We start from the raw sequence: 72,089 nt of genomic DNA on the forward strand, positions 1-72,089 counted from the left end.
TCAATTTGCAGGTGCTGAAGAAGCGACGAAGGTCTCAGCAAGTTTGCCTTGGATGATCTAAGGCCCCTATTTCCACGATTCGAGAAGTAGGTCAATTAGAATCTGGATTTTTACACTAGAAGAAAAAATTGATCCAAGGACAAACATCCTGTGTGAAAAATCGTGGCCAAAAACTCGGAACCAATTTGTCAAAACGTGGATACTGGCCTTAAAGGAGCCTCGGACCTCACTCCCCACCAGTGTTCTCCACTATCACCACTGCTATCACTCATTCCCCCCCACTCGTTTGAGCGTAAAGTAAGGGGCACACGATGCTGCTTTCGATGGATCACTCGCTCACTTTCGTGTTATTGGCTGACTGGTTAGAAAGTTTTAATTTCATTTTACCACGGGCCAATGATAGCTCGGCTGGCTAGAAGGCTGCGAGTAATCCAAAAGCGAAAACAAGCATCGTGTGCCACCGGCTTAAGTAGCGTGAGCAATGCTGACGAAGCATTAATGAAATAAGAAGTGGAACGTATCGCAATGTTTGCGATTTCTTCTTCGTCTTTCTTATCATTGTGAAAATACTTGTAATTCTAGTTTGTACAAGCTATTTTTTTAAAAGTACAACAAACTCCTGCCGGATCAGCGATATACTTCTACTTTTTTTAACACATTATTTAACAGTGTCTAATACATACAGGTGTGGCCAAGCTATTAGTTATTATTTCAAAGTTTTTCTCGTGGTGAATTGTAAGCTCGATAGTTGAAATAATCGTAGCTCTCTAATTAATTATGTGTGCTCCCCTATATAAACAAAAATCATTCAACGCAGTAGAAGCTATAATCTCGGAGACATGATTTATCAACAATGTAGTAATTGTTAGATAAATAAAACTTGTAAAAATTGTTGTTTACTCGGCTCGAAAATTGCCCGATATTGGCTCGATGTTAACTGTTTAGAAACTTATTTTTATTACATGTCGATTCAATTTTCTGGATTTTTAACGAAAGTAATAAATACTTTTTAGAATATTTTCCAGATTCAAACTGGTAGCAATGAGTGTAAAATTTACGTGTTATCTGAACCATTTTACTCGATCTTTGTCAAGAACGATATCTACCGAAACATCGTACAGGACCAAGGAAAAAACTAAAGATGTGATCCTCAAGTATCTGGATGGAAAAGACAATGGTATCGCTGTTCTAGGATTAAATCGACCAGACGCTCGTAACGCTTTTAACAAAAATTTGTTAGCGCAAATGTCAGATAAGCTTTCTAAAATTAAACAAGATAACAAGCTTCGAATATTGATTATTCGTAGCTTAATACCTTCCGTCTTTTGCGCTGGGGCAGATTTACGTGAAAGGTTAAAAATGAATGACTCGGAGGTTTCGGATTTTGTTTCTTCCTTAAGAACTATGATGAGCGAGGTGGAAATGCTACCGGCCCCTGTAATATCCGCTATAGATGGTGTAGCATTGGGAGGAGGCCTAGAATTGGCACTAGCCACCGATATCAGAGTTGCTACTCGTGAAGCAAAAATGGGACTCGTGGAAACAAAATTAGCTATAATACCTGGCGCAGGGGGTACTCAAAGGCTACCAAGATTGATCGGAGTACCCAGGGCCAAGGAGCTCATTTATACGGCTAGAATAATCGATGGAGAACAAGCTGAAAATATTGGACTCGTTAATAGAGCTGTTCCCCAAAATAAAAATGGAAATGCTGCTTATGAAGAGGCGCTCGCAATTGCTAGAGAAATTTTACCTAACGGTCCCATCGGAGTTAAGTAAGTAAATAAGCGTATCATTTTCAAAAGAATTACGTTTACAGGTGGTAGACTAGTAAAAGATGTTCGGATTAAAGAATGTTTATTCATCTTTTTTCTTTTCATTGACACTAAGATTTAAAATTCCTGTATAAGAGTTTATATTTTTTTAACGTGGAAAGAGTTTGTAATTAAATAAACATTCTTTTATAAATATATATGTATATATTGAAAATTGCCGTAAATTGGCAGGGATAGGAAAAACTGTTGTATATTAATTTAAATAATTTAAATTTTGTATAAAATATTCTCTATGAATGTATTTTGCATTTATTCTGCAAGCATTGGTATGATTATTAAACGCTTATATTTAGGATGGCTAAGGTTGCTGTTTCTAAAGGAATGGATGTACCTATTAAAGATGGATTGGAAATAGAAAAACAATGTTACTCTCAGCTAATAAATACCGAAGATAGACTCGAGGGACTTGCAGCTTTTAGTGCAAAACGTGTTCCTGTTTTTAAAGGAGCTTAGGTACAAATAATAGAACAGAAAATCGTCCACTTTGTTATATTACTTTGTTTTTAAGTTTTAAGTATCAAATAATTAATCGAAGATCCTCTTGGAAAATTATGTAAGTTAATTTTTTTCTATTAAAACAATTCATGTTTTTGCATTTTGGTAAATTTATAAGTTTAAACAAATTGTACAAGATTTGGCAATGTTTCTGTGTACTTAGCAATATATAACAGAAATTTATAAATAATTTTAATATTTCGCAATGGTTTTCAACGGACTTATCAATGTTATAATTAAGTAAACCTTAGAAATTTTTAAAATGATTATTTTTTAATAGATAATGACCGACACAACTAAACAGCTGTCTTTTTAATTAAAATGTATAAATATCTTTAACAACATTTTACGACAATCAATAACTCGAAAACAAATAATATCCTGATACTATGGTCAGTATGACTTGTCTGATTAACGCTTTTATGAAATGATACACTGTAATTCTAAAGGTATCAAATTATCTTATTAAAATATCACTTTTTTTAAAGCTTTCACGGCTTTCACTTTATAGTATAGTGTAACGTTGCGTTCCCGCAGCGTTACAATAGCTGCCATCTAGCGCTTTGCTAATCTCAAGCGCTAGATAGGCGGGTCGTATGCGAACTAGGAAGTTATCAACCGATGAGTTATTGATCGGGGATCGATAACTTGTCGGCTTCCTAGTGTCGCGCGATGGGTGTAGCGGGGCAGCGGCGGGACAGGCGTAGGGCCTTACCTGCTCCCGCGGACTGCCCCGACACACGTAGTTTAGATGTCAAAGGTGACACTTAGTGCCAGGATATTTTCCCCGCCGCCGATACCAGTTCTGCGACAGAGCAGCAGCGGCGCGCCGCATACCGAAAAAAAGCAAAACGTGCGTTTAAGTGCGACGACTGCCACCCTGCCGCCAGCCGTACCGGACAGCGGAGCTTTCCAGCCCTAAGGGCCAGCATTGGGCATTCGGAGAGAGAGCGAGAGACAGAAAAGAAGAGAGAGATAAAGAAGAGAGCCAGCCCAAGGTAGCTGATATAAGGGTGATTATTCGTATTGTAAAAAAAGTCCAGTGACGTCCCGGGGTGTGCTAGGGCTTTAGGGCTCGTAGCACCGAACGGTTTTATAGGGAACCGCTGGCCCGGCTCACATGTCACGGGTAAGCGGGCAACCTAGCGGAGTGATCATTCCGTCGGACCGATAACGAACGTCATAGTGTGTAAAAGCGCGAATTAGTAAAAGTGTTCGCGATTACATCGATTCGTTGTGCGTTTGACAGTTGACAGGATCGTTCCCTTGAGTCGGTTCAAGGCCGCGGACTTAGTACAGTCATTGTGAGGACTCGCGACCTTAGACTCCCAAACATAAACAATCCGGGTCGTGTTGTGATCGAGTACGCGGGAACGGATTCGAGTGAGTGCGAATAACCGTCGAGTGACGCGCACGCGCGGAAACAGGGACTTATTTGCGTAGCGTCGCGTAGTGGTTAGCCTAGGAATCCGCCGTGGCGCGCGAGTATCACGCGAGTCGCGAGTACCGCCACCGCGCGACTCCATGGAGGTACGAGGTACCTGGAGAGAGCATAAGGTCCTAGGTTGCCAAGTGTAGTACTTTCGGTACTACCGTAGTACCCAAAAGCGACATATCCTATAGCGTAGTACTATTTTGGGTACTACGCTATAGTCGCTGCTGATACTACTGGTCGGCGGAAATACGTCAGAGGGTAGAGACTGTAGAGGGACCGCAATATAGATATTTCTAATTACTAATTTCAAAATACATAATGCATGGTCCGTGAGCCAAGACAAATGTTAGTATTATTGTATCGTACATACATACCGCAAGTTATAAAGTAATATAAAGAAATAAAGTGACAGTTTTAATCTTACTGACAGCTGATATACTGATGGTATAAGTGAATAAATAAAGTGACGAAATTTGTAAAATGTACATAAAAATAATTTTTAAAAGTATATAAAGGACTGAACATTTTAGATAAGTATAACAATAAATTTTATAATATAAAATGTAAGATATAAATATTTTGTGGTACTTTGTGGGATTTTATTTCAGATTAAATTATAGTAATGTGTTTACTATGTCACTGTGCTGAGAATGGAGCTATGCAGATTTTCAAAATTAAAATAAAGGAATAGACTAAACATAATGTGGTTATTGTGTCATCGTTGAGATTCAAACTATGTTAATTGAGACGGATAATAAAATAAACGAGTGAAAAAACTGGGTAAATACAATAATAAATAAAGAAGCTGACAACTTAGATATATAATATAAAATGTAAGATATTTTATAGTACTTTCTGGGATTTTATTTCAGATTAAATTATAGTAATGTGTTTACTATGTCACTACTGAGGATGGAGCTATGTGGATTGAACATTAAAATGAAAGGAATAGATTCACCATATTATGGTTACTGTGTCATCGCTGAGGATCAAACTGTGTTAATTGAGATGAATATTAAAATAAACAAGTCAACACAATGGGTAAGTACGATACAAATAAAGAAGCTGACAGATTACATTTGTAATTTCAAATGTAAGATTTTATATAGTACTTTTTGGGATTTTGTTTCAGATTAAATTATTGTAAAGTGTTTACTATGTCAATGCTGAGAATGGAGCTATGTGGATTGAACATTAAAACAAAAGGAATAGATTCACCATAATGTTGTTTCTGTTTCATCGCTGATGAGGATCAAACTGTGTTAATTGAGACAGACATTAAAATAAATGAGTCAGCAATTTGGGTAAATACAATAATAAATAAAGAAAATGACATAATAGATATATAATATAAAATGTAAGATGTTTTATAGTACTTTGTGGGATTTTGTTTCAGATTAAATTATAGTAATGTACGTGTGTTTACTGTATCACTGCTGAGGATGAAGCTATGTGGATCGAACATTAAAAAAAAGAATAGATTGACCATAATGTGGTTACTGTGTCATCGCTGAGGATCAAACTGTGATAATTGAGATGAATATTAAAATAAAGAAGCTGACAGATTAGATATATAATATAACATGTAAGATATTTTACAGTACTTTGTGGGATTTTATTTAAAGTTAATATATGTAAAATAAAATTTTTGTTTTCTTTTTACAATTGTATCTATATTAATTACTATATGTTGCAAACTCTTAAAATTAAGCCTCTGCTTTTATTAGCAAACTAATAGTTCCACACGGCAGTGATGCCAGAATCAAGCTTTTAGCAACAAAAATGAAGATAAGCGCTAGCAAGCAGCAGTATAGAAAATTTAAAGGGAAGCGGTACAAACACAACTATGCCTGGAGAGCATAGGTGTGATTTGGACTTCAGGCAACATTGGCTTTAGAAGAAGAGCGACTACCGCTAACCGTGACATTTTTACGTGTCATCCGTGTGAGGTGGTCCTGCATTTACCTAAAAACTCAAAGCAAATAAAAATGCTTTTCCTAAATTGATTTTTAATTTTGATAAAATGGTCAAATGTAGCCATTAATTAATTAGATTTGGTAATAAATACAGAAAATGCGTTTTATTATAACAAATGAGTTGAGGTAAAATAAACTCAATGTTTTTATATTAATCTGTTAACAAATGCATTTTTTTATTTATTATTGAGTCCAATAAATTAATGGTTATTAAAAAATAATCCTTGTAATGAAAAAAAAAATTAAAAAATTTTAAACTTCACCATGACTCGAACACGAGCCCACCGCATCATAAACGGCAACCTTACCGCCTGCGCTACAGCGCTCACTTGATGTACCAAGAGCAAAACAGCCTTTTAAAGACTGACTACAATTCTTTCACTAACTCGTCATAAACGATCAAGAATTAGCTGCAATAATAAATACATTTATCTCCACAGCATTATTGCACTAAATTTATTATGTTTTTAATTTGAAGCATATATTTTACATGAAGATACGATACTTTAAGGATGTTCATGCAATACTCTAAATACAAAACTATTCATATGCTCGTTTATCATAGTTATTCGACTACATATAACAAATATTATAATATTACTTAATTAATTTATGATAGTTGAGCATATGAATAGTTATTATATAAAGTACTGAATGGTTACCCTTAAATTAACATATCTTCATGCAAAATGTATGCTTCAAATTAAAAACAATAAATTTAATACAATAATGCTATGTAGATAAATGTATTTATTATTACAGCTAATTCTTGATCATTTATGACGAATTAATAAAAGAATTGTAGTCAGTTTTTAAAAAGCCTGTTTTGCTCTTGGTACATCAAGTGAGCGCTGTAGCGCAGGCGGTAAGGTTGCCGTTTATCATGTGGTGGGCTCGTGTTCGAGTCTTGGTGAAGATTAAAATTTTTTCATTTTTTGTTTCATTACAAAGAATTTTTTTTTAATAACCGTTAACTTATTGGACTCAATAATAAATAAAAAAATGCATTTGTTAACAAATTAATATAAAAACATTGAGTTTATTTTACCTCAACTCATTTGTTATAATAAAACGCATTTTTTGTATTTATTACCAAATCTAATTAATTAATGGCTACATTTGACCATTTTATCAAAATTAAAAATCAATTTAGGAAAAGCATTTTTATTTTATTTATTCACTTATACCATAAGTACATCAACTGTCAGATAGATCAAAGCTGTCACTAGTCACTACTCCTTATTTCTTTATTACACTTTATTTTTCCGTATACTAACATTTGTCTTCGTTCACGCCGTTCACGGTGACAGGCTGTGAATATAATATATATAATTTTTGATATATTACGTTCTGCATTTAAGATGGCTACTGACGTATTTCCGCTGGCAGTATACTTTGTGCAGTCTGCATTCCTTATATCAAAATTCACTTACTATAGAGCGTAGTACTATTCAAGATGGCGGACTTGGCAACCTTGATAAGGTCCTACTTTGGGCAAGGGGGTACTAGGAGAAGGGTGAGGGGAAGGAAACAGGCCGCCATCTTAGTACCTGTAGAAATGCAGCTACATATAGTATGTACTATATATATGTATGTCATATTCTGAATCCTGAATACCGTGAACCAAGATAAAAATTAATAACACTGTGAGTGAATGTAGAGGATATTTTAAAGGTTAAGCAAAACTAGTATACCCGATGGTATTATCAAATTTACTAAATTATATACATTATCATCTGATAAAGTATGTATAACTCATTAAACCGCTTAAAATGCATAGAGAAAAAAATTTATAGTTTATTTACTAATTCTTTAATTCAGGTCAAACTTGTATTAAAACACAACAAGTACTTTGTTGAGTTTCCTATCTAGAAGTACTTCAAAGGTTGTTAAAAGACTCTAGCTGTTATTCAAGAATGCAAATTAAGGAAGATTATAGATGAAACAAAAGGATGATGTTGTTATATTCACAAATAATAAACAAAAATTTTCAAGTAAGTACATTGTACAAAAAATTGGTTTAATTAAAACAAAGCTATATATAAGGCATCATTTCATGGTTTACAGTTTGGTGTCAAACTAATGCTACATGCTCCAACAGTTTTTCTGGAAAAATGCAAACACCGGAAGGTACTATGGAAGTTACAGAGGAATTAGTTACAGTTCCAGAGGATATTATTACTTTTTATAATAAAATAGATAAAGAAGATGAGGATGAAGAAAAAGATGCGGAAATCAAGACTGTTAGTTTTGAAGTAAATCAAGTGAAAATTGCAGTAACGAAGAAGAGAGATGTATAGAATTGGAGCATTCTTTACTGGCAGAGTTTGATTTTCGAAATGATATTGCTAATCTTGACATTAATATTGATTTAAAACAATCAGCAGTTTGAAGACCTTACCAAGAGAAAAGTTTGAGAAAGATGTTTGGCAAAAATCGAGGAAGATCTGGTGTAATAATTAATGTTACCATGCGGTGCTGGAAAATGTATAGTAAGAGTCACACAGCTTGCTGTATAATAAGATAAAGAGCTTTGGTTTTGTGCAACTTCGGAGTATCGGTTGAGCAATGGAAACAGCAATTTGAAATGTGGTCAACTGCTGATGACTTGATGATATGTCGGTTTACTAGCGAAGCAAAACATAAGCCAATGGGCTGTGGTATCTAAGTTACAACATATTCCATGATCACGCATACACAAAAACGTTCTTTCGAGGCTGAACAAACAATAAAGTGGTTGCAGGAACAGGAATGGAGAATTATAGTCTTGGATGAAGTGCATACGATTTTTTGAAAAATGTTCCATTGAGTACTAACAATTGTCCAGTCCTATTGTAAATTAGGTTTAACGGCTACATTATTAAGAAAAGATGATAAAATCGTGGATCTTACCTTTCTAATTGGACCTAAGCTATATAAATCCAAATGGTTGGAATTATGAAAATGAAGTTTTATTTCAGGGGTACAGTGTGCAGAAGTTTGGTGCCCTATGACACCCGAATAATATAGAGAGTATCTGAATAATGAAAAGGTGAGCCAAGAGCTATTGGTCTACATAATAAATCCAAATAAATTTCGTTGCTGCCAATATTTGATACAAAATCATGAAAGAAGGGGAGATAAAATAATGGTTTTTTCTAACAATTTCTTCGCCATAAAGCATTATGCAATAAAAATGAATAAGTTATATTTATGGTCCTACTAGTCAAAGTGAAAGAAAATAAATTTTACAGAATTTTAAATTTAATACTAAATTTAATATTATATTTGTAAGTAAAGTAACAGATACATCTTTTGATTTGGCAGAAACCAATGTTCTTATACAAATATCATCGCATGGTGGATCCTGAAGACAAGAAGCACAGCGTTTGGAAAGAATTTTGCGAGCTAAGAAAGGTTGGCGCTTCTTTGGTAAAATAAGTTAGAAAATTAAAAAATACTTACTTTTGTTTTATTTTATAGAAGCAGTTGCTGAATAATACAATGCATTCTTTTATACATTGGTATCGTAAGATACTATGGAAATGAATTATTCTCAAAACCGTCAAAGATTTTTAGTGAATCAGGGTTACGCCTATGAAGTTATCACAAAACTAGCTGGAATGGATAAGGTATTGTTTTTATTAAGAAGTTTTCAAAATAGTTTTGCTCGGAAAAAAGTGTTTTTAATTGTAATGAATTTTTAGGAGCTAGATTTGATATATAAGATTAGAGGGGAATAAAGTCATTTACTACAGCAAGTATTATTAGTAAGTGACAAAGACGCCGATGAAGAATGAATTCCTGGAGAATGGCTCAGATCGGTATAATAAATGAAACAATAATATTTATTTATTTATTTCAATATACAATATTTACTTCATATGCTACATTACGGTTTATGCATTTTAGATCATACGAGAAGCTGGTAATGTGATATCAATTTCCGGAGCTGATGATGCCGTTTATTATCAATATAAAAAATCAGCTAACTCCTCAACGGCAAACAAGCATCCACTTTTTAAAAAATTCAGAGCATAATTTCTACACTAACGCAAAAGCTTGTTAATAATTTCTACCGAGGTAAAGTTTAGATTCGAGAGTAATACACTCATAGATAGAAATACACTACTGGCATTATAATATTTTGTTATTTTCCGATATTCTTTTGTAAGTTATGAAAATCCCAATATTAAAAACAAAACTTTGTGTGATTACTTCTTGTTTCATTGAAAAAGGATTATAAATTCAAGTATTTCCTCCATTTATACCAACACAGTAACGTTAAGGTAATGGATAATTCTGGTAGTGTAGATGATATATAATGCATTCATGCCACCAACACTTTCTAATGATAAATTTCTTTATTCTTGACGGACATTTTTCGTAGTATATAGTATGCACTTAGTATGTGTATATAATACACCTTCACACTTTTACTTTATTGTTACTGTGTTGATGTTCAAATAACATGGAGGTACAAAGTACCTGGAGAGAGCAATTTCATAAATATCTTTTTATTTATTCTGTATGTAACTCTTAAATTCGATCATACTTTTGTATTAATTTTTATAAGCTTCTTGTGTTAATTTGAATGTGCAATATTTTTTACAACGTAATTTTATATAAATTATTATTTATTTTTTAATTTTAAGTATTTTACTTTAAATATATATATATATATACCTTAATAGATTTATATATATTAGCGGTAACAGCCCGTTATAGATTACTCCAAATTCTAATGAGTCCAATGGACAAGTTGCACGGCACCAGCTTGCATTTGGTAAATATTCCTATTTCCCGCCATTCACCAATCGTCTACATTCACTCCGTGTTATTAATTTGTCTTGGTTCACGGTATTCTGGATTCAGAATATGACATATATATATAGTACTATATATAGCTACATTTCTACAGGTACTAAGATGGCGGCCAGTCTTCTTTCCCCTCACCCTTTACCTGGCAACCCCGTAAGCTTATGCTCTCTCCAGGTGCTCCCCACTAGGACTCAAAGGGTTAAACGTGTTTTTCTAAAATCTACACGTTTCGTTGCGACGCTTACATTTCCTTCAAAAATATAATGAACTAATCCATACAAATTTTTATGCAAATATTCGTCACAAGTATAAATGTATCGAAAATAAGAATTATTTAAAAATTTTGATTTTGGGAGAGGGGATGTTCTCATTTTTAAGAAGTTTAATATGTAAAGTATAGTAGATTTTGTTACAAGGGACGAAAGTTGACGATTGTGAACGAGTGTGAAGTTGGCAGCACGAGCGAAGCGAGGGCTGCCATCACACGAGTACAATTGTAAAGTAGTCCCGAGTAACAAACGATATTTTTTATCACGAGTGCATTACAGATTTGTAATGTATTAATAAATTGTTCAGTATGAATTAATTATAAGTAAAGAGTGAATGAAATGATAAATGAATGAGTACGTAAAAGGGTACATGCAGGTTTTCGAAGGAAGTGATTCTAAGAAGGGCAGGGAGGGGAGCGGGGGGTTCGGGGGCGAAGCCCCCGCCGGGGGCTGGGGGCGGAGCCCCCTAAAATAAAAATAAACAAAATTATTATGTGTAAAAAAATAAATATAGTCACTCTAATTCTGCATTATAATTTATATTATACTTTGGATAATCTTATTCGGAGTTTATTAGTTTTTTTATGACAATGAAATATAACCCTTCTTATTTAATTTCTCATATGGTCAATAGTAACTATATTCAGCCCGTGTGGGAAGTACTATACTTTTGTTCCTTGGGAGGAAAGTAGTCATTTTCTACCCTAGAGAGGAAAGTATCGGGCCGAAAGTGAAGTTAACCTCTACTGCGCATGCGCGGCTATACCGGCATGAAAATATTCATTTTCGATCCCAAAAACTATGCTGAAATCAGGCACTTTTCATGCACGAGTGATAAAAATGTTTTTAATACAAAGAAAAATTCCTAATGAATTCATAGAAAAATGCAGTGGAACGTGAAATAATTCAACTATCGTTTACTTGCGTTTTTCAATAAATGGAGGTCGGTTATCGGCTCCATGTAAATTTTAAGATTATTTTTTTTTAAACTCCGGCCAATGATATGGCCTTATCTCTTGTTCGATTTCATTCGTTATGTCTTTTGGATTCGTTTGGACTTCTTGTTTACATAAAAGATTCCCACTTCTTAATTTATTAGTCATTTGTAAAATATAGAAGCGATAATTTCAACATTTTCATTTCTTGAAAATATAACTTTTTTATTAGAGAGAAAGCAAAAGCGAAAGAGGAAGAAAGAGCAATAGTTCGCGACGTAACTGAAGTTTGTAATCGGTCTCTATATAATATCATATCGTTGGTCTTCGTTTTCAATGCATAATGTCGGTAGCAAGGATCCTCTTAGGATCAATTAACAAAGTATCAATTCAAATGGCAGAATATTGGTATCCATTTCATTTCCTCTCGATTCTTTCCGTTTGGTTCTTTTTACTTTTCGTAATTTTTCTGATGACGTAGGTCGATTTACGCAAGACTCTTGCTCATCTTCCGAGTCAGAATCTGAGCTTAAATTGTTTATTTCTTTCTCTTCTTCGCTTTCTGAAAACTTCTGTCCTCGTTTACTGACGGTCGCGCCGCTTGGTTGTTTCTTCTCTAAAGGAGCTTTAAAAGTTCGATTTTTTGACCTTATGCAATTATCTTCATCTTCGGTATCATTCATTTCTCCAATGCTGGATGCTGCTAATCCTATAAGATTCGTTCTTAAAATTGATAATCCGAATATCTATAGTTTTATCAAATATACTTTTGTAATAATTTACTTACTACTTATTTTCTTAGATCGAAATTTTTTACTTCTTCTACTCTTTATATTAGATGATTTTGCTGTTTCTCTTTTTCTTGACTCCATTTGTACTACAGACTCCTCAAATATTGCTGTTATGAAGTATTGAATGAAACTTTATAATCATCAAATTTATAAATAACGATGTACAGGATGTTTCACATAACAGTTACAATGATTGATTAAGAAGCTTTTGTTAACATTAGGAGAAATTATTAAAATTAAAAATTAATCAAGTTAATGTCAGCGTCATCTCATAAAAGGGCTAAATTAAAAAATACGGTCATTTGTTATTTTTTAAATGGAATGACTTATTTTTTATTGCATAATTTCATAATTTAACCCAAGTACTTTTTAATTTTATTAGAAATACATAAATAATCGTGACGACCGTTACGTGAAACTACCTGCATATTTTATGAATTAGGTAGTAAACAAAAGCGGCGAATTACCTAATTCTTTCTCCAACAAATCAGTGTCAAATTCTTGATGAAACTCTAGAGCTTTTTCAATCAATTTTCTATTCCTTTTTTCCTCTTTTTTAAATTTAGATTTCATTTCCTGACGGGTTCGCTTAGGAAATAAACTTTGCATCAATAAAAAATCAGTACCAACTGTATTCAAAGCTTTGTAAAATTTCAATGTTTCCCACTTTGACCATTCTTTACTTTTTAGTCGTTTTTTATAAAATCCGTTACCACTGTCGTCATCAAAAAGTAAAGCTTCCTTTGACAATACCTCTTTATGCTTTCTTGCATGGGAAGGCCTTATTATTAAGCTTTGCTTATCAAGTATCAATTGGCCATCTGATCCAACCTTAACTCGAGGCCCTGGCATTGTTGTTGGATCATCTAAATTTTCCTCTACTTCTGATGTAAGTTCTTCGTGTCTGTAATGTTTCCAATATTTGTTAATCATTCTACTTAAGATAAGTAAAATTAACTCATAACTTGAAAATGCTATATTTTAGGTAATAAATAAGATAGCATATTTATACTAAGGAGAGTTAGTTCTACTCATTCTTAACTATCATTTTAAGGAAATGGTAATAAACACACAAGCTATCTTACCTCAAACCTGAATATTTTCTTTGTGCTAAGGTAGTATCCTCAGATTTTTTCATTGGGGTTGAAATAGGATTATAGTATATTAAATCAAGCATAGTTAATTTGCTTCTATCTGGTATTTTATTTTCATGTTTTGAAAAGAATTCCTTTCTAGCCTCCATTAACTTTTTTGCTGATTCTGAAACTATTATTCGTTTTTTCTGAGCTGCTTTACATTTAGTGGAATTGTTTTGAAGAGCATTAGAATTTTCTTTAAGATTTTGAGCTGATGAAGGAGATGGATCTTCCAACAAATGATTAATTGGAATAGGTAAGACCTTTCTATTATCATCCTCTGATTCACTTGTAGTGGGTTCATCTCCCTGTAAGCTATTTTTTCTAGTCCATCCATCATCATCAAATTTTAATATGGGCCTCATAAAACAAGAGCGATTTTGCACAGCTTTTAATGGAGACCCTTTAATTCAAATTTAAATTATTCTAATTTTATACAATTTAAAATTTTATATACAAACTTACCTTCTTCTATATCTTTTTGCTCGGCTACTTTGCTTAAAGTTTGATCGTGAGGTATTTTTGAGTCATAATTTTCTATTGAAATTTTACACAATTCTGGATCTTTATCAATTTCATGTTTAAAAAAACAAATTGAATCTGTTTCCATTAACTCATAATCATTTGCAACTTCTTGTTTTACTTTTATTTGAGGTTGTTTAATTACAGCTGCATTGTTATCTGTATCTACATTCTCCATAGCATTAATACTTTCAGTTTTAGCTGCTGTGAATGGTGAAGAATTTCCTTGCTTTCGGCGTACTGATACATTGGCCATTGCCTTTATACGTGTTCTTCTCATTTTTGTATTTAATACGAATACGATTTGCTTAAGAAAAAAATATTACGTTTAGATTCTCTTCTGAAACCTTCCTTGACACAAACTCGTGAAAACTGCGTTCCGTAATTACATGATACGACATAAAATCTGATTAAACTGTATCACTTCCATTCCTATTGAAATTGGAGTCATCGGAGTGAAAGATGTCAAACAAAAGTTGGTTGAATCAATGAAAGCTATATTAACACCACTAGTTGCGATAACCTATGAAATTCTTGTTTCTTCACTGTAAATGTCAATTCCTACAATGGTAAATAACTGGGGGTCAACAGTAGGGTAAAAAGATGCCACGGTATTTTCAAAATATCGAAACACTTATCAACAACATAACACAGCAATATGGGTCTCGCAAAGCTTAATTATTTCTTCTTGCTAGTGATTAACCAGCCAGCGTTGCCAAGTGTAGTATAATTTTCCTATAGCGTAGTATCCTCCAGGGGCTGGAGCCTGGACACTCAAGCCTCGAAGGCTCGAATTAACGGGAATCCGTACCGTATTGGGATCTGAGTGATCTGACATAGTTGAAGCGCTCCAAGCGGTAAAAAATGAAAGCAGAGGAAGCCCAGGTTTTACATTGATTCTTATGGATATTTTTCAATAAATTGCAATTTATTATTGAAAACCTTAAAACTTTTGAATATGGGAGAAAAGTTTGTACAGATATTTTCCATCGAAATCATTATAACCCTCCTGTAATTTCAATAGACATTTAGACACTTAGGCTTTCATGCGCCATATTCGTTTTTTTATTTATCTATATATATAGACTCCGCCCACGTGTCAGATCCCAGTGCACACCAACACAATGATAGCGAAGTGTCACTGTATAACTGTATACGTATAAATAAATTACACTCAAAAACTGCGAAAATTGACCGATAGTTTGCGCTGATAGTATGCATATACACCAATATACATTCTTATCTCACTGTCATTGTGTTGGTGTGCACGGTCTCTATACCGACATTACAGGGGGAAAACTATTTTGCATGCAGCGTCGTCATTTGTTGACGGATTGTAAAGTTATTACAGGTTTTTGGAAATACCAGAGGCTTATCTACTAATTTACGTAGGAAAATTAACAAAAAATGAAACAAAATTTTTGTTTAAATAAATATATTAACATTACTGAGAAACAACAATTAAATCGCAAAATCCCCCAACGTACTTTACTAGATAATGTTCATACGTTTCCAAAAAGTCCACATAAATGCAAATCCGGCAAGAAATGACGATGCTGCATGCGAAATAAATAATGGAAGAATTTCGTGTTGGCGACTTCCCGAACACGAAATTCTTCCATTATTTATTTCGCATGCAGCATCGTCATTTCTTGTCGGATTTGCATTTATGTGGACTTTTTGGAAACGTATGAACATTATCTAGTAAAGTACGTTGGGGATTTTGCGATTGAATTGTTGTTTCTCAATAATGTTAATATATTTATTTAAACAAAATTTTTTTTTCATTTTTTGTTAATTTTCTTAACGTAGCTTAGTAGATAAGCTTCTGGCATTTCCAAAAACCTGTAATAACTTTACAATCCGTCAACAAATGACGACGCTGCATGCGAAATAGTTTACGCCCTATAATGTCGGTATACGGATTCCCGTTAAGGTACGATTTCACTTGTCGCTCGTCGCTAGCGACAAATGGCCACGTGGGACAAAGTATACACTTTCTCCTTATATATTCTGTCGCTAGCGACACTGAAATAAAGTTGGATTTATCCAACTTTTCAGCGACATCGCTAGTATCGCCTGTATCGGTGCTCGTATGTATGTACTATATATAGCTACATTTCTACAGGTACTAAGATGGCGGCTAGTCTTCTTTCCCCTCACCCTTTACCTGGCAACCCCGTAAGCTTATGCTCTCTCCAGGTACTTCGTACCTCCATGGGAAGGAAAGACCTGTATATATATTTTTTAATATAATTTTGTTCAATTTTTAATTGTATTTATTTACTGATAACCTTTATTCTTAATATCCTAATAAACCTGAAAATTACCCTGCTTTTGAATAAATATGTTTTGTTTATAAAATGCTATTTCATTATTTAAAGACCTATTTTCCTTAAAATTAAAATAATAATTAGCTTACATTTTAATTAAGAAAACTCGTTGTAATTTCACTTTTTTCCGGGACGAAAAGTATAGTAGGAACCGTTTTATATAGAGCCCTCACCCTCACAATCATATACTCAAGATAAAAAAGCGCGAGTTAGCATATATTTTTTACAAAAATAACATTGAATAATAAAATTTAATGTTTTTTTAATCAAAATGTGTGTTAACTAGCATTCTTCCGTATTCTCTATAAATAGTTTTTCTAAGTGTTCTAACGTTGATTGGTGATTGTGACTTTGGTCGAAGCTACTGAAAACAGAGATGAAACGGGAGATTGCTCATGCGAGGTCCCGAGGCAATCCCTACCGGTAGGCGGCGCTGGTGTTGGCAAACGCGTGTCTCAGGTCCATCTAACCCCTAACGCCATCTATCGGAAGAGACCACGAAGCACGAGCGTTAAGCTTAGAATAGGGTAAAACATATATGCATTGTTGCCAGAAAGCGGAATAAAGAGAGAGCGGAGATATTTTCTCGGACCTCTCTGTCTTTCTCGCTGTTAGCTTCTAGCAGAAGAGTCGAGGCAAAATCTTTCCGTTTCGCTTTGTCGAAAATCTACCAATATTCGATGTCATTTATATTTGCAGGCCAATGCCTTTATACATGATTTTTTCAGCATATTTATTTATCAGCATTGACTTATTTAAATCAATAATAAATTAAGGAAATGCGTATTTGATATATAATAATTATTTTAACTATAATTTCATCGTTATATTTCGCTTATTTCCGTAAAATCTGCATTTCTTTAGTTTATTATTGATTATTGTAAGTCAATGGCAATTAAAAAAAATTTAATCTTAAAAAAAAAAAAAAAGTACCGATCAGGAATCGAACCCGGACCCACGAATCGCCACGCGATTACCTTACCGCCTAGACCACGAGGCTTCTTCAGAGCACCGTAAACAGATAGTCTTTTTAAGGGCTTGAAATCTTCTTTTAAACCATATAAATAAACGAGCAACCGACAGCTTTATTCATTATTATTCTGTCATAATGGTACACAAATTAAGGAATAATTATATTTTGAATAGTTTTCAAAAGCTTTTCCAATAGCCAAGAAGGAAGATAAATAATCAACGCTCGCAGTTTCCGTTCTTGGTTATTGGAAAAGCTTTTGAAAATCTACATTATATAATTATTCTTTAATTTGTGTACCATTATCATAGAATAATAATGAATAAAGATGTCGGTTCTTCGTTTATTTATGTTTCAATAGAAGATTTCAAGCCCTTAAAAAGACTATCTGTTTACGGTGCACTGAAGAAGCCTCGTGGTCTAGGCGGTAAGGTAATCGCGTGGCGATTCGTGGGTCCGGGTTCGATTCCTGATCGCTATTTTTCTTTTTTTTTTAAGATTAAATTTTTTTTAATTGCCATTGACTTACAATAATCAATAATAAACTAAAGAAATGCAGATTTTACGGAAATAAGCGAAATATAACGATGAAATTATAGTTAAAATAATTATTATATATCAAATACGCATTTCCTTAATTTATTATTGATTTAAATAAGTCAATGCTGATAAATAAATATGCTGAAAAAATCATGTATAAAGGCATTGGCCTGCAAATATAAATGACATCGAATATTGGTAGATTTTCGACAAAGCGAAACGGAAAGATTTTGCCTCGACTCTTCTGCTAGAAGCTAACAGCGAGAAAGACAGAGAGGTCCGAGAAAATATCTCCGCTCTCTCTTTATTCCGCTTTCTGGCAACAATGCATATATGTTTTACCCTATTCTAAGCTTAACGCTCGTGCTTCGTGGTCTCTTCCGATAGATGGCGTTAGGGGTTAGATGGACCTGAGACACGCGTTTGCCAACACCAGCGCCGCCTACCGGTAGGGATTGCCTCGGGACCTCGCATGAGCAATCTCCCGTTTCATCTCTGCTGAAAATAATCAAATAGATAATCGGACTATCGGACCATTCGGATTTCGGACATCTTTAAATCGGGTATGACGTCAAAACTCTATAGTTAGACTGTTGACTGTGCTATACATTATCACTGCACCAGTCAGAACTAAAGATTTGAAATTACAAAATGTGTTTTATAGCAAATTAATTACATAACAAATGTCAATACGCAAGATAAAATATATCACATAATTTAATACAAATAAATAGATTCAATTTTCTAATGACTCTTTCTTGCTAGAGAAATACACAATCAATCTTTAAAAAACTGAACTGTAAAATATATTTCTTGTATGTTATTCCTTTCATACGCTTATGATACTTTTTACTATTTTTTTCCTTTTTTACATAATTTTGATATTTATATAATGATGAGTTTTTACTATAATACAAAATTATAAGAAATGACTTATTTGACATTTCTATATTAAACAGGTGGTAATTCTTCTTTAATTTTTTTCACACTGCTTTCACCAGGTATCTCGGCATATTCTAAGCATTCCCTGTGAAAATGTTTAAAATTTGTTTTTTTATACAAGTATTGATAAAATCACAAGCTAATAAGATGAAATTAACATAAAATATTCCCTAATTTTTAGCATTACAGATTTTTTGTTTGAAACTTTCAAAATAAATTAGTTTTTAAAGTTGTATTAGTTGTACTGATTTATTGTGTTAGGACATACAGGCAAGCAGTAAAGAATATAAGCATGCAAAAAGAATTAAAATCTTATACATATATTTACCTACCTTTTCAATACATAAAAATGTGCAGCAACATACTAATATTTTTATAAATGTTTCTAAGATAAATCATTGCAAAGCCCTTCGCTATCATGCAAGTTAGAGAAGGTTTAACAATGATTCAAATGAAAATTTTCATGCAACATGCCAAACTTAAAAAAATACCAATATGAACAATTTATTTTCAACTATATCATTAATAAGAAACATTTAAAGTTTAGGAATGAATGCAATTAAAGGATTGGAAGGTGAAAAAATGTTTATTTTAATATTTAGCCAACAACACAAGGGGGAGCTAAGATGGATCATTATTGTTTTTTGTATGGTGATAATGTGTTAAATCGATAACATTATTTATACAGACAATTCTTATTTGTTCAATTCTTCATATTTTCCTCTCGCGAATAACTTTGATGCTCTTTTATTATAGTATAAGTTAAATCTCACTGGTACAAAATATATGTTATAATTATATTATGTTATGACTACAATGATTTTTTGTTAAATTGAATCCTAATTATCATTTGTAACATATTATCCCTCTATAGCTTACTAGTATTCATTATGTACACTCTTAAAAATATATGATAATATTCCTTATATTTGTCTAAATTATGTCTTGAGATTAGCAAATAAAAAGTAAATAAAACAAACACGCGTATATAAAAGTCCTACAGTATTAAGTCTCCTCATGGCATCTAGCATTTAACTATATATAAGCTAATAAATATTAAAAAAGTGTATAATTTATTTTTAATACTGTATCTTTAAAAATATCTATAAAAACGCGCTATTCCTATATTGACCTAATTTCTATATATACAACTTTTTATTAAATAATTTATTAATTTTATTTTATAAACTATTCGGACTTCGTTTTTTCGCTCTAACTACAATACTTTTATGTGTGTCTGTATTTAGAGAAAAATAGGTTTTGTTGTACAAAATTAAAACTATTACGACGAGGAGGTTGATTATATTCGGCCATTCAGGTCGATCACCTTTTCATTGATATATCTGGAAAATGAAAAGTTTTCTCTACCTTATACAAGTGTACAGCGAAGTGGTATGAAAAAATTATAAGCAACTGAAGACTCTGCATTAAAGCATAAGCACGATTGTAAGCAGTTTTAATAATTTGTAATAAACCATTTAACATTTGGGATACACAAAATGTTAATTGATAAAAACGCTACCAGAAGCATGCATGTTTCCATTTAGACCTGCCAATGAAGATCCAGACAAACTTCCGTTTGTCAACTCCAGTACATGCAAATCTATATGCACTTGAAAAAGGAATGCAGAAACAAATAAAGTATATATTCCCATGCATTAATAATATACGACAAACAAGAGAGACCATAAATCATCATTAGTACAATAAAAGTTAAGAGTGACCAAAAATCATTAACATACCTGTATAATACATAATGTTGAATGATGAAAAATATATCGAAAGCGACTGAGAAGAATCCTAAACCGAACTTGGTTGCGTCTCCAAATATACTTTCCCAATCATCTAATTCAAATTGAAGGATATTATTATCACCGTGATATTTTCTAACGAATGTTCTACTTTTCGTTTGGAAGGCTTATAGTTACCATAATTGTATGCATTAAGTATCATTTGTAGCATTGACAATATGCCTCCGGTAAAGTCTAAAAATATATTTCCTATGCTCCATCCAACGGTGGACTTTCTTTTATAATTATAGAAAGCTTGTGGTACATATTTAATAAGAGTAATGGCTAGCTTTACATAACTGCAGTAGTATAGGAAATCCAACCACTTAATTGTATTTGTGAATGCTAATGCCATAGATATAAAAATAAAGCCGGCAAATACGCCATGAATTATTCGTGCCGTTGTCGATACCCTTTGGCTACCTCTCTAAAATACGAAAACCAAATTTATGCATTAACATTGTGGACATAAACACCTTGTAATATTAAAATGATCTATTATTGCTCATTACCTCATAGATAAAACATTGGAATATCGTTACTACTGTAGCGCATACGGCATGCAAGGCGAAGAAAATGTCATTGACTTGAACTGGATTTAAGCCCTTTGGATAACGATTGTAATACTCTTGCTGCAAGTAAAATTTGTTTCTTAATGATTTCCATCAATTACTGTATTACTTATGAATATCCATAAATACTAATGACATATTAGCTTACCTCTACATCTGGTACCCAATATAGTCCACAATTGAATAACGCGTACATTATGAATCCAACGAGATTTAAGGATAAATAATCGAAATTTAGTCCAACTACGCTTTTCCGTTTGTAGTTGGTATAAATTTGTGGATAAAAGCTGACACTCCATGCTAAGAAATAAATCCATCCTACTATTGCACTTATATGATAAAGCGATTCGGACTTTTCAATTGTAACTCTGACAAATGCTTGAGAGAAACTGCAACAATAAAATAAATATCCATTATAGCTTTTATTCGAACGTTAAGCACTTTGTAAAATTTGCAAAATTTTCAAAGAGTATATATATTTATTTCTGTTAAAATAACTCTTACTTTAAGTTAAGTTTATTAAATTGATCCCTAGTTATTATTAATATTGTGTAAAGTGTCATTATGCTTAACTTTGAAAATGGTGTCACTAATTAATGGTTAAAATAGAAAGAATATATATCACAACTTTAATACTTGAAATAATTAACACAATTAGCATTAATGCTAAATAATTCAATGACAATCTTGAATAATTGATACTCTTGTAGATCACAGTCAGTATGCACTATATAACACATTAAGAACTGAAGCTATCACTGAAATAATAGGAAGCAGTGACCTGCTCAAAATCTGGGCACTGACTGACTGGAGTTGAAGTTTGAGTTTCATGACAAGTTGAGGTCAAGAGGCTATCTTAATAGCTGCTACTAAATAATGAACTGGTGAGAGTGCTACTGATTGGAATCTTTTCAGAGTTACTCATGGTAAATAAATAAGGTGTATCAATATCTGCCACAAGATACTTTTAGTATGGGAGTTTTGATTTTTTAGATGATAAATCTACATAACTTTATTATATACTTTAATTTTGCCATTGTAGTTCATAGCCTGTTATCAACCTATTGCTATTGATATAATAATCATTATTAGATCTAAATTTAAAAGACCAGTGTATATCAATTTGTCTAAGACAATTAAGCAGTTCTGAATATTGAGGACACAAAGATAAGATATTAAACATTTTAATTTTTAGAAATTGAATAGAACATAGTACCAGTTCATGTTTTAAATTCATTAATCACTTGATATTTTAATTTTACAATCTAAATTACTTACTCTGTAATATTGCTTGGAGTTACATTGGCACTAATAATGGAATGCCCTGCATTTAGACCTTTTATAGAAATGTCCCATGCATTTTCTTTTATTGTTACATTAAATTTTGCTGGGTGAACACTGACTAAGTCAGGATGTTGAATGTCCAACGATACTGTAGCATTGCTTGTCAAAGGGTTTCTAAAACAAATTTATTTTGAATGAGTCCTTGTAATATGCAATTAGGATAAGTTTACTTACGTTATAGATAATCTAATACTTTTTACGGTGTTTAAATGTACTGTTATATCTCTCTCTGATACTTCAAAAGAAGCATCGGTCAGGCAAAAAGCTATAAAATAAATATGTTATTAAGAGCATGGTAAGAAAATGATTAATTTGTTATCTGTTCATTTGCACTCACCCAGTAATAGCAGAAATCCCACGTAACATGATAATGCCATCTTGTATACCAACTGTAACAAATTTTATGATCCATTTAAATTGACTTATCATTCAAACAGACTTTTCAGTGTGTGTGTTAATGCTTTTTAGATAATAAAGTATTAATATAGAAACTATGGATTCATGGTACATGCATAACTCCCTTGATTTTATAACAGTGAAATTTACAAAGACAGCAGTAAACTTCTTAGTTTGAGCATGAACAATCAGTTATGGGAACCTTGAAGAATACAAAGGTTTTAAAAATAACAGTAAAACACGTGACTAATTTTTCGTGTCATCACGAATTGTTAGTGTAGCATAAAGAGGATAGCATAATATAATTTTATCCAGAATTGAGAAAAGGGCACAAGTTCATTGTTATTAAATGCTTAAAGCGACTTTGATTGTATCGCGCGAACTTAACCTCATAAGTGCATCGGTCTTCGGAAAATTTCTTATGGAACATACAAACTAACAACTCAATGAAAATCGTAGATTTGGTAGCATTCTTTCAATAGTTCTACACAAGATAGTAAAAATTACGTGGTTTTGCCGGCCGGTCGTACATTACGTGCCCATTTGACAGACAATATTTACGTCGGCACGCAAATGTCAGCATTATCGGAGTGCCATCTGTAGGCTGCACGTGGATCTGCTATGTTTACATCTCTCGATACACATGTATACCTACATAGTACATACTACACATACACGTAGATATTGATGCAGTATGCTGCTTTAATAAAAGACTTTCTCCCTCTAAAAGATCTTTCAATATTTCCAAATCGAATAGAATTTGCGTAAAAGCACTACAAGTACACATTTATTATTGTCCAGCTAAAAATTTTCCACTCTATGCTAGTCGGTCCAATGGAAATTTCCATCTTGCCGCGTGCATTCAGATAACTATTCGGCACTTACTCATTGTTAGTTTGGTTATACTGGATTGGAGCGACCTTTATTATGCTCAACTTTACCTGACCCTCAATGGAAATTTCCATACATTTACCACCCTGTATACCTGCAAAACCTTTCTAAAATACTTGGAAATAATATGACACGTCCTTCTCCATTATTTACAGGACAATTATACCATGGAGAACAAAGCAAAATATAAAATTAAATTCTTTCAATGACGAATTATATACGTAAAATTTTAGAAATATTTTAAAAAATTACAAGGCGAAAATTTATATAGGTATAATCGCTACCGGAAGTTCACAAGAATTCATTTAATTCTCATTAAAAATGAATCTAAATTATCTGCAGGAATCAGCGACAGTGTTCATAGAAATTACGAAGGTTAAACGAATTATTTTAACGACTTTGCCAGGAATAATCTAATTACGGAGTAAAGGAAATGCGATTAGGAAAAAATTTTTGCGGATGTAGGAGGAAACACATCGTTACAGCGTTGATTTATTGCGCGGGTTGTTAATAATATTATTTATTTCTCGGAAATTTACAGATCGAACGTGGTCAAAAACAAGGATAACCTGATGTGCAATATTCCCTTAACCCTTATCCTTAGATATAATATCTCGTTGCACACGAATGATTTTTATCGTGACTCGGACAAAAACAAAACAAACTTATTTTATATATATATATATTCGCGCCTTTCTCTAGCCTCCACTAAACACACAGGATACTCGCCTTCTTTATTCAGTTAAAACCCGGATTGTTTGTCTCGAGATAAACTTAATACACTCATTTAGTGGGTCAAGACTCGGTGAAGTTCCATCGAGATTACGGAAAACGCTCTTGGTTTGTACTGAAAGGAGCTGTTTGATAAGGACAGAAAAATGATAATTATATAAGGAGAGAGAGAGAGAGAGAGAGAGAGAGAGAGAGAGAGAGAGAGAGAGAGAGAGATGAGTAACAAACGAATTATGCAACAACTTTTCGCCAAATCTTCCTTATTGCATAAAATATAGCAGCAGCGCAAAAAAATAATACGATTTTTGTAAGAGTTAATACAAAAAATTATACTAGTATATTATTTATTAGTTTATTATACAATCGTTAAAAATAAAATATTTTTTTTAATTAAAATTTTGACATATGACGTTGAGCAAAATAAAGTGGATAGTGCGAAAAGGTTAAGAATTTTTAGCATTGGCTCGATTGGAGGGTGTTTCTTGATTACTATATATATCGTTGAGCAGCTGTAGAATTATTTGATCGACAGAAATATTGGGACAATTAAGTCTTTTGCTTGGAAATAAATCAAGGGATGCTGTCATTTTTAACTCAATGATTATAATACGAAATTATTAATAACATATATATATGCATCAGAATAAATATTATGACACTCAATAGATGTACAAAAATTTATACAAATTTGAAAATAAATATTTGTGCAGTGGATTTATTTCATGTGTACATTTATTGTTAGAAAGGACCCAATTAGAATATAACAAAACTCGCCCTTCTATATTAATTTATTAATAGGCTTGAAAAATAATTTACTCCTATTTTAAACTAAATAATCACAACAAAAGCCCCTGAACAAAATAAGAGAAAAAATATTATGATACTCTATACGAGACCTAAAAATACATGGACATTTGAAAACAAATACTTGCACGGTGTATTTATATCATTCGTACGTAAAAACCCTTTGATATGGTACACGCGAAACGCGGCGAGCTGTTTGATGAAGAAAAATGGTGGAAGGAGCCTCCCATAAACGTTGTTATTTGAATTATGAATTTAATAGCAGCTACGATGATTGACTCGTCGCGGAAAAAAACACCCGGAGTGTGTAACAATCTGATTGGGGGGGGGATTCGTTGAAACATATTTTTTACAAAACGGAAGTGGCTTATCTTCGAGGCCAGGAATAAGTTTTAACTTCCGAGCGCGTGCAAGCTTGACCCGCCGCGAATTCTGACAGGTTATTCGGTATCACGTGTTGTCCGATAAGAAAAAGAAAGGAAAAGAAAAAGGAGAAAAAAAGGAACAGTTCATTGTCTCGTGACCGACGACCACTGCGATAGCTGCCTGTATCAGGCTGCTCGAGACGCTTGATGAATGATACCTGACGAAAAAAATATACGCACCAGATCGAAAGTCATGCACTTTACTCCAAGATAGCTTCGATTTTCGTCTAAAATCGATTCTTGTGTGCTTCAAAAATTCTCCCATATAATTTCTATCACTTGACAATGTAACAACTATTTTTCGATTATTCACTTGTATCCCTCCACCCTCACTTGATAACCAAAAATCCTCTACCATTTGAAGCGAGAAACCTACAACTTTTTGATATTTTTCAGCTCGAAAAACTCGTTCTGCGGCGAATTCAATTAAAATGAAAAAGTGGTGGTTGAAACGCGAGATTTTCGACAAATTCTATCGAGATGAAAGAAAATTGTGTTTCGAGTTGGAAACACTTCTGGGCGAACGTATATAGGTGTTGTAATGTTCATAACTGATTTTAATTAAATTTTGTGGAGATTAAAAATGTTTGATCCATTGAAATTTTAATGGAAACTGCAAAGAAATTGTACTCGAGTGTTAGAAAAATTGTAGATTTTTTAAAATGTGCGTTTGAAATTTATAGAAACTTCTGGTGTGTTTTTCTTTGAATGATTTGCTATAAGATTTTTTGTCTGAAAAGATACCTTGTTACGAAGAATCGAACGTATCCAGTATCGCACTTTAGCCATTTTTCAAGCATTATCGTCGACTGGTAGAAGGTCGAGTACTTTAGCTTTATTTTACGAGAAACGTTGGAATATTGTAGCTTATCATAGCTGGAAAATCTTTAAAAATACGTTTTATTGGTTATCTAGTAGCTCAGCAATGAATTTAAAGTTTTCATTGGTTTTAAACCAATTGATTATAAAGGTAGCTTACATTAAAATTTTTTTTTCACGAATTATCCGAGACTATCTTAAAAGATAAGCTAGATTTATTTCTCTCTATTTGGTCCAAATCAAAGTAAAAATTATTCAGCGAGAAATTAATTAATTCTTCCTCCTTGATAAAGACATGCACCATTTGAAAATATAAATATGAATATATAAATATTGGTCTAGAATAAACGTTGTAGTTTTGGAGTAATATTGATTAATCAATTTTTACAAATTGAATTTATGGAAAAAAGATTTAAATAGCTTTGAGTATATATGTATACCGATTATCTCGAAATAATGGAAATAAATAATTGTTTTTTATGTACAGCAAAGACCGCGTGGAACTATCTACAATTACTTATGCTTCTATTATTCCCTTCGCTATACTATAATCTAATAATGAACCCCTTAATAGTTTGGAGTACATTGAAATATTTGTTCTTAAGATTTTATTTCTGTGATCCAGCAAGTCATAATAAATAAATCGAAATATTTATATTGAATAAACCTTATCGTCTTTCCACCGATCATCAGACATTTAATGTTATCATTATCAATGATTAAGAAAAACCCCAGTAATCATTCAATAATGGAGAGTAATATCTATATAACGTAGCTTTCTTGGAATTAAAAAAATAACTCAGGACGTGTGGATTGCTCGGATTACAATGCTACAACAAAAGTTTTATTTGATAAAACAGTTTTGGAGTCATTGATAGCCTACAAGGGTCTAGCCTTATCTTCTTATCAGTTTGTCTGCCAAGGCAAATTTCAGGTTTCCTTTGCCACAAGTCAATTTCGTTCCAAAGTTGTTTGATTCTTTCTGCGAGAGTCACTAAACGTGTTATTATACCAATTATATTTTTCACGATTCCAATATTAATAGTTAATTCATTGATAGTGTTTTGTAATCTATATAACTGATAGGCGTCAGAGCACGATTTAAATAAACTTGTTACTGTTTTCGAAAGTAGACTATTTTCAATTGGATATAGTAGATCGATCAGTATGCCAGATTTATCGTTAGTGCATACTTTCCTTGTCCTACTGCGTTCGAGGACATATGCCTAAGAAATGAGATATCCAAGGTAGCTTTATTAATGCGGTATATCGTATTACGTAAAATTCAGTCGCCTTATTGCTCTCATGACGTGGAAATCTCCCTACTTTCGTTTTAATAATTAAAACCCATAGGAAAGGTCCTCATAGTTTCACTCGTGAACAAATTAAAAACATTAAAATGCGAAAAAAAATTAAACAATATAAATTTTCTCTTTATATATTATGATCAACGAGGCAAAAACTGATAGCAGACGATATTAACGTATTCTTTTGGTCAATGTCAACGCTTCTTAAATGCTTTGTATCTCATTTCCATCTTGTCTTTTCTTATCTCTGGGGACTCCTCATAAAGACTCTTGAAATTGCTGACGAATCAACATCAATTACCTGATTATAATAAACAATTATTCTAACGCACGTTCTTCACTTTAGTTTCGTGTCTCGTATACGTGTACCAATGCTACTTTCAGCAGCATTGTTTGTAATAAATTACACGAGTTCCGTTAAATAAACAAGCAGTTCGATGAGGCTATTGGCTGCACGCGAGTGCAGGGGATTTGCGTGTCCTGTAAATAGGTCGTGTAATATACGTTGATTTAATTGTTAAGTATATATTGACGTATATACTATACATATATAGATATAGTACACAATGCTGATTTATGATTTACAGAAATTAAACAAATTATTTGTTATAATTTACGGCATAAATTAATTAAAAGAAAGTACATATTATTAAATAATTTTGCAAGCAAAAAATCAATAAAATTGGGGGTGAATTTTCATAAATGTTGTGCTTCCAAAGTCTCCACTAGAACTGTACTCGTAATTGGTTTGTTAAAGGCGGAGAGAGAGATAGGTGGAAAAGACTCGTGTAGTAAATTATTATAAGCTGTTGATTCATCCGAGATATAGCATATGAAGAGTGATAAGGAGAAATGTAGGAGCTTCCTAGTTAACGCGTCTTGACTGCTTCTTATCAGTGATAATTCCTCGCACGAATCGAACAGTACGACTCGATGGATCCCAATATCGTTCACGTGCAATACAGCAGCTCAGATTTCTCATTATCGACACATTCCTCTCTCCCCGACTCAACAATAACAAAAGCACGATTTGTATCGTGATGAAATACACGAGAGAAACTTTAGCGATGGTAAAACAGTTGCAAAAGAAAAAACAAAATTTAGGAGTTTAATGAAAAAATTCTATTTTACTATATAATTATATATCAATGAAAATAATATTGTACTGATAATGTGTAACTCGAATATTTTTTGTCTTTCTAAGAGAGATTATTACGAATTATGGTGAACGTGAACGCGTTGCAACGTATAGATATTGTAGTTAACAATTGGAAAATATAGTTGAATGGATAGAAAAAATGGAGAGAGAGAGAAGAATTGTGTTAATGAAGTGGTACTTGCCGAGGAAATGTATTGTTTATCGAGCAATCGTCCCAACGAATATGAGAAATCGCTGGAATCCGCGTGATTTCTCACGCGAGTCAATGACTTACTGTAGCGAGTCAGGGAGACACGCCTGGTGTTTCCGGTTTCGAGTGTCATCAACTGTTCGAATCGTGTGAGATTTCAAGCGCGCCAATTTCGAAACGCCAGCTATCCCGGTGACCGAGAACGATTTCGTAATTTCGTTTGGACGATTCAATCCCTTCTGGGTTGCTCGCTGGTGGTGGTGTTGGTGAAAGAAAAGGGGGGGGGGGGGTTGATAGGAAGAAGGAGGAAGACTCACCTGGTGAATTTCGCCGTGTAGCGAGAGAAACCGCTCGACAGATAAATCCTTCGTCGACTAATCCCGTGCAGAAACGTCCAATTTCTGCCCAAGAAGACACGCTCCTTCGTTGGAACTACCTGCAATCGAATCAAACCTGGTTAACTCTGCCCAGATCAATTCAAGTCGACCCCAAAGAACATTTTTATCCTTTACATCCCTTATTCCAACTTTCAACCATTAACTGTACCAGGATTTCATCTAAAATACATTCTATTTATAGTGAGAAAAGAGTTATGTTATTCAAACTAAACCAAACCTTCAATATTCCCATTGAAATTATTTATTTTAAATTAACAAATTTCCATTTGAACGCATTAAATTTGTGATACGAAAGAAATAACTTTTTTAATCAAGTCAGTTATTTAATAAACTAAGTATACATTATATTTATATTAAGAAAAACATTATTTTATTCAAACTAAATTATACCTTGAATATTCCCACTAAAATCATTTATTTTGAGTTAACAAACTTCCATTTAAACGTATTAAATTTGAGCTTCGAGAGAAGCAATTTTTTTAAACAAGTCAGTTATTTAATAAAATAAGTAATTTATTTTACAGGAATTACTCGATGCAAGAATTATTTGAATCGAGTAAATTTTTGTGTTTACTGTACATTGATTTCAAACAGAGTAAAATATTTGTAATTACAATATTTGCACAGCTTTGTAAATCGAGTCTCGCTCAACGATTTCAACGAATTTGTTTATTGAGAAAACTTCTGTTTCTTATTATCGTTACGTCGTTTGGCGAATCGTAGTTTCTCACCGAGTTTGCTCGGTCGAGTGGAAATTTGGTTATACTTACGTCATCCAGGGGAATAGTTCCTATCGCTTCCAGCCTCTATTTTAGCAAAAGACTCCAGTTTGCTGACGAGGAAACTCAAGAGTGGCGAGACACGAAGGATTCACCGGAATATCTTCCAGTTTTTTACGAGCACGTGGCTGCTCGCTCGGTAGGTTGTTAAAGTAGCACGGTGCACGAGGTCAACAGGCCAGATCACTGCCATGCACAATTATAATCTGTAACGTTACGTGGAAGTAATGATAATGCAGTAATATATATATATATACCAAAGAAGGTAGTCGAGTATCAAATCAAGAACACAGTGATAAAAGGAATGATAAACAAGAAAAGAAACACAAAATTTCCTGCACGATAAAATTCAATTACAAGAAAATAAACATTATAAAACTCTTTCTGTTATTAATAATTTTTCAAAGTGACAAATACACTTGAAAATTTTTTCTAGAATAAGAGACTCACAAAAATTCGGTGCTCGATCTTATCGATAAAATTCCAAATCCATCGATCAATTCTTAGAAGCTGTCTAACGGGTGACCTCGATGTGCCTTGATCTTGGGAGTCGAAAATCCGGGTGTCAATGGTTCGGCCTTGAGAAAAATCTCTCTCAGAGTTGACAGCGTGCAAATTGGAGGAGAGAAACCGTAGTGAGTTTCGCGTGAAACGGTCGGCATCGCAATGAATCGTGGGAGCCTTTGACATTGTATATATAAATTGATCGAACGTCTTCTCCCCCCCTCCTCTCTCCCCGCCAAGACATCCCTGAAAATTGCCCCACCCAAACATGCCCGTTACTACCGATTATCTCCTTCCCTCTCTCTTTCTCTCTCTCTCTCTCTCATAACGATACTCGTATAAATGTATATGTATACATATGCTATCACCACGATCGAATTCACTTTGCACTCACAGGATATTCTCACCTGATATTGTACTTTATCAAATTTTTCAATCACATTTCCTCCCCCTACCCCACCAATCGTACTCCCATCAGAGAAACTGCCAAGTTTACGCCTATGGATTTTTCTCCCTACGATGACTCCTCGAATTTATATCTCGAAAACTTAATTGACTTTATACTCGTCGTTATCTCGCGTGCTCTCTCGTTATTCTCAATTTCAATTTTCCATTTTTCCTGGAACGGAATATATCACGACGAGTTTGAGAATTTTCAATGAACCTCGGTTATTGCTTTACTTTATCGTTTCAAGTGTCACGCGAGTAACGAGGAAAAAATCTTGTGCAACGGATAAAAAGGCGTAGAATGTACGTTGACTTTGTTAAAAGTGCATTTCACGCTGGGCGTTTTTGCACCAGGAAGATACATCCTTTTAGTTTGGTTTAAGATGAGCGATTTTCTTTGTTTTTTTTTTCTTAGTAATTTTCGCGTTTATCTTTTCCCTCCAATTTTATTTCTTCCTGTGTTATTATTATTATTATTATTATTATTATCCGTAGGTCTCGCGTTATTCGCACGAAGGAAATAATCGTGAAAATTCTGATTGAATTGTTAAATATACATAAAGCTCGTTGGAAATTCATTGCTGCTAAATGGAGATTTTCCGAAATGAGGAAAAGCGTAATTTTTCAAGGAATTCGACTGATATTTTGCCAGAAAACCTCCGAAATTGCAGCACAAAGTGCAGCAAAGTAAATGCGATGCAGTCAATTGCACTCGCCAAAGTCAAATACGTGGAGGAAAATCGAATCTGTCGATGTATATATATATATAATATACATATAGAGAAATTTTCACTTTTCCTTGTTACCTTTTCCACGAAATGGCAAGAGCGTTATTATTTTTCCCCGATGTGGGTCGCCTCTGCGCTTTTCCATGCACGTTGCATTTTTAATGCAAGCACAACCAGATTTTTCCTCGTCAAACGTCAGCTTTTGACAAATTTTTACCACACTGCTCCAGCTGCTTGATTAAAAGCAAATTTTTCATGTGCAATTTCGGATACTGATCTATTATTATTGCAGTAATGCAATTTTGCATATATTGTATATGTATATACGTATATATATCCCGGTTTTTCACGTACTAATTTTTTATCTCTTTATTGGATTCTTCTTCGAGATATGACGAGCTACGTGTAAAAAGCAGCAGAATTGGGTTATCGATTTTAAATGAAAATTATTGATCGGGAGTTATTGAATTTTCATTGGACCAAATGTACGTGGAGAAATGGGATGTAAGTGCATATATAAATGTAATTGCTGCAGCAACCAATGGCTTAAGTCAATTGGTATTAATTGGCGGAATAGCAAGAGTCCACTCATTAATAATGAAGGATAATTGCTCGAAATTTCTTGGTGATTATTATATTCCAACTGAATATTATTATTGAAGCTTTTCCTATTCCACTAATCGATATCAATTAATCTGACTCTTTGTGTGATAGACCAATACAAGCTACAGACTTTGATATATACCGAATCATTCAAGGATCAATTTATATTAATTATCTGCAGTGGCAGAGATGAACAATATTTAATAGACCGTGGACTTTAATAGGTGAAATGAAGAGTCCTCCAACCATTTGCTTTTTTTTTACTCCAATTCTTACGCTTTTACCATTTATTTTTCAATCAACTCTCTCTCTCTCTCTCTCTCTCTCTATATATATATATATATATATTACAAGCAACTATATTCTCACCTTTAATTATCCAGGTCTCATTTTGATAAATTTTACAACTGAAAACAATATACGAACCATAGGTTTGCACACATTCTCTGATTTCTATACAGTAAGTTAACTTGGTTTGGTATGCAAAGAGTAGTTCTTATCAAAGTATTGTTAAATATTCTTATCTGGATAGAGTAGCTGAGATAGGATGTAATCGTAACTACTGCAATTAAACATTTAGCTTTCAGATAAGACAACAATGTACAATCCTACGTGATATTGTTATTGTCAAAGTAATTCGATAGTTTTTACACTTGCTTTGATGATAATGGTAGAGAAGCTTGCAGACAAGAATGGGTTATTCTCGTTTTGTGAGAAAGAGAGAGAAAGGTATAACTTTGTAAGAATGAAATAAAAGAGACCTCCATTCGTTTGTTTATACTATTCGAACATAAACGATATCTACAGTAATTTTGTAACAAAATATAATTAAACATTAATTTCATATCTGTCTATAACTCTTAATTGAAAATCTTCGATAACACAACGACAGATACATTTCAATATCAGTTTATTTACAGGGATTACTCTAAAATAGAGAATGATGATTTTTCGAAAAAGCGTCAGTCTGCAGAGTGACTATATGCTAAATGATGTAGTCTATATAGAATTATCAATGCCACGATCACCACAGGTGACACAATAATATTGAATCAAATACGATTGTGAATGGTATTAAAGCATCAAGATCATCTATCTCGAAAGTGGTCTGATACGAAACTGTCAGTTTTTTCGCATCAACACTCTAATTAACGCAGCGTGATTGCAATACATCCGTCAGATAATTACAAAGATAATTTCAGGAGGTTGAAATCATCTAATTCACAGATCGGTGGGCCTCATTCACCAAACTGGTACCTCGTGCACTGCTAGAATTAATCCTTATCGATGCAAAATTGAATTTCAACAACTTCCACGTGACTCCTTGCGATAAGATCTATTATATATATACATATATAGAGGTAAAAAATAACGATGAAGGCACAGGTTCGATTCGGAATAAAGTAACACACCCAGTATAAAAATTCGATAAAAGAAAAGAAACTCTTGGTGCGAATAACCCAATTCGTCCGAGTTTTTTCATCGATTGGGTGAAATTCGATGATCGACGAGTTTTCTACGTATCATCGAGGCGAATTTTGGTCGACGAGGAATCTCGTGCAAGAAGAGGAATGTTGGATGGGGGGGGGGGGGGGTTAGCTAAAGAGAAAAAGAGGAGGAGGAGGAGGAAGAATCGGCGAGACTGGCCACCGGAAGGCGAGCGACGATCGAGTCTTGGAACGAGTTCAGCTCGTTTCGTGCCAATCAATGGCGTTTTTTTGTCCACAGCTGTCCTCCAGGCAGGCAGCCTGCCATTTCTGGGGTGACCGGGCACGTAACGCGCGTCACCGTCGTCGTCGACGTCGCGTTGCGTCGCGTCACGCCGCGCCGCTCTGCTCGCTAACGCTGCGTTTGCGTTTATGCAATAATTGCTGGTAGAACAATGGCTGCCAACCGAGGGAATTCGCTAATCACCATTGCACATCGGGAATAAGCTTGAAACGTCATCGTATTTTCACCTCTGTAGTCGCTTATCGCTCATATTCGCTTTGCTCTTTTATATTTTATATATCCGTATACTCAGATCACAGTATGTTATTATTGTTCTTGGAGAATATTTCATCTGTGCGAATATAGAACCTTCAAAAAAGTAATTCATGAGATAGAAATTGATTTTCTTGAGTTTCCAATATGGTTTTATTAATATTGATTTGATTGAATTTTTATATAACCAGGTGTTTTTGGAATAGTTTATTGTTGGATATAATTTCCTGGAGGTAATTGTGGAAATGTCAATTTCTTAATTTAGTACGAGAAACTCAATTATCATTGATTGGCATCAATGATGAGTAATATATGATTTTATATATTTATATTATAGTGAAATACTTTGTGCTTTCTATATGTAAAACAAAAACAAGCTAATTTCTTATTTCTCGAGATTTCTTGTTTCAGCTCGAAATTGATATTTATTCTGATAACAAATGTACGGCCAATTGAAATCAATCATCTATATTAAATTAATCTGCTGCTTAATTAACCGATAATCCACTTAATTATGTATCACGTTTTCGGGATTTCAGCTCGCATCGATTTGCATAGTTCGAAAATATAGCGCAACCTCGATATTCGATTTTGTCACTTTCATTAAATATTTGTTTTAACGAGCAAATCACCTGATTATTGCCATTCTAAAATTGATGAGAAATTGTTAGAAGCGAAGAAAAGGATGAGTTGTTTTAAATGAGGTATCTATTTTTTAGTCTCAAGTTATATAAAGCGAGAATCGGTGGTGTCTCGGCGGCAAGTACGTATACCGTCGACCGCTACCGTCCAACTATGCTGCACAGTAACTTTTGCCGTTCCAATTTTCAGACCGATTCTTTTACGTGAATGATGCATTATCATGATAAGGAAGCGTCTCTTAAATAGGTTTTAAAAAAGCTTTCAAATGATGAGGCTTTAAACGTCAGAAGCGTCTCACGCAATCCAGAGATCTTATATCCGTTTCTATATATGTATATTTAGAACTTGCAAATGTCTTGCAAGTGTTTCTCTAAAACATTTCGACCAAAGGTGAAAGAGTGTGAGAGGCTAGTTGAGAAAAGGACCAGTGGACAATAGAATATAGAAAATTCCATGGGCTGTGTGTATGGCATATAAAGTCCACGTTAAATCAACGTCAGTGTGCAGTTACGCAGAACTTTAACCATTTATAATCATTTTACGGGTACTTAGAAATTTACGGCAGCCCCTTAAAAGGAAACTACAGTGTATAAACGTTATCGCAATTTTAAACGAGCCCCGCTTGAGCCTCTCGTCCACGGGATACTGTAATTTAACTATAAAGCGGTACACTTTATCAAAAAATGGAGATGAGATTAAAAGAATGGGGAATAGTTTGGAGCTGGAATAAAGAAAGTAGAAAAGATGTCCAACTCCTTCCACGAGTTCCCTAAATTGCTGCTTTTACATCGAATCTACGATTCCAATTAAAAAATGCAAAGATAAATAAAACATTTTTAAAATAGTTAATTTTATTGAAAACTGTTATACGTCATAAATTCAAAGTACCGTAGTCGCGTGCTGTAAATAGAAACTAATTCGAAAGGCTCGGATTTCTTAATTCTACAAGTGCCAGATTATACCTTGACATTCGCCACGTGTCAGGGATTACCCGGAAGTCTGAAAGTCGACTTAAATAGTTGAACTTACGTACAGGGGTTGTATAGGGAAAAAATTAATGCCTGCGAGTCACGTGATGGCGCTGTTCCTTAATCCTCTTAAAATTTAACGTTTTCGACGATACTTAGCCACCCTCCCTCTCTATGTCTATATGTACCTAATTGTAGTTTACCAAAGAGAACCGATCTCCGATTAAGCTTGCTCATTAACGACCGCGAGACCTTGATCAAGTTTCTATCCTCTTTCCCCTGCTGGAACCTCTCTCCTCCTCCCCAGAGACTCACCGAGACCTTCGTTTAAACTTGTGCAACGTACGTCCTTGCAATTTCCTATTTTCTCCTCTAAACACGTAATTCTTTTAATCGTTCGCCAAAAAAGTCGCTAAAAGCCATGAAAACTAAACATAAATTCTTCTCTCATATCAACTGGAACGATCGCAAACTCTCCTCAGTCTTTGCAACGTCATTAAATATACTAATAAAAAATTACTCAAATTAACCAATTTCTGTACTTATTTATTTTGCAATAATTAAATCAACTTTTCAACCTGAAAATTGGTTTCTTGAAATTGTACAAAAGTAATACTCAGTTTAAAGAGTTTTTATAGTTATGTATTTTGCACAATGACTAAATAAACATTTTAACTTAAAAATTTGGTTCTTGTGGTAGAATACTGTGGTTGTCCTCAAAAACTTGAAGATTTTTAGTTTCCGTGGTGATTATAGTACAGGTATTAATTTAAGAAAGCAAGTTTCGAGGAGAGATTGGTGAAAGTTTTGGGATAAAAAATGGTTGTTTATACTTCATGGTTGTGTTGGGATTGCTCGTGACTGAATATCGAGCGATCAGTATATATATATATAGAATACGTGGTAAAGGGGTACAGGGCAGCTTCCACGTATTTTGGAGCGAGCGACATTCGTAGGATCTATTATATACATATATACCGGTCATATCTACTTACACACGTGCACACACAGGGGGTAGCGCAGGAGGGAGGAAGTTGCAGTGCTCGTTTATTGGTCGTCGTTAATCGGACATTCCACGGAAGGCCAAAGCATAGCATTTCCGCGGATATACCCGGTGGCCCCTGAAATCACCCAAAGTTACGACAAGCCTCAACTAAATTCCAAATTCGCCAATCCCCCCTTTACGATCTCCCACGTAAACAACGTTTTTATTCTTCTTCATCAAAACTTTAATTCCCTATCTAGATTTATTTCTATGGTCAGTCTACTCCGATCAGATTTTAAGATGGATACAAACAACCTCTGATAAATATAATAACAGCTCATTAACACGAAACAATTATTATATACATGCAGGTATATAATTCAAGTAAATTACACTAAAAATAGTTTTAAAATAATAATAATTTTCACGAGTTAATTAATACTTATATTTATATAACCACGAATCACACATTTTTAATAAAATCATTATAAGCTCTGAACTAGCTTAAATAACGAGAACTATTTATAAATCGCGTGATATCCAATGAAACGATATCATTTTACAAAATGATTCCGCACTTTTTTAATTAGGAATCAAGGATTACTATTATACAGTTGCATGATTAAGCTATAATAGTTATTTAAGAATAATTCTTAAGATCGGACGAAAGAAATCACCCAAGTACAGTTATAGCATTCGTTCAAGAGTTATTTACTGTACGATAATATTCCAAAGGGTTGATAGAGTGGATACGTTTGGTACTTGGTGCATAACAGTGAGGAAATTTGCTGGATTAATTAGTCAGAGAGTCGTATAGGGTAGGGCGAGGAGAGGGGTGGGGGGATGTGGGTCAGAGCTGTGGGTATAGAGTGTGTCCAGCTGGTTGGAAAGGCAAATTAAAAGTGTCTTGTCACGATCCAGTTGGACATTCTTGGGAAGACTGCTGGTTGACATGCAATCTCAATTGCTCGCGAGGACTCACTGTTGGGTAACAGGGACCGAAACAGCACACTGACAGATATTTTCCAATCTGGGAAACGTCTTGTCGCACCACTCCCATTGATCTCCTTCGGGAAACGACGGCTGGTCCATCCAGCGAAAGGTCTCCTGCACGGTACATACAGCACTGTCGATCCTTTTCTCAGCATCGAAAATATCCATGCTCCTTTCTAGTTAGCCTCACGTGGATCTGCCAATCTTACCAAGTTCTCCAATAAGCTTGTATTCTTCAAGGACAATTCCCTCTCTTATACTGCGTATTACAATCCTACTCTTCTTTGAATTTCAATAAACAAAAGAACGTCTCGATTTCATTAACTGAAAATAATAATGATAAATGGAGAACACAGAGTATTTGAATCGTTATCACAGCTGAGCAAAGTGTCTCGTATGTTGAGAAATATTGTTATAAATTTCTGCTAAATTCATCAGAATATATGAATAATGAACTATGTAGATATGTGTATACTGCGTATTTTTGAGAGGTTTAAAAATATTTTTGGACGAGAAGAACGGTTCTCGAGTGGAGAGGAGAAAATTGAATGGAGAAACTAATTTTGTAGGTGAGAGATTTATCAGCGTTACTGGACTCGTTTTTCGGATTTTGCAGCGTTAAAGTGGTATCGGCGTTTTGCCACATTGAAAAAGCTGGGGGATTGGTGGCAAGAGCGCGAGTACAACGCGGAAAGAAAAAGATGAGCCAGCGGCGGGCGCTACGGCGCAGAGATATCTAATTATTGAGCAAATTCGTGTTGCACGCGGGCAATGGAAAAACTGAAGGGGGGAAAAAAGTAGACAGCTGATACGAGAGGCAACTAGCAAGCGAGCGAACCTTCCCCACGTGTACTCGTTATATTATGCTGACTCGCGCCACTAATTAGGCAAAACTCGTTTACATCGGGCTAATTAAAATAAGACAAAGCACCGTAATCACTGCTCGCAGCCGGCGTGCATTTTATGCACAAAATATAAAAATCTCCATTTAGAACTTTAGAATTCATTTAATCCACGGAGGCGTCAGACCCTAATGTAATATTTCAATAACGCTCGCCATTAAAGTGCTAAAACCGAACGATTTCTCTCAAGATTGAACATTTACTTTGTGTCCGATCTCGAATCGTCTGGAATATAATTATGCTGTGGACTCGAAATTTCGACTTGGGTAATCTCGGTTCCTCCAGTGATCAAATAAAATTGTATTGTATATATAGGCAATTTACAGAAGATTACAGAGTTTTCAGGAATCGAATTAAATTCGCGCGATAAGACTATCCGTGCTAAGTGACACTACAAGCTCGTTTTTTGCGATAGATTTAACTCGTTTATCTTAGGAGTAACTCTCTCGCGCGGTTGGGCTATAAAAAACTATACAAGCTAAAAGGATAAGGTTGTTACAAAATTAAAACGATTCCCGCCACTTTGCTCGCCTTTGCCAGAATAAAACGTAAAAATGCGAGATAATGCAAGCGTGCTGCGAGTGTATGCGGTACGCAAATAAATCCTCCAATTCGAGCTTCGAGATTTATTCAATCTCCTCAATGTAGCAAGACACTGTAACAGTATTTTATAATAATAATAATTAACACGCTCGTGTCGCTGTGGCAACAACAAAGATGCGGTATAATATTCAATTATAGTTCAGTCTGAAATTCGATTATTGCTATTTTATTTAACAATGTGTTTTCTCTTTAGCACTCACCTCTCTCTCTCTCTCTCCAGCACTCACTTTTCAAAGACTCACGCTCCCTTTCTCTCCCCCCCATTCTTTCCCTCAATCTTCCCGACAATCACTCGTTTTATCTCACTCACTCTCTCCCTTTCTCTCTTCGTTTACGCTCAATGAAAATTCTGAGAGGGGATTTTGTCATTTTTTTTCCATTTTTTTTCTATTTCAGAAGAGACGGTAACGATCGTTAAATAGATTACCGTGAGAGTTATGTATTTATATATATATTATCATATATAATATATGTTTTTGTGAGTGTTGCGAGTGTGTGTACATTCGTAATGTGTATTAATATATACATATATAGTTTGTTACAAGGCACAGGTAGCTTACACTCTTTATCATCCTACCCTCTGTTTTGCTCAGCAATTCTCACCATCTCTGCACACACACATTCACACTCTCACTTGCGCAATATTGCTTTTGCATTAAATCGAGGGATTACAGGGTCGTCTTTTTCAATTCATTATTACAGTTTTTAACTCGTATGCACAATTTGTTTTTTTTCCCAACATTGTTTTTCGTAGCTTCGAGTCTATTATAGTTCGCATACTTATTTATAAATCGCGGTAATTCCCTCCAATTACTCTTCTCTCTCTCTCTCTCTTCAATTGATAAAATTAACAAATTATCACACTCTCCTCTCTCCACCCACACACACGCAAGCTCCCCCTTCCCCTTACCCGCATTCTCTCTTTTTGTATACTATACACATATACCTTTCTCTCTTTGCGAGAAAAGAAAGGCTCCCTCGATTTTCGCGAGAGACCTTTCGATGCGTGAAATTTCACTTAAACGTTCTCTGGAGAAGGTGATTTTACAAAAGCTCGGATCTTCCAGCCATTGGAAGCACTCCGGGCTCTTTAATGGCATTCAGAATTTTAATTGAAACTCGACCACCTGCGAGTTGCCATGAAACGAACCAGGAGAGTCTCGTTTCATAATTTTCGAATTATTCGCGACCCTTTCGACCGATTGAATCTTCGCGCCGGAATTCCCACGCATCGAGCACTTCCGGTCCTATCGCTTCCCCAACAGCCCACCAGCCAATCAGATCGCACATCCCTGACGTCACTGACCAAACGGAGAACAGCTCCCATTTTGCTCCAGCAATAACAATATGCACGATGGATAGCCGGGTGAATTTTCTTCGCGAAAGAATATTTTGTTCACCGCAGGAATTTTTTGGTAAATGCGTCGTTGTTTAAAACTAACTGGGACGTTGGTTTCTGGGCTATCGAGGGGCGTGCATTCGCGGATGCTGATTGTATTCGTTAGGAGGACAGAGAGATGAGGCTCTTTTATTCGGGAAACGCGTTGACCTTTCAACTCTTGTAATACATTATCGCCCCGCGGTCCTTTTCGCACGTGTCACGCGTCGCGCGCGAATGGCACTTCCGGCCGTGTTCGATTTTACTCGCGCTCGCGTACACACACACGCACACACACACACTACACGTCAGCGCGCAAAGTGAAACAGGTAGGCGCGCACGTTGATAGACCGAGCACCTACTTATATACTCGTGTCTGTACACATACACACACACCGTATGAATCGTACGCCGGAATTTCTTTTCACATGCAAAGCCTTCAAAAGTCACGCGAGGCTCGGTATTTGCCAGGAGAAAATTCTAACAGACACCGGTGCATGCTAGAATCCATTAAAACTGACGATTCCATTGCTGATTTATCTACTGCTGCTTGTGTTTTTTTACCTCCCCCCCCCCCCCTCCTATTTTATTTTCCATTGTTTAACCTACGTTATTTAGCCAAGCCGATTCGAACGACTCAGCAGCAAAAATCGCGTGAAACATCATCGAATTTCTCCGGTAACACTCTGAGTCGGTCGAATAAAAAAATGCTTCGTGCAAATGTTTATAAATTATAAATAAATTGCAAAGAAAAAATGTTGCAAATTTGACTTTAATTCTTGCAGAGCGAAAATTGCGCGTTTCTGAATTCATCATTAGTGATAATTGGAGAAATATGACAGGGGGAAATTATTGGGATGGAAGTAGCAGCCACGTTTGGAACACCTTAATTCGTTCGGTGGGAGTGATCGATTTGATTGAGCATTTTTAATTACGCATTTTAGTTACGGATTGAGCAAAATTATGGGTTTTCAGGTGGAACGTTCTCGATGGACAGTCGCGGCTGAGATCTTTTTCGTGTAAGATGTCGAAGTTTGAGTGGCATTTGACGGTACATAAACGGATCGTCAATTATTTCCCCAATGCAGATGCATGATAAAGCAGTAGGAACGTCAATTTATTGTTGGTTTTAGGAGAAGGGAGGGGAGGGGGACGCGTGGCACGATTTTCATTCGCGAAAACTGCCTGCTTGTCGGTGCTCGATAAAGGGATTGGCATAATCGATGATGAAAAAAGAGAAAACTTTCGATAGTCGGCCGAGGGATGATTGTCCCTTGATCGAAGTCCTCGTAACAGACTCGTGCGAGTGTGTGTACGTGTGTGTATACTACTTTTCAATGGGACTGGTCCCCCTTCCCCATATAGTTTACACGAGGAACCCTCTAATCTTTTGTGATTCGAATTCAAGCCACCTTTTAATGTCGCTACCATTTAAATTGCTCGAACAATGAAAAAATACACCCCCTCCCCCTGTCTCTATGATCCTCTTCTTTAGAATTTCAAAGATCCACTTTTACGTAGATCGCATCTTTGAGCTCGATCGTAAGATATTTTTGTAAAATCATTTAACTTTACGATGGACATTGTAAGATCAGACCGTAAGTGCAATTAAATAATTAAAAAATATACAAGGAGTTAAAAAAGTCTTTTAAAAAGTTAGGAAAATTATTTGACAAAAATTATAACACGAGACAAAGAAAACATAAAAATTAATACAGAGCGAAATCAATTATAGTAAGTATAGAGGGTCATCAAGAGAATATTAGATAAGTATCACTTGAATCTAAACAAATGTATCTAAATTACGAGCAATTGGCCTAATTAGCCTCATGGCATTTTAGTTTCTAGTTACGCAGTTGAATATTAAGCTCAGTGGGGTAAATTTAATTTTCACGGACGATTAAAGAAATTTCTTTGGCTACTAGAGAGACGCGATACTTGTCCAAAGTGCTTTATCCAAAGTCCGATCATCTTCGTAAGGGACGTGACCGGATTCCAGGTGGAGCGGAAGCTTCGCGGAGGAGACAGTTTTAGATCGGCGGTTTCACGAATTTTGCATTAATTAAAGTGCGCTCCGTTTCGAGGATAGGGAGAGGGGGTTGGATGTCGTAGGCAGGGAGTGGGAGTTAGAGTCTACCAGCAAATTGGATCGTAGAGTGGAACGTGGCTATATAGCTGGCCAAGGAGATTCAAAAATGAGCACATAATCCAGCGTGCGAAGGTAATAAACCGCGCAGGAGTACTCGTACCGACATGAAAGTAATCCGATAATCCCATTAGACGGGCCCAACCCCCCATAAAATCGTTAACACACCATGCCACCTAGTTCCACGAACCACGCGACACTCCGAGACATTTTCACTACCTTCCGGCCAATCTGCATACCAAACTCTCGACTCTCTCTCTCTCTCTCTCTCTCTCTCTCTCTCTCTCTCTCTGATTTCCAACGTTATTTTATCTCACTCTCTTACTCCCCCCCCCCCCCCCCCTCTATTAGAATCCAACATCGATCGCTTCATTCATCGATTACAAAACGACGTAACGAGTCCAGTGAACCACCATCGAAAACCCTACGATTGTTTATGAAACCTGAAACTGTCCGATTTCCTTTTTATAGAACGATTGATTTAATTCCCCGCACTTTTTACGACCCCGTAAAAAAATAAAACGGGATTTCTCTAGCTCTCGTACGCCGCGAGCATTCGGAGGCTCGTTCGGATATCTCGAAGAACGATCGATCGCTGGATAAAACGAGGCGTTTACTGCAAGAGTGACCTAAGAGATTTTCTAGAAAATGGCCTTTCATATTTTTCTCTTTTTAACAAGTCTTCCTAGAACAATACTATCAACGATAAAATACTGTCGAGACAAAATGGACATGTTTCCTGATTTTTACATTATTCTTAGTGGTAGAAATGTTTTTATCAACGTTCATATTTTTGCTTATGGATTTTTGGTTGATCTTGCATTAAATTAGGTGGGAGAGGCTGGGTGAAAACGAAGATTCTTGATTTTAAGAATTAAAGCTTTTAACTTGTATAAATGATTTCAATAAAATTATAAATCAAAAGACTATTTTCGAATTTGATAGACAAAATCATAAACTGAGAAATCCTTGTAAAACCTGGTTGTCCCTCGCGATCACCCCTTTATATACATATTATTTTCTTTATTTTAAATAACTTTTCTACTGAAAAAAATCTAAATGATGCGTGTCAACAGAAGAGTTATTGTCAGAAGAATGAAAAGAATAGAAAGGGGGGTCGAAGGAACGCGATTGGGGAGAGGGTGTAGGAAAACGAGGCGAGTCGTTCGCGTTTCTCATTAGTGACTCAATTAGGGGAATATTCGCGCGATATTAGGACCAGTGTAAATTGGTAGGATTAAATGCATCGGGCGATTGTATCAATCTCATTAAGCGGTTCGTATAATGTTTGACGAGCACGGCCGCGCGTAGTCTCGCTCGGTCAGTAACGATGTTTGGGGATGCTCCGATAATTATCGAATCTCCCCGCATTGTTTGCAATGGACAAATTGAAAATAATGGAATATTCAGCAACCTGGCTGCTGCGTGGCTCCCGAACACGCGCACGCGTCTCTCGCTCTCGCTCGCGCAAAAACTCCTCCACTTTCTCCATTTCGCGACAGAATAATGAAAATCCGATCGTGCCCTTTAAAATTCAATCGCTCATCTCGATGCTCGGCCAATCTTACTCCGAACCTCTATTCACCAATTGCGACGCGAATGCATTTTAAATTACTATATATATATATATAGGTACGAACCCTTCGCGTTTGAGAATTTTAATTCCATCATGAAGATTTTCACGTGTGGCAGAATATACAGAGGAAAGAGAATTTAGAGCAAATAATATTGGAATTATGATATTTTTTGTAGTGGTCTGATATCCCGAGGAGACGACTGGAGGATTGGACGCGCGTGACGTAAGAAAAATGAACGAAGCGCAAGGCGATTGTTTGCTATGGGACCACGGGGCACCGTCTGATTGCTGTCACAATGAGCTTATTAATCCCTAAGAGCTAAGGAGACTTAAATTCTAATTTCGATCCTTAACATTAACGCTAAATACGTTGCTTCTTAGGTACAGTATGGTTTTTAAGGTGCTAATCGCTAAATACACCTACGCTAAGTTCTACTTGTCCGTGATAAATCAAATGTTTCTCTTTTACAACTAATTTTTCAGATTGGTTTTTCTTCTGTGCGACTGACGATCAACCATCTCGAGATAATCGAGAGTGAAACCTTTCTTCCCATCGCAATCAAACGTTGAACAGACAGAGTCGGTGTGAAATCATCTTTATCAGCTTTTTTATTTTTGCAATGAGATTCACTCATATCTATACATTTATTAATTTTAAAAGAATTATCACTGAAATTAATGGGAATTCTTTTTTCTTTATCAGAAAGAGATCTGACAATTTTAATAAAAACCTGTAACTATGATTCTGTAAAATTATTGTTTTAAACATGCTGATAAAAATGATTTCAATTAATACGAAATGATCGAAGAAGACGTACAAGATTTCTAACAACTACTGTAACATTATTGGAAAAGTGGTAAAATAGCGATTGGCTTTTTTCTTCCTCTCGTATCCCAACTATCCATTTAATAATTACCTATCATACCTTCTCATTGGCTGCTTCTCTACGTTCTCTCTTAATTCTCACCACTCGATTTACTTATCCTTACAAAGATAGTTGTACAATAATATAATATAGACTCTGTATTAGTTACAATATCATATAATAATACGCCAGCTTCCAACCGTTCGTTCTCCACTCTCAATTATTTATCGGAACGTTGTACACCAACCTGCGATAACAATGGCTAAATTAGTAAAGCATCCTCAGGTATATTACAATTTATTCGTTGGAGCAAACCACTTGCCATAAATTTCAAGACGATTTTCTGCTGGTTTATGCACTCTCGCTTATCCTCAAAGCATCCAATGCTGCATTACCCACATAAATTGCTTTATTATCACCGTTGTTAATTAATTTTCCTCGCTTATCGTTAACACGATCAAACGAATTAAGCGCAATCTTTAATATTTATTTTCCAAATTAAAACAATGAAAAAACACAGCTATGTTGCTCGATATAATTGAATTAGTCCAGTGGGGAGCAAATAGAAATTTAGTTAAAATATTAGGGGAGGCAATGCAAATTGGCGCTTCGTGGATTTTTACAGATCCCTTCGTATCATTTAGCTCGATGTTTTGGGCTAACCAGCAGAAACAGCGGTACCTAAGCATCAGGGCAATAAATTACGATTTGCCCTTAGAGCGACGGAAAAGATGCCACTGAATTAGGTCGAGAATTTATGCAGGTTTGTGTACCGTGTGGCTTATCTCTGTGGAGGGCTGAGCCAGCCCCTTGCTTTATTGCTTATTGCTTGTAGTAAAAACAGGCTTGGCCCGCAAGATCGCCGAGAATTTCGCTGCGTTTACGATGCGTCGACGACGAATTCTCGGGAGATCACAGCGCGTGATCGTAAAGCGAGAAACGTAAATACTCAGCAAACGCGTTTGAAGGAAAACCAGAGCGAGGAGAGAGGGTAGATTTTTACAGATAGTGCAACTTTCGTAGATCACAGATGCAACTTTATTTTTCACAAACAGGCAAAGTAATCCTTAAGGGGATCCCGGATCGTTTCTCCATACGACGAAATTAGAAAAGCTCTGTGTTACCACGAATCTATGAGAATGTACGATATACATTGTTATTTGTGGAGAACATTTTAAGTAATTCAATCAGTTTATTATCGAATATGCATTAACAAATATATAGAATTTTTATATCAATCAGTAAAAATTTGGTCTAACATTAGTCTTTGTCCTTGGAGGATAATTTTATATTTGTATAATAACTTTTCGATTGGTTATATACTCACAGATATATTTGCAATTAAAATTTATTGTTTAACATTTTATTCATTTTCTATTCGTACCATCGCAATCCACCCTTCTCCTCGCTCGATTAAAACCCATCGCTCTAGAAGATTGTACTGCATTCGATTTTCTATTAATAATCTCTCAGCATCCACCATACAAGTTGTCAAGCTTATCTTAATCTCAAGGTCAGGTGTTTTTTTCTCTTTTTTTAAACAATGAAGACAACCAAGGTCTCCTGCCTCGAAGGACAAGGTTCAACGTTCAACTTACTCGCTATAAGAATCCGTCGATACATCTGTGTCTTCTGATCGATAAAACCGATCAAGCGTGACCGCCGATCTGCTGATATGGTCTAACCATAAAAATGGACCCACGATGGGTACCAAGAATTATCTATCGCCTATTAACTACATTGGTAAAAAACCTATTCTTCGGGCGAAACTCAGCCAGCTTTTGCTTGAAAACTATTCACGTGTGCATTTTTTCATAAAACTTGGGGTAATAATAGTTTACGCTTATTGCAATCACTTAAAAGTCTCTCTATATGTACAATTTTAGTTTTCTTCGAACGACGAGTGACGAGCATCGGTGTGACCAGCACTGACCGTATCCATTTTGGGGATTTTCCGATTGCAGCGCAGATCTTCGGTTTAGAGTCGATTGATCGTCACTCCTTGCTGAGTTTAGTTTAGAATCACCTAAAGATGGCCACGATGACTGTTGCGATCAAGATTGTCAAGTGTGCTTGGCTGTTAACGTTGCTGCTGTCCTCCATGCATTGTCCTTGAAAATAACAAGGTGTAAGAATACGAAATTCCTAATAGGCTAAAATATTCATCCATGAGATACTCGAATGACTACCGCTATAGCTAAATCGTAAATACGAGCATGCATAATGTGATTCTCCAAAACTGTTTTAGGATAGGTTTTTTAATTATCGGAACGACTGTGTTTTTTAATGGGAGAAGTTAGTGGATAATGAAAAATCTCTGTAGCCTCTGTGCTGATGCATTTATCCGAGGCTGTAAAGCTATAAAAAGGGGGGGGGGTAGTGGCTAAAAGGGTGAGATAGGAGATGGGGCGAGGGGCGGGGAGGGGTTGAGATAACTGGTTATCGTAGCGAGGGGTTTGGAGGGTGTTTAAGGTATCTTAAGAATTTATTTGAGAGCAGGGGAGATTTATGGAGGGGTGGTCTTACCGATGCTGGTTGCATTGAAGGCCAAGAGGGGTGGGGGTGGTGGGACACCCCTCTGACAGGCTATGGGGCTGGCCGTCAAACTGACAACACCGCCACTCTCTTTGTACATGAAGCACAATCTTCTGGTGTTCCTGTAGGGTTGGGGCCTATTGTTCTCGCTCGTCCACGTCGGTCTGCGTGCCAAGGGCGTCGCGATCACAAACTGCGTGCCCTCAGCATCGAACCATCTACCGTGGCACGAGTAAGCTGAAAGCAGTAACAAGAATTCCAACGCGTTAGATCTGCAACTTCCACTGACTCGTACACGTCCTCCTCCCCTACCCTGACAAACTTTCCCAACTATACAGTGACGAGTGTATCCCGGGGGTTCATATAAATTCAACTTTGGGGATTTAAGGCGCTCGACCAACTTTTGCGTATGTATATCGCTAAACCAAGTACCCTGTCCGGTAACAATACTCTGTCAACGCTTTGAATTTTAAATTATCCATCATATATATCTTAAGAGCTAATATGCAGTGGAGTATATCAGAAATTGGACTTTAAGTACTGTGTCTATTACACTCTGCACTTTAAGTTATTCTTAGTAGAGCAGAGAAGCGTTTTACCAAGTATATAGTGAACTGTACAAAAAATTCGATTCTAAGATTTAGCCCAGGATCGAAGAAGGTCCGATCGAGACAGTGGTAGTAGTGTCAGAGCAAGGGTCAACCCTGAAGCAGCGGTGTACTATGAATATTCTAGAGCAGTTTAGCGTTGGTAAGAAATTCAATTGGACGTGGTGCACAAAGGATCGTCCAGTAAGCTGAAAGTCTGAACTTTGACCAACTAACTAGCACACAGATGTAATCGTCCTGACACAGCAGCAAGGATATTTAACATCTAGACAGTAGTTCTAATGGCGTAGGATGTTACCAGTAATGAAGTCCTCGCAATCTGTGCGAAACTCCATTCTGTCTGCGGTCGAGCATCCTATGTTAAGGGTTGTGACCTCCGAGCTGCATCTGGTCTCCTCTTCCTCCCTCTTCTCCCTTCTCTCAAGGCTGTCCTCGAATCTGTCAGGACCATCGAGATCCCTCCTCATCCTCACGAGATCATCGTACGTCATCCCGGAGCTGCTGCCCCTTTCCTCCGGGGACCTCTTCTTCGGGAGGTTCTCAGTCTCCGGGTACTCCCCGAAGTAATCAGCCTGAGCCTGCACGAAGGCTGACAAGGTCGAGTCATCGAATTCTGGTGCCCAGAATTGACGAATCTGAGCATACTCGTCCTGGTCCACTTGGAAGTCCTCCCTCGCCGAGCTTCTTCTCATCCTGACCCTCTTCAGGGCGCTCTTCTCCTCAGCCCGATCGTTCCACTCCTCGACCTTGACTCTCTCCGTCCCACCAGTCCTCGAGGACCACTTCAACCTCGAGATGTCTCTCGTTTTTCTAACCTTGCCACGACCTGGACCATGACTCGACAACATCTCCTCCAGATACCCAGTACTCATGTCCTCGTTACTTCCATCTCTGTGGCCAATGCCATTGTATCTGTTTGACCTTGCCCTTCGACCCAATCTCTCGCGAATCAGGTACTCGTTGTTCGCCCTCCTCGTCTCGATCTCAAAGTCCATTTTTCGTCCACCTCGATGATCCTCCCCATGACGTACTTTCTCCCTCTCTCTTCTGCTGGTCTGTGTCTCCTGGTGCAGCTGTCCCTTCTTGTTGTCCCTGGTGTTCCTCTGGTTCTGATTCACCCCTGTCACCGTGAATTTCCCTAAGTAAGGACACTGTCGTGGCTCTGGTGAACTCGCTGTAAAAGAAATTTCTCGTTTTAATATAAAAAGTCACTTTTCAAATTTCAATGTTAACATTAATGAGAATAAATTATTTTTCTTGCTTAAAAGAATTGCACAAGTCACTACATACCTACAATTACTTTTATTGGCTCGAACTTCGCGCTAGGTTCATAATTCATAACAGGATCTTAAAAGGCACGTGATGGATGAAACTATGAGGTAGGTAAGTGTATTAAGTTTTCGAATGAGAAGGGTGAGATGAAAAAGGAAAGTAATACCAGGATGATATTCGTGTTGGATGATGGCAATCGTGCAAACAAGGGGGGAGGAGGGGTGGGAGTATTGTGAGCTAAATGGAAGCTCGTTAGATTTAGCGAAGAAAAAGGGGAAAATTTGTTGAACGCTTTTAGTAAAAGCGAAAAGCGAATGGCTATAAGGAGTGAGCGAGAGAGTAAATCGGCCATAGGAACGCACAATGCGAGCTCTAATGAGACAAATCTGACGACGCACCCCAAGGGCCAACTCTCACCCTCGACCCATCCCATTCAACCCTGCCTCCAACTCCTTCGCTAACTTCAACTTCCAAGACGATGAATCTCTTACCCCCCTCCCCCCAATTTCACCCTCACTCCCTCCACCATCTTTATTTCCCTCCCAACATTTCCAATTCCACCTGAAGATATACCTTTTGATTTCTTCCCTGCAGCGTTTATTCGATTACTCTCTATATACCTTTGATTTTATTCCCTTTATTGACTCTGTATCTCCCATATATTCTATAGATAGAAGATTTTTTTGTTTCACCAGCCCCGGTGGCCCTCACATCGGATCTCACTCTACTTCTTGGCCCGTCACTTTCGCTTCTGCTCCCTTTTCACTTTCAGACGAGTTTCCCTATCGATTTGGAGCTATCGGAGGAGGGTGAGCCGGCCGCAAAAATCTCGTTATTTTTATGGTTAATTAGACACGAATTCCTAAGGGTTGAAGGCGAGCATTGGCTGCCAAAGGAGACTTGATTTTTCCGACTCGTTAGGCGATTCCCGGTCTGGAGGCTCCACGTTTTAAGGGAGAGGAACGCCAAAGGACCAAGGTATACCTTCGAGTCGATCGATTTTCGAAGCCACCCTCGGCCATCCCTTCTGCAGATCCAGCGTATCGCTAATTACTCTCTCTCTCTCTCTTTCTCGCTATCTTATCGTATTAATTTGTTGCAAATCTCACTGACCTCCGCTGGTCTCCTACACTGACGAGAGTTTAATGTCTACTCAGTGTCCCAAGCCTCGTTTATCTTCTCCTCCTTCAAACTAAAAGTCTATTTTCTAACCCCCTCCCCTATTTCTACACACTTAATCCAATCTCGACCAAGTCCAATCTTTATAAATTTATATATACATATATAATCCCTTTCAGCCCATGATTCATAAACAAAAAATAATTTTACACTATTATTCTTGACGTTACGTGTAATTAATATTAATAAGAATATTATCATACTCTTTGTAATAAGTTTGGACAAGAATTGGGTTATACGAGCTTTCTAGCATAATTCTTCAGAGTGTATTTTCTCTGAACGGCTATGCTCTTTCAAATTAAAAATTTTGGCTAATGATTTTGCAAATATTTCAAAGATTTTTTTTCTTAAGGATATACAATGAAAAGGAGATACAAGAGTGTGTATTTTTTTTGTAACATATTTCTGGCTGAAACAGCGACTTGGTCACGAAATCATAAAGGTTTAATGCTAGGTATACACTCTACGAAGCTCTGAAGTCGTGGGCAGGTAGTGCCGGTCGCGATATGAATATTTCTTGACATGGCATTGCTAACTTTTAATTAATCAGTCGAGTGGAGCCATTCGCAGGCCTCCCTTGACTTTCCACCCCTCGGCCTCTTAACTTACCCTTGAGTGGCCAAACTATTTCTGTTTCTGATCGATCTTTCACCATTTACTTTTCTACCTTTACTATGACAAGCTCGTTGGTTATTTGGGTCTCGCGTGACGCGATCGCTTATTTACTTTGAGAGATTTTAGTTACCTCACTGATCACCCCTCACTACTCTCTTTCATAGCTAATTATCAAATTGTCTTCCCTCGTAAACGTACACTTAGTCCTAAAATTAATATTTTCCTTTTAATCTTGCAAATGTTCCTCGTATGTACACTTCTTGGCCATATACATACATATACGATATATATATATATGTATACGTCGATGAACCGGAAGTGAGAGGCTTGAGATTGGAATGGATATCGAAAGAGTTAGGGAAGCGACTCTCTGTTCGAATGTCGGAAAGGTCGAGTTTCTTTTTCGGTTGAGCTTTACCCCCTCCCCCCTAGTTTTCATCCCTCCAGCGAGCAATCCTGCCAAAAGTTATTTCCGGTGGAAATTTATCGCCTTGCCGAGAATCGGAGCGTCATTTCCGATCGACGGAACAAAGGTAATCGCCCCTGATCGCACCAAGAGTAATAGCGATTCTCAAAAACTTACCCTCGCTTTGTGTGATTCCTTAAAAAAAATATACGGATCCTTACTTTATTTTATCTCCTTCACCATTATGTTTATCGTTATCTCTTAATGAACCAATTTATTCTGTATACTTTTTACTCTTGAATTAAAATCTTTAAAGCAATAAAGTAAATCTCGATTTTAATCGAAGCTATACAATAACGCACTTGTTTCTCGTTTTATAATTTAGTAGTGGTTATTGTAATTGCCTTTTTTATGCTTATAATCTCAATTATTTTTTTTTAGCGAAATAAGGATTTTTTATGCAAGAAAAAGGTTGGGTAATAATGGAACATTCCTTTTTCGGTTCAAGCGTCACAGATTGTTAGGCTGGTATTGGTTCCCAGGATGGAGGATCAGCGATGCATTAACTCCCTGCGCAGACTTTAAGCCGATTTCTTTTCGTCGATTTTCACACCGCGAATCAAGTTAATGTTCTTGTTCCTCAAGAACGATTTCCCCCTCTTTTTGGGAGGAGAGTGGATGGGAACTATTCCCTACATTGAATTCGTCACTAAATCGTGTGGCCATTACAGTACAGAATTCTTTTCCAAGTTCTTTTGGGATTCTTAGCACACTGACTGGCAGTATTCAAATGCAGAGAAACTTATTTAATTATAACGGGCCATTATTCAAGTATAAGGCAGTAGTATAGGCTGAAACTTCTACGAGGTTATATAAACGGAGAAACTTAAAAGCCTGAAGAACATCAAGGCAGATGAAAAATATTTCTATATAATCTCTGTTAACCGGATATAGAACTGTAGAGTATTAGTCTGAAGGAAAGTTGTTATTGTTGCTGTCGAAGCTACTTTCGTCGATTTGGATTAAATCTTTTGAATCTATCATCTATACAGACTACATTGACGTATTATTAGAAAATCCACGTGTTTATTGAAAAACAGAAAAAACTTGGAGTAATAATGATCAGTAGAGTATTGTATGTGATGTAGGAAAAAAAAATTGTGAATGTTGCTTAAATATGCAAAAAATCGTGCTTCGATATTAGAGATTCCTCGATTCTTTGCTGATTCTAATTGACGTATTGTTTATTTGCTAAAAACTGTCTCGTAGCTTCTTTCGAGAGGAAATTCAATAAAAACCAAAGAATCTAATATGCTTGGTGCGATTTGAGGCAGTAAGGTTTAAACTCGCGACTCAATACTTGTAAAATTACAGTAGTGACTGTTTGCCACTTATCAAAGGGGCTTGCAATTTCTGGCGAAGGGCGGTTGGGAAAGGGGGAGGTGGGTATGGGATTTAGTGGGAGGAAAAGGCAGGGGACAATCGGGTCAGGGCGTTTTAATCAAACGCCACGGCGAGAAAAAAGGAGGAAAATAAAGATCCTCGTTGATAAGGACAGGCAGAGGGCGTGGGGGTACGGGAGTGGGGGTGGAATGTTAGAGGCCCGAGGAGAAATGTTGGACCAGAGATGCTGGTAGGAAGCTGCGGTCGTAGAGCGTTTGCAGGGGAAGCTTTGGCAAGTTCGAAAGAATGAGAGTTGTTGGAAAAAAGCTAAAGGAAAAATAAAGAAATAGCAAAGAGAGATAAGGGCTACGAAGAATTATAAAATAAAATAAGAATTTTAGAATACACCGATATTCGTATAGCAAATTAAGTTTAAAATTTAATAAAAAGCATCTCTTTTTTTAAACTACTCGTTTAAAATAATACTGTACAATTTTTTATACTACACCCTTAACCATTTTCTTTTTCGTTAAATAATTTACTTTTCCCAAACTTTAATTTTAAAGATGCTCGCTACTTCTTTTCTACCCAGAGTAACTAAATTACACCGCAGTGTCGAATCTACATTATAAACACGATGAGAACAAAAACTACTGCATTTTTGTAGTTCTAATATAGAGTATTTTTTCTCTCAGTGTGTGTGAGGTAAGGCAGGCAGTGGCATAAAGAGAAGTTGAAGGGGAAAAGGACGGTAGGCGGAAGACTGGAAGAAGGAAGTTTGGATAAAAGAAGACGAAGGAGGAGCAAAAGAAGAAGACTGTAGACAGCAGGTTGGAACCACGGAGTCAGGTGACCCGTGTCAAGTTCAAAGACACGAGTCCTAATCTCCTAGCGTTTATTCCAGTCCTGAAAGGATGCCAAGGAGGAGGGTTGGAGGGGGAGGGGTGGGAAAAGAAGCAAAGAGAAATGCCGCTAAGGTGCTTCGTGACCGATCCAGCGTAAAAACGAGGCTCGCCTTTGACGCAGAAATTATTTCCCCACGACGTTAATCCCGGCTTTCGGCTAGACGATAACACAGACACACGTCTCTACAGAAACCCGCACCCTATGCGTACGTGTGTCTTGCTGGTTTCGAGTTTTCTTCGAAGATGAGCCGAAACGATGACGACGACGACCATCACCACCACTAACACCTGGGAAACCTGAGCAAATGCTTCTGCGAGTTTATCGTTTCATTGAATCTTGTCGAGAACGATTAGCCTTTATGGGCAAGCAATAACCTTTGTAAGATATTGGATATCGTTAATTTATTATAAATATACTATGGACATCCTGTGTTTGACCAGTAGAAAATAATAGCTTTGGTCAGACAAGAGTTTTATGTTAATTATAATTACTCGAGTGTATATAATTATTGTTGTTATTATATTAATATTTTCAATTTAATAATTCAAACGAATATAATAAATTAAACACTTTGCAAAGTAGAGAGTTTCTTATTCAGTGGCGGTACATTCTTGCAGGTAGACTATCAGCGAATTCTTTCTATTTTGGATTCACCTTATCCTTGTCCGACCATTCCTCGAGATATCCACTTAATTTCTCAACGAAAGTTAGAACGCTGCTAAAATTGTACAGTGACCATGTTGGTCCTTCCAAAGGACGTCAAGGGCTGAATTAACGACGTTTTACAGATCCTTGAACGGTCTCCTGTAATTACTCATGTCACACACACACACACACGCGCGCGCGCATACACATGAATGAAAACCAAATTACAATCTAATTCTTGCTACTAACAGGTCCAACAAAATTACAACGTTCCTAAAAATACGCTTGGTGAATTACAAAAGATAACGAACGCAGGGAATAAAATCATTATTTGCAAGTATTAAAATTCTATGGAATAATTGCATTGCACTCTTTGCGCAGGCAAATGAATGCATTATTATAGAAAATTAGCATGTACAATGAAACGGTAGAGGGCAATTTTAGCATCGTTACACTTGAAAATTTTTCAAATACGATGAAATGGAATTACTTTTAATTGTTGCCAGCTGGGAGTGTGTATTTCACCGAGAGAAACGAGTTCCCTAAATAGGTTTCTGGCGCCACGTGACGTAATTATCGCGAATCTTGAAACAAAACGGGTGCGTTTGCAATCCGAGCGAATTAGAATTTAGACCGAGGGGAGATAAGGGGTATCACGGTTCTCGACAGTAAAAAGTATCATTATCGTTTAAGGAGGAGGCTGATAAAGTGAATAAACGTTCGAGTTTAGCGGATGATTATCATCACTGAATTTTCCAACTGTATATATGCGACAGAGAAGAAAGTGTAATAAACAAGGAGGGAAAGGGGAGTTGGAGGGAGTATGAGCAGTGACCGGAGGAGGGAACAATGGCTCAATCGCAATTGAAGATTCGATTTGCTGGAAGGTTTTGCTGTGCGAATAAAAACGATGCGAGTCCCATGGACGAATACGATGGAATTTTTGGCACGTGCAATTCTAGCCACTTCTAACTCCGTTTCCCACACGCGCACTTCTGCCTCTCAATTGACGTTCGTTATGCAGCTACGGGGTTTGTTTCCACTCGGCCACCCCCTGTCGCGGCAGCCACCCAACCAAAGGAGACAAAAAATCCTAATCCTCGTATTTGCTCTCACCGAATCCTGCAGCAGCACGCGAAACTCCATCTATTTTTAAGTTTGCGATGGGGCTTATTGCAGCCCAGATTTCCTACCTTTCTCTCTCCATCCCCTCCCCCCTCCTATAAATTAATTTTTCAACTATTCAAACCCCCGAAGCTTCCGCGTCATTATTAATGCTGGCTGAAACGTCACCGAGCCTTTGGACAATGTTTTTTTTCCCCATGCAGGATTATAAAAGTGTGTAAATATGTATGGCCACTGCCCTGGACTATTTAATTTTTAATTATGCCCGTTTAGCGACCAGTGCCCATGGAGCGAAAGAATTCCTGGCGTTAGTGTTTTATTTTTTTTTTTAGCGGCAGCAGCTCCCAGCCGTTGAATACGTTTAATGCTTCTCTTAAGCGTGAACAAAAAGGGGGGATATCGAAAATACGACACGCTATATTTTATCTTTAAAAACGATTTTTCCGCCAGATTTTTCATGCCGCAACAAGGGTCCCGTCTAAATAGAAGAAGGATCAATAGAATCCTATTTCAGCCTGTTGAGGGGATAAATTTTTATAATCGTTTGAGTAATAGCATCGGGCCTGGAAACGGCGTTAAACGAATATCGAGCTAGAAAACACAACGGAGGCAAAAAGGGGTATACGTGTGGGTTGTCTATATGTGTACGAGAGAGAAAGGGAACGCGTGGTAAACATAAAACTTTTTCAAAGCCGTGCCGCTGGATTCCAATGATCGAATCAACGAATATTTCAGCGTGGGGCGCGATATAATGATAAATAAGAGTGTCTCTCTCCTTTGGATAAACTATCCTCGTTCTCCTTTCCAACCACCCCCTCCCCCTGTATTCACCGCTTTGCCATCGAACGCGAAACTAGTTAATTAGAATTTTAATTATATTTCAATGTTTGACAGCCCCTGCAATTAGCGCGAATCTCACACTGAAAACTGCTTCCACGTGGTTGTACTTTGTATTTCTGATTACCATTTGGTTGCACGTGAATTTATCTCGCGTGTGTTTATCGGCAAAAGCAGGTTTCGCACTCTTTGCCAGTTTTACGATATTCTGTCTTAACGTTGAAAAGGCTTCCGAGCTGCTATCGACACAACGCTGCCAGTTATTTTGCTAGTGATGAAGAGAAGGGACGGGGGATTAATGTTTCAGCGTTGCGCATAATTTCTACCTTGGGTTATTGATTATCGCCAGCTATATAATTAATTAGATAAAATTTGTTCGAGCTACCTACGGATGTTGAAAAGGGAAGGGGAGGGGGTATGTGTGCGAGGGAGAGTGGATCTCGCTAGCGAGACTCGTGCGAAAGCTCTATTTAACCAAGAGTAACGAATAATGGCTCTCGTGTGAGTGGGCATACATTTGCGTGTACGTGTGCGTGTTATGATCATCGAGGAAGCTGAAATTCCTTAACGTTTTAACGACTCGACGAAAACTCTTATTAAACCATATATTAAAGGCTGATCGGTGCTAAAACGCTGCTAAAACTGCCAATAATTTACCTAAATCCCTTAATATTCATCGGGATAAGGGAGGAACCACTTTAATTAGCAATTTTATCGAATATAAACAGATATTTTAAGAGCTTGCTCGTGTATTTAGCTGAGATACAACAGAGATAAAGGAGGGGGGGGGATGCTAGGAAGAACTTTATAGTATTAGAGTAGCATTTTTAATAGACAATCTTTTGTTTCCTTGACAGTTTTCTTATCGTTAAAGTAGAAACTGTCTGGTTTGAGTCAGACGAATGGGAGAAAAGCCTGGCGGAGCTGGTCAGTAAAAGAACACTGTTCTCCCTTATCTCACCAAGTTTCAGGGAGCCTCATCTCGCGGACAATCTTCCAATCGATATGGACTCGAGCAGTGCCTCGTTGTCTGATTTCGCCTCTTCTATATATATATATATATATATATATAGGTGCTATATGAACAGGATAACCAAGAGGGATCCTGCAAAATCCTTCCTACCACTGAGAGCACAGCTTTTTCCCCTTGGCTCCTAATTAGCTCCAATGCGAAGAGAATTAGCCGTGCGCAGAGCAAAGTTTTTCTCACGCTGCAACACTTGGAAATCCGATGGTTTACTCCACCAATATCCCTCCCACACCCCCTCTTTACCTACCATACTGACCAGATTGGAGAGAATTTTTCTTGCTACTTCAATTCAGATAAAATTAATTTCCTATCGATTCTACAAAATTTCTCTCATCCCGATGGATTAAATATTGCCAAATGCGGTTTGTATTTTTAATGACATTTTTTCTTGATACTGCACAAGAGAAATAAAATGAATTTCTTCTCGATTCCTCAAAATGTCCCTCTTCACTTGGTGCATTTTAACGATACTTTTTTGTTACTCTAATTCGGATAAAATGAATTTCCTATCGATTCTTCAAAATTTCACTCATCCTGATGGATTAAATATTGCGTAATTCACTTTGTCCTTTTTAATGATATAATTGAAATTTGCAGCAATGCCTATAATGCACGCCGAGTTATCTCGCCTGTTAATAATACATTTTTGGAATCAATCGCAGTGGTACAGTGCTATACGAGAGACTCATTAGTTTCTCGATCTCTGTCTCTCGGTTTGCAATTAAGCAATCGGTATTTGAATATTCAATGAGAAATTTAATCCCATTCGTAAATTTCTAAAGGGTAAAGCTGACGAGTATTTTCAGTGGGATACGTGGCAGGGGGAGGGGGTAGCGCCCGTTTGTCACGTTTAATCTCATTATTCGACTCCCCGGAGTATCTCTGGAGATCAAATCTGCAAAAATCCTCCCAAGAACCCGTAAAATACCGTCAATGCACAGCAATACGTTACACAATGCTTAGACAATACACCGATAATACCTGATTTACGAGCAATTTCCACTTCCTTTGTGAAATATCTCCAGGAATATCTATTACGTTATATTATTCCATTATCAACTTTCTACGATAAATTTACACCGTAGAGCCAATCGAATTTTAGTACTCTATAATTACCTAATTTACACAATGAATTTTTATTTGCATTACCATCAGCATAACAATAACAATAACTTTGGATTAATTCTCTTTCTCGCAGTTTTTTTTTGTCAAACCACACGCCTCGATAAATTTTCTTTTAATTATCAGCCATTTATTAACGCTCTTTTTTACCTTCCTCGGTCTCACGGTTTTAAGATTAATGCGGGCAAAAAGCCGGAGCTATTAGAGATACATCGGGCAGTAATGGCGTCTGTGAATATCTTGTGTGCTGTTTCACGATAAACCGACTACGCTCGAGTAAGAAAAGGTAGCCAAAGTCCCCGTGCCGTGCAGAGTAAATCATGCGAGAACGCATCTGCGATTGCAACCCTTAGCAAAACTTTCAGTTGCAAGCACCAGCAAACAATGCGATTTCCGTTGAATCCATTTCGAATTGCATCAAACCCAGTCCTCCCCCCCCCCCCTCTTAACCATCCCTCTCGCCATTTGCATTTCTCATTCTCTCTATGTACACCTCGCATGTCTTTTGTTTTTCTTCCTGCGCAAACTATCAAACTTGCGTTTGATTATAGGTACCTTTCTGCATTTTATTTGCCATTATTGGCAAAACTTTTTATTCTCGGTCTATATTTTCTCCGTGTACATAATACTTTTCATCAATCGACTTTGCTCCACTTTCTCTCTCCGCCCTTTCTGTCTTTGCGATAAGGCAAAATGTGGAAAAACGTACGTATATATAACGAGCCAGCCAGGTCACAGGGCTAGGATAAAGACTGACGGGGTATATGGATCTCGGTGGTCTCGAAAGTTTGAGTGGAAAAAGCTCCTAAAATCTCGAAAGCTCGAGGAACGATTCGAGCTTTTTGGAGTCATTTAAAAAATAGGGAGGATAGCGATGATGGTTCGGAGGTGGAGGTTGAATAAAAGTTTTTTCGGAAGCTATAGCGGTCTGTTTCGGTATTTCCGAATGATTAGAATTCGATTTAGGTAAGGGGTTTGTAAATACGAAAGAATTCTGGAAGTTCCTCGCTTTAAAAGGTTTGCCGCGCGACTGCGATGGGGGGGGGGGGTGGGGCGTAGGGTATATAGGAAGAGGGAAGGACAGAAACAGAGAGCGAGGGGTATGAGAGGAGGGGGGGGGGGGTGGCTCACGAAGGTAAGCCTGAGCAAGTATAAAAGGCGAAGCTTCTGCTGACGTCAACGGCAATTCTTGCATCGTCGCACGAGACGTAGCTTGCACTGCAGATCTTGCAGTTTCGTTTTTTGCACACATCCCCGTTTGCTCTCCTCGGATACTGGCACACGCCTGGCTTTCTTTCCTCCACCCCCATCCCTCGTACCACTCAGGACCATCCTTACCACTCTTTTTTCCTTGTCCACCTAGAGCTCTCTTTCTCGCGGCCCGTTTTTTTCTGACAGCTCTTGACATCCTGCTAAAACCGCCCCTTCGCTTCCCGCACGATCCACGGGGTGTGGCTCCACCCCCATGCATTTTCCTCCAACCCCTAATCACACCCATCTTTCGAACATCCCAATTCTCGTCTAATATTCGACCCTCTGTATAAATTTCTCATTGCCATTTGTTCATTTAATTCTTTCTTTGCTCTCTCTCTCTAGAGGGGTTTTTAACAAAGAACTGCTTGCTAATTGCTTATTTTTTAATTATATACAGCGTAATTTTTTGGGGAAAATTATAACGAAAATCGTGAGCAGCTTCGTTAATCAAAAGTGGGGTAGTAAATTTACATTGCACTGCACAAGCACGAGTTGATAATTTCTTGTAACGTAACATTTTTGCAACGGTGAGCATGCAAAAGTTGCGCACGATTGTCGTTGTATTTTGCAAAAATTTATTCGCAATGGGATACAATGATAATATCGTCGCCTGGGAATATGTTTCCTTTGCCATTTATCGTGACAACGAGTTATTCGTACAGCAGTGATTTCGTGAGAGAAAGAAACTTTTCTAGTGTCAAACTATATAATTCCAGACTCGCTTAGTCTCGTTCCCAGTTCTGTTATTCTCCCTCCCATTCGCTCTCTATCTCATTTTATTATCACAGCGTGTCTCCAGGAAAAGTGGGTTAAGCCGAGAGTGTATGGGCAGCTTCGCGAATGAAAGCGATTTAGCGTTTAGTCCGTTAAAGCGACCGAAGCGCGCTCGAGAATATGTAAGAGAAATTTTCGCTGAGAAATTCACTCAATCCCTCACTCTCTTTCCATCTTTTATATATATATATATATATATATATATATATATCTCCCTCTGTCCCTTCTTCATCCCCCCTAAACACCCCCTTGGCCACTTTCAATCTCTTCTCGTTCAAGAAACTAGCACTGCGAATTCCCAACGCGAAGAGAGAGGACCGAGTTAAATAAATAAATATTTCCTGCGCGAGTAAATTTGTATGACCTCGTCCCCGATTAAAAAACTCGATTGTTAATGATATAAACATCTGATTTAATCACGTAAATAAAAGAAAAAAAAGATAATAGAGTTAAGGATAAAATTGTAATTATTCCTTTTTACCATCGGAAACGATTCCACCTTTCGTAGAAACAACGGTAAACGTGAGGTTCGTTTTACGGGGCGATTTAACCCGATCGCATTTTGAATTCTCGCATCGAAGGTGCGTCGAAGAGAAATGCAGCATGGAATATCATGTGTTTGTTCGTATCGCAGTGGGAAAGACTGCAGTCACGTATCTTATATATCCAGGGCGAATATCGTATCGCGTTTACCTTGCCGGGCAAATCCGTGAAACTCGCAGTGTGCTGGAGGGAAATTCACGCCCCGCGGATAAGGAGGGATCGGCGAATTTCCATGCAAACTGCCAATCGCGTCCGCGAAACAATGCGAGAGAGTAGCTTTTTCCTTTCCACGTAAATCGACCCCTTAAACACGCCACTTTTTTACGCGTCTTTGCACGAGATCCTCCCCCGCGAGAAGGAGAACTCGAAAACTTTAATAGAATTACGCGAGGAGCCCGAGATTTTTCAGGATTTCATTATACGAAGAAAAATTCGTAAGAATGGAAAAACTTCCAATCTCGGGATAATAACACTATAGAACGATGAAAAAAGCCAAATACGCGTGTGCGGTGCTTACCACGCTTGAGATACGATATACCATAAAAACCGATGGCGAATGAAAATCGAGTAGTGTAGCTGAGATATTTTGCACCGTTTCGTTCGCGAGTGGAAAAAGTGAGAGTTGGACGGACAAAGGGAGTCGGAGGCTGGGAGGAGAGGGGCGAAGGGGCAAAGGTTGTTTATTAACAGGGTATTTTCGGGAGGTTTGTGTTTCGGGGATGAAGAGGGTGGTTTACGAAGAATGACGTGGATTAGTTTAATGTGGTAAAGTTTTTTGCTGAGGTAAACAATAATAGCTATGGGGGTGGGGGGAGGAAAAACCGTTGAAATTCTGAGATGGCCGCTGGGCATGTCGGGCACAGGTGATTCACGCGTGTTTGTGTCCACGCGTCTGAGAATTGGCAATTTGCTTGCAAATTTCACGCGGGTCCGTCGGCCGGGGGCGGCTCGCATCGGAAATTCTTGGAATTTCTATAGATGGGCGACAAAGTAGTTGGACGACGAACCGAACACTTTGAGGCTCGAGAGTGCCGAGGACTTTTTGCCGCGGGCCCAATATCTCGTCCGGGTAATACTTTTCCCAGTACGCGATTGGAATTTTCCATGCAAATCGCGCCATATTCCGTCTTCCTCCTCCCCTTTTGTCCGACCCAAGCGTCTCTCTTTCTACTGCTCGTCGTATCTATAGCTCCGCGAGATTTGCAATAAGCCCGGATAGACTCGTAGAAATTCCATTTGGCGATACCCGAAGCGCCAAACTTTTCTCCGATCGGCGCCTATCAATTTTAATGCAATGATTCGCGACCTGGGCCATTTCAGTGATAAAAGCTATGCGCAATCTTTTTGGGCGGACGCTTTTTCGACGCGCCGCGGAACGCACGAGTGCTTTTCGTTGGTCGAGCCTCGCGCGAAACTGGCACAAAACACCGAATAAACTTGTCAAAATGGTGCTGGCGCGAGGTAACGAAGCATCAACGGTGGGGGCTCGTAAAATATCTCTCGCGTATAAGGAGAAAGTGTAGTCGTAATAAAAAAAGCAGTAGTACGAGTCGGCCATAAATCAGACGGAGGATAAAATTCAGCATTACAGTTTAGATAGCTGTATAAGCTCGCGGTTGATTAACGGAGGATAACGGTGCGTAAGTATATATATATATATATATATATTTAGGGTGGAAGAAGGTCTCGAGTGGAGTCGTGAAAATCAGGATGACAAAGTACGAGAGGGAGAGACGCGTGCGATTCGTTATTCCGAAGTTGCAGTGGTGGTCGTTCATTTGACAACGAGTGTTTCGCTTGCAGCGTGAGCACGAGCTGCTGGAGCTCTCGAGTATATTCGTTAAATTGGCAAGAGAGCACGACGGGGCACATTCTGGCAGACACTTTACGTTGCAAGGTGGACGTAAGAGGGTGGACTGTGGGGGAGAGGGGGTAGTTGGTACGACAATTGTTTTCCTTTAATTTACCCGAACTTCTCTCTTCAGGATGGAATTGGTCATCCATGTCGGTCACGTTTCTCGTGTCTGACCGAAGCAGTCAAGCTGCGAGAGCCAAAACCTCCCCCTCGCCCCATTTTCACCCCCTACTCCTCACAGTGGCACGTCTGAACGTGCACGACGCCAAGAAAGTCCACGACCATTAATCGACCAAATCGATTGTCAATTTACGAAATGATTTCACGTTCTATACGCTTCGTTATTTGTTCCTCGATTGCTTCCCGGAGATAAGCTTATAATCTTTGGCCTTTCTCAATATATATATAGTATATAGAAAAGAGAGCTTGTTAAACTTGAGTCGTAAATTTCACATCGAATAAATTTCTTGCATCGAAACACATTCTATCGATCTGGCTCGTTTGGAACGATCCAATTGGGACTGATCGTCCGTCTGACTTTTCATAGACCGTTATCCCTGATATTACAGCGCAAAGTTATTTTTAAACGCGCGTTAGAGAGAAAAATAGAATCGGAAATAAGGGGCTTGATAAAGTTACGCGTAGCTAGCTCTAAACTTGATTAGACATGCGATGGCTCTGAATCGTGACGTTGGCTCCCCCATACGCTGATACGTCGCGTCATTTCCGGTCGTCGATCGCCAGAGGCGCTGGTCTGACATTTCACATCCGTTTCCACTCAAGCGTCCTAAGCCTCTAAGAACAAAAGTCTGGTCTAAAATAAATATAGCCACAAGAGTATTTTCATATATTTGCTATCCACGATTGACCCATATAGAGTAAACAAAAGCAAACGAATATATATAGAAATGAGATAACGAAGTTTGATGCAAATTGAACGTTTTATCGCTTTGGATGAGGATCAAACGTTATTAAATTTTTATCCCTATATCGATTTCGTCTGGCCTCGAAATAACAGGGTTAAAAATGGTACCGAACAAACGTACTGTATATATATGTATACAAACTCTTCTTCATCGATAGTGATCAAAGTAAAATGTCTATAGGACGCAGAATATTTCTACTTTCCTCCAAAGGGGGTATTCGAGGAATGCGGACGAAAATTTCATCAGACACTGGATATATCAGTCTGAACGCGTTCAACTATTTCAGCCTAGCAAGTTTAGGTTTAAATCCACTCGTTTAATGCCTCCGCGTTATTTAATTACTCGTCTCTCTTCGCCATCTTTCTCTCCGTTATACCCACCTACACACCTATCCCCCCCTAATCAGCTAATGTGCTAGAGTAACTGAAAACGAAGGCGATAATTCGATCGAGTGCCTGATCGAATAATGGCGCGAGTTCGCGATTTTCCATAAACCTGCGGAGAATTAACGTTAAAACGTGGCTCTCGATAACGAGTTAATTCCACTGATTATCTCGCAGATTGTGCTAGATACTAATTATAACGCAAACGCACAAGCACCCACTTAAAAATACCTCCGGATTAAGTCGACTGGCTCATCGAAAAATGAATAAAAAAGTAATAGAGGCCCGAAAGAGAAGGAGAAATTAAAAGCTACCGTTTCAATTAGTCTCTCGTGTCGCGCTATTCAGCATCTTCCACGTATATATTAAGGGAATTTGAAATGTTTGCAAATCTCACTTTAGAGCTTTCGCACCTCTCGGCCCCGTTTATCGCGTGAATTTCGCCGCGCGCGCGGGCGCGTACATAAAAGGGAGAAAAATATTATGCAAAGTCAGTAAAAAGTGCGCGACGTAAGACTTGGTTTAACATTGCTTATGTATATTTTAGTGGGTAATACGTTGTACGGTTTGGGAAAAGTCCAATGAAAAATTGAAAGAGAGATTCGAGAGTTTTTACACGCGTGTCCTGAGCGTTTTTGCAGTGTTGCTTCGGGTGCTTCTCGCGCGCGAGTCGGAGAGGTTTTTATGAATATCCCCGGTCGGTAACGACGACGACGAGCGATGCCACGGGAGAAACTTCTCGCAGTCGGTTTCTTTGATATCACTTTCCTGGCAAAGCATCCCTTTCAAAATTTGACGAGAGCATTCTTCGACGGCTGGCTGGTCACGGAGCAGAACCCCTTAGCGATAAATCGAATAAAAAGGGAAGAGGCAGTATCGAGCATATAAACCGATCAATTCCAACTATCGTCGATTCCAGCATGGGGCGAAGGTTTTCAGGGGGCAAAAATTGCTCGACGATTCGATTGCGGTGTAGTCAGCGTTCCGGAAGGGCATCCAGCAGGGAAGAGGAGGGCTCGTTACGGAGTTAATCCTCGCGCCGTAAAGTCCTTTGGTGTACGTCCTGGCGAACTTTGCCCCAAGCCTGGCCACCAGTTGACCTTGCTCGGTTCCTCGAGTTACCCCAAAATGAAAGGAACGGCTTGCCGCGGATGAAAGCCGATGTCCTCCAGTGAAAGGGTTCACCGGGACTGGCAAAAGGGGTAAGTGACAACTTGAGGGATTGCTACGATCCTGCTGTATCGCCTGAAATCCTGCATTTCGTCCCAATCTACCTTCTTCTCTCTCTCTCTCTCTCTCTCACACTCGATACTGATTTATTCCCCCTACCCCCTCCACGAAACGTCCTTCACGATATACGATAAATTGCGAATATTTATTACTATCCAATTCTCGCCCTAAACACATTTATCTTACAGCGTACAACGGCTGAGCAATCAACGGATTTGCATAATTTACAATAATTTATCGTTTTTGTTTCTCCTTTTACACTGCAGGATTGAAAACTCTAGTCACGTGATTAATATATATATTTGCAGAAATTCTAAATGGAGTGTTTGTACGTTCGTTAGCAGTTTGTTTGGTTTCCAGTGCATGGCAGAACAAAGGAATCTTAATTTCGAGTTTAACGGAGTAATATTGTTTTTAGTGGATGCGAGCTCTCGCCTGTGTGTATGGATGTTTTCTAATTTTTCCGAAAATGCCAGTCGATTCGATTTGGCCCAACCTGTCAAGCTGAAAGCCTTTCGGGACTAGTTTGACAGGGTGGCAGCGTAGTTCCGCGACTAAAACAGTGACGAATGCGTCCCGTCGCTCTCTCCGCATGCTGGCTCACGCTAGCACACGCACGCACACACACGCGTGCACACAGGGAAAGTGCTCCGTACCAGCACAAAGCCAGTATTAACCGAAGCCCGAACGTATCTGCAGGCAACAATGCACACGTATGAGGTGCTGTAACGCAAATTCTCATCCACAAAAACACATAACTCACCTCGCACACACTGCTACAATTCTCACGTACACACCCCTGCTCTAGTGGTGGAATAATGGTGTACACGAGTTACACCAATACACACATAGTCAGACACTTGGCTAAATCCCTTATGTAAACCCATACACACTGGCGTTAAGCAAACTAATTCGTGTAAGTGTGTAAAGTACGGATGCACCCATAAGCAACGCGTAAGCAAACGTCGGTATATGCAAATTGTATGTATATGCATATATGTATGTAGTCTATATATATATATATATATATATATATATAGATACGTGGTACATTCAGGATGTTCTATGTACGTTAACAATAATACAATCCTTTAACAGCCATAAGCATAAATCTGGCCCGCAGAAAAACACTCGAATTTTATTCTTAATCGTGCCTTGATTTTCATTCTTCATACAATTAAGAAATAGAAATTTAAGTGTGCGAAGTCTCGAGCAGTTATTTATCGCGAGAACGTTATTGCTTAAATTGTATATGGTGAAAAATGTGGTAATTGAATTAAGAAAATTGAAATTCGTGCACAAGTATGTATATTGGCACGAGTCTGGGCTTTCATAGGTAAGAGCAATTAATTTAGGATAGCAAGGTGCTCCAGCACTCAATCAAATTAACGTCTTTGTCCCGTGAAGTAGGGCGCGATTGGTGCGCCCACAAATCTTCGCGTCACCCCTGTAGGGCCTCCCCCTCCCCCTCACCTAGTTCAGCCCCTTACGAGCAACACCCCTCTGCCGAAACACGTCAGAATCCGACTGTTTCGTACACAACACGTAGTAGAATCCGCTCGATAATTCCGCAGCGACATCTCCCGCGTTATAACCTTTCCCCGGCCGCATTTCCGCCTGTCTGTGCGGCGTTCGTTTCTCCAACGCGAATTTGTATATACATGTACTTAGGCTGGCTTATGCACACTCGTACTACTCGTAGCATGCTTGGCTGTTCCAAAAATATAACTGAGATAATTAAATTTGTATATAACAATTAAGAGACAACGATCCTTCAATCCGTCTACCACTGATAAATAAATTATAGCAGACTGAAGAATTTTATTTCCAGCCAGTGGTTTGAGTCGACGATTAAGCGGGCAAGTAGTATGAGTCAAGGAATAATTCATCTGGAAATTATTTCGAGAAATTGCAGAGAATTATTCGTGAATGGAGCGAGCGCTGAGTGACAAATTCGATCCAAGTGATCTACAGGGATCGTTATATTCATTATTCGTATTCGGTTTAATCATTCTCCTCTGGAATCGAGGTTCCTGCGGGCTTAAATAAGAAGGAAAACTATCAATAGCCATAGAAGTATGATTCATTCATATCGACGTCCATTATGGGAGCTATTCGACGTGTTTCAGCGAAAATACGATACGACTGCATGAATTTGCCGACGGTACAGAGCGGTTGCATTGGATCCTCGAGACTTCCGCGTGCGTTTTAACAAGGGGCCGTAATCGAGTCCAAAACATCGGGGATAACGATGCCTCCTGCACAAAGCCAAAGATGCAAACTAGCCGTGGAAAATGAAAATTGAACGAGTTCTCGGTTGCAAATCGAAATTCTCCATTTAATTGGAGTGAGTCGTATCAGAAAGAATTGCAAGGGAGGGGGTGATCAGAGCTTTCGGCTTGTTAGGCAAATCCGTTTACAATCTTAAGATAAGCGTTAAGTTTGCTAGAATAGCAGAATGGCACGGTATGCACAATATTTGTTCGAAGGTTCCGATGGAATTCGTATAATCCCTGAACACTCGAACGGGACTCGCCCTCGATCAAACTAAACTGACGTCTTTGTTCTCCCAGGCGCAATTGGCAAGCGCACAAATCTTCGACTCAACGTGTCTGAAAATCTCCTTACAACCTCCCCCAACTTCTCACAAACCTGCTTAAAACCCAACGCACCCCAAACTGTCATTGCTCCGGCGAATTTCGTTTATTCGTTAAACTAACATTTTCTGACAAATGATAAAAATAAGATTATTAAATAATTCAATATCGATTTGGGTTAAATTTTTGGATTTAAATGTTATTGTACACAAGTATATATATATATATATATATGTAGATGTGTAACGTAGTAAAAGGCAAAGAAGAATTTGCAATTGAAATATCAAATAACCAGAGGTTTGGGCTTTGGTAGATAGTTTAGGTAGCTCTCAATTTGCAAACACGAGGCGTAATTCCAATTACTAGAGCTCCCTGTATAGTCGAGGAATAATCGGAGGGACGAGCGAGATGAGATTAATTTCTACGGGTTAGCGCTGTAGGTTCTTAAAATTTGCTCGCCGGAAGCTCGCCAGGCGATCAACAATGTTGTTTGCTTCCGGTCGAGTACGGAAACGTACTGGAGAGCCTCGGGATGAAGGGATAAGGAGGTGGGCAGGCCAGACTCATTTTTCATAACTTTGAAAAACATACCCGAGGCAGTTGGTGCGTAAATTTGAATTTCTCGTTGGAAAGTGGTCGAGGGCTGCTTCGAGGTGGTGGTTCAAGAAGACTCAAAGCTTACCCAACATATGGCGCGCGCGCATTTTTTTTTCTTCTACACTCTCTATTACTCTTTTATTCCCCTTTCGTTCCTTGCACAACACCTTTCTCTTTTTCCCCCTTATTTCACTTCGCGCGGACTCTTCCCCTCTCTCTTTTCCCCCTTTTTTTCTCACGCGGAAAAATTTTGTTTCGGATTTTTACTTCCGGTAGAGCGTTCCTCTCGCCTCAGCCAATGAACCCTCGCACGCATGCCGAGCTGTGCTTGCACTTTCCTTGTAACGTGTAATTGGGAACCAACTTTCTTGTTTTTTCGTTCAACTCACGAGATATAGTATCCCTGTACGGCAAATCGAGCGCTTAACTTGACTTATTTTTCAGGGAAAGGAGAGAGAGGAAAATATAGTAACACACGATAATCACGAAAGGTCCTTGTACAACTTTCTCAGCTGTTTTATGTCTACATTTTTTCACCAACGGTGTAACTCGAGTAAAATTATAGCAATTTTAATCTTAGCTGGTGTATTATTTGAAAAATTTGATACGTTTTATTATGTAATAACCCGGGGGATGCAGCGGGGTGAAGTTAAACTGTCCAAAGTGAGGAAGAGAAATATTCTCGTCCTGGTCACGTGACGGGGTCAGGCTAGATCGGGGGTCTCATAGTGCACGTTTCGTAGTAAGAACGTGAAATATAGGTTATATGCATCGTGCCTTCGTGTCTCCCGAGGTTATGCGCCATAATTTACCCCGTGGTGGACGCGCAAGCTCGCAAAAACCGTTCGTGAAAACGCGAGCTACGGTCTACTACTCGGCAGCGGCCATCTTGGCCCTCTACTATATACCAAACTGCCAACATCCCCCACTACCAACCGCTCTCGTCTCTATCAAAACCAAATTAATTCCAATCACAAACACCATAAATATAGCAAGTTGGACGTATTGATCGATCAAATAATTATTACATTGTTTTTCTAATTGAATTTCGTATTTTAACGAAAAAAACTGCACGTGTAGTGTCTCTATCAAAGGCAAATTATTTCCAATTACAAAACCCTATATATAGACATGGGAACTCGAAAATATCACTCGATGCAAAATCACATTATTTCTGATCGAATTTCTAATTAAGGAGAAAAACTGAGCGTGGCGAGCGAACATAAATTTAGCGTTAAATAGGTTTAAACAGCGATAGATTAGGAACTAGTACTAAAACACGCATAAAAATCGTTGTATTCCCGTCACGTTATCGTTGAAGACGCGCGAAGCGAGCGGCGAGAGGAGGGGAGCGCGGCGATTATAAAGAGGCTTCGAATTTTTATCTATTCTGGTCTCGCGAGCTTTTGGACTTTTTTACGAGAGTGTGCATCGTCCTGCACGCTGCGAGTGTCAAGGAATTCGATAAAGGAGGGCGCGCAAATTACAAGCTGTTTTTATTCGCTCGTTTACTATCCTCGAACAAAATTCTAACGGCCTCTCGGCTACCGGCGTGGATTATCGGGATCCGCGCGCGAGATACGCCAAACTGACTGCACGGCTTCTCGACGAAAATCTAAGGGAGAAGAAGAGGCCTGAGCTTTCTCGGGCGTTTACGATCGTTTCCGCTTTAACGAGGTTAATCGCGTAGCTGAAAACGAGCCTTGAGGTCGGGAGACGCGAGCTTTAAGAGAGAGCCACTCCCCCCACCTAGCGCACCTCGCACTTTTAACGTCCTTCCAAGAGGTTCCAGTTAACTCATCTACAGGCACAATGAAACTTGACGAGATGCGATTAAAAGCACAGCTTTCGTATCGAAGCTATATATATATATACATATACGTACACAGTCTTTTCACGAAACTGCTGGCTCTCCCAGCCTTTCCACGCCAGCGTAAAAAGGACTCATCGAACGAGAGCTAGTCCCCTTTCGCATGACAATTCAATTTATTAGCATTTATTTGTCGAGAAGGAAATTCCAGGTTAACGAGGGAATTAATTTTTCTTTGTATGCAATTTGCGCGCAGCTCGTTTCTAAAATTCATCTTGAATTCTTTGCGAGTGGAGTTGGTTAAACAGGTTAAAGAGGTGAATCCGCAAATTTACGAGTCTTGTTATTAAACGAGTCGTGGGGATAGCTGTTTAAGGCGGCAGCTTCGTGGTATTAATTCTCTCTCTCTCTCTCCGCACGATCCCCTTTTCGTACTCGCCCCGCCAATTTCTTCTCCGGCGAGTCATCAGTTGGTACACGCTATAAGGGTCGCAGTACCGAAATCACAACCCCCCCCCCCACACCCTCTTACATTCTATTTCCATTTC

The 72,089-nt window shown here is 37.5% G+C and overlaps 4 protein-coding genes across 12 annotated transcripts in view; 1 reads left to right on the top strand and 3 right to left on the bottom strand.

Moving 5' to 3' along the window:
* Nucleotides 1-90: 90 nt before the first annotated feature.
* Nucleotides 91-9,937, top strand: LOC136784907 (methylglutaconyl-CoA hydratase, mitochondrial-like). 3 transcript variants are annotated; one of them, XM_066745849.1, is made up of 9 exons: nucleotides 91-297; nucleotides 1,014-1,775; nucleotides 2,129-3,343; nucleotides 7,563-7,735; nucleotides 7,809-8,772; nucleotides 9,048-9,137; nucleotides 9,204-9,352; nucleotides 9,428-9,544; nucleotides 9,633-9,937. In XM_066745849.1, exons 2-3 carry the CDS (start codon nucleotides 1,042-1,044, stop codon nucleotides 2,286-2,288), a joined length of 894 nt encoding a protein of 297 aa, XP_066601946.1. In that variant the 5' UTR covers nucleotides 91-297; nucleotides 1,014-1,041; the 3' UTR covers nucleotides 2,289-3,343; nucleotides 7,563-7,735; nucleotides 7,809-8,772; nucleotides 9,048-9,137; nucleotides 9,204-9,352; nucleotides 9,428-9,544; nucleotides 9,633-9,937. The 3 variants fall into 3 exon arrangements, with proteins under 3 accessions (XP_066601946.1, XP_066601945.1, XP_066601944.1); XM_066745848.1 differs by lacking the exon at nucleotides 91-297 and adding an exon at nucleotides 330-685 and having other exon boundaries at nucleotides 1,026-1,775; XM_066745847.1 differs by lacking the exon at nucleotides 91-297 and adding an exon at nucleotides 332-685.
* Nucleotides 9,938-10,080: 143 nt separating this feature from the next.
* On the bottom strand, nucleotides 10,081-15,664 carry LOC136784905 (transcription factor TFIIIB component B'' homolog). 2 transcript variants are annotated; one of them, XM_066745846.1, is made up of 6 exons: nucleotides 15,367-15,664; nucleotides 14,138-15,203; nucleotides 13,622-14,075; nucleotides 13,004-13,440; nucleotides 12,533-12,643; nucleotides 10,081-12,454 (listed from the first exon to the last, which is right to left on the bottom strand). In XM_066745846.1, exons 2-6 carry the CDS (start codon nucleotides 14,472-14,474, stop codon nucleotides 12,120-12,122), a joined length of 1,674 nt encoding a protein of 557 aa, XP_066601943.1. In that variant the 5' UTR covers nucleotides 14,475-15,203; nucleotides 15,367-15,664; the 3' UTR covers nucleotides 10,081-12,119. The 2 variants fall into 2 exon arrangements, with proteins under 2 accessions (XP_066601943.1, XP_066601942.1); XM_066745845.1 differs by having other exon boundaries at nucleotides 14,138-15,664.
* Nucleotides 15,665-18,541: 2,877 nt separating this feature from the next.
* LOC136784903 (cystinosin homolog) lies at nucleotides 18,542-31,231 on the bottom strand. Of its 6 annotated transcripts, XM_066745840.1 has the most exons (11): nucleotides 31,036-31,231; nucleotides 30,577-30,791; nucleotides 29,726-29,844; nucleotides 23,023-23,074; nucleotides 22,860-22,950; nucleotides 22,620-22,799; nucleotides 21,490-21,730; nucleotides 21,282-21,401; nucleotides 20,908-21,196; nucleotides 20,722-20,824; nucleotides 18,542-19,064 (listed from the first exon to the last, which is right to left on the bottom strand). In XM_066745840.1, the coding sequence occupies exons 4-11, from the start codon at nucleotides 23,060-23,062 to the stop codon at nucleotides 18,989-18,991; spliced, it is 1,140 nt and encodes a 379-aa protein (XP_066601937.1). In that variant the 5' UTR covers nucleotides 23,063-23,074; nucleotides 29,726-29,844; nucleotides 30,577-30,791; nucleotides 31,036-31,231; the 3' UTR covers nucleotides 18,542-18,988. The 6 variants fall into 6 exon arrangements, with proteins under 6 accessions (XP_066601937.1, XP_066601940.1, XP_066601939.1 ...); XM_066745843.1 differs by lacking the exons at nucleotides 29,726-29,844; nucleotides 30,577-30,791; nucleotides 31,036-31,231 and adding an exon at nucleotides 26,678-26,721; XM_066745842.1 differs by lacking the exons at nucleotides 29,726-29,844; nucleotides 30,577-30,791; nucleotides 31,036-31,231 and adding an exon at nucleotides 23,589-23,672.
* A 16,127-nt stretch (nucleotides 31,232-47,358) lies between these two features.
* Nucleotides 47,359-72,089, bottom strand: part of LOC136784904 (uncharacterized) — a 118,895-nt gene continuing 94,164 nt past the window's right edge. The window contains exons 11-13 of the mRNA XM_066745844.1: nucleotides 49,351-50,226; nucleotides 48,436-48,681; nucleotides 47,359-48,020 (exon numbers count right to left, since the gene is read on the bottom strand). Coding sequence (XP_066601941.1) covers nucleotides 47,932-48,020; nucleotides 48,436-48,681; nucleotides 49,351-50,226 — 1,211 coding nt within the window. The 3' untranslated portion in view covers nucleotides 47,359-47,931. The remainder of the gene's footprint in view (nucleotides 48,021-48,435; nucleotides 48,682-49,350; nucleotides 50,227-72,089) is intronic.

Source organism: Prorops nasuta, unplaced genomic scaffold (genome assembly GCF_024137725.1).
Source record: "Prorops nasuta isolate Cenicafe-Biocafe unplaced genomic scaffold, Cenicafe_Pnas_1.2 PNAS00096, whole genome shotgun sequence".
Taxonomy (NCBI): Eukaryota; Metazoa; Arthropoda; class Insecta; order Hymenoptera; family Bethylidae; genus Prorops; species Prorops nasuta.

Excerpts from the sequence above, each read along its gene's own strand:
- LOC136784907 (XM_066745849.1), top strand. The coding sequence starts at position 1,042 with ATGAGTGTAAAATTTACGTGTTATCTGAACCATTTTACTCGATCTTTG. Across the intron at positions 1,776-2,128 it reads AACGGTCCCATCGGAGTTAA|GATGGCTAAGGTTGCTGTTT; the intron begins GTAAGTAAATAA and ends GCTTATATTTAG.
- LOC136784905 (XM_066745846.1), bottom strand. The coding sequence starts at position 14,474 with ATGAGAAGAACACGTATAAAGGCAATGGCCAATGTATCAGTACGCCGA. Across the intron at positions 14,076-14,137 it reads GCAAAAAGATATAGAAGAAG|GGTCTCCATTAAAAGCTGTG; the intron begins GTAAGTTTGTAT and ends TTTGAATTAAAG. Across the intron at positions 12,455-12,532 it reads TCGATCTAAGAAAATAAGTA|GATTAGCAGCATCCAGCATT; the intron begins GTAAGTAAATTA and ends CGAATCTTATAG.
- LOC136784903 (XM_066745838.1), bottom strand. The coding sequence starts at position 23,511 with ATGTTCCATAAGAAATTTTCCGAAGACCGATGCACTTATGAG. Across the intron at positions 22,800-22,859 it reads AGTATTAGATTATCTATAAC|AAACCCTTTGACAAGCAATG; the intron begins GTAAGTAAACTT and ends AATTTGTTTTAG. Across the intron at positions 21,197-21,281 it reads TCCAATGTTTTATCTATGAG|AGAGGTAGCCAAAGGGTATC; the intron begins GTAATGAGCAAT and ends TTCGTATTTTAG.